Below are 72,089 nucleotides of genomic sequence, written 5' to 3'. Positions count from 1 at the left end.
CATTTTTCCACTTGCCAGGGACTCTTATGTAATAAATCATGTTCGAATTTCTGAGAATATGTTAAAATGCCTAAAATTGATGAGATTCCATTGAGAAATTTTGAACAGTTGGGACATAATCTGATTTGTGTCTTAAAAAGTCACTCTGACTCTGAATAAAATATGATGGAGAGGAGTGGAAAGGCGGAATAGGAATGGTTGTCTAATCAAGAGATAGTGCTAAGGATGTCTCCATCTTTATTCTTCCTTTTCTTTTTTTTACTTTTAAAGTGATTTTTTTAATTGATACATGATTATTGTACATATTTATGGGGTACATGTAACATTTTGATACATGTACACAGTATGTGGTGATCAAATCAGGATAAATATTATTATTCTTCCTTTTCACTTGTTGACTTAAACAACTGGATGAGTAACAATAACATTAAAAATTGGAGGCTAGGTGTGGTGGCTCATACCTGTAATCCCAGCACTTTGGGAGGCTGAGGTGGACAGATCACTTGAGCCCATAAGTTTGAGACCAGCCTGGGCCACATGATGAGATCACCTCACTACAAAAAATGCAAAAATTATTCAGGCTTGGTGGCATGTGCTTGTAGTTCCAGCTACTCAGGAGGCTAAAGTGGGAGGATCACTAGAGCCTGGGAGGCAGTGGTTGCAATGAGCTGAGGTCATGCCACTGCACTCCAGCCTGAGTGACAGATTGAGAACCTGTCTCAAAAAAAAAATAAAAAATAAGGAGAAGAAGAAGAAAGAAAAAATAAGAAAAGAAAAATGGATTGATGAGCATACTTTTGTTTATTGAAGCTGGAGATAAAATCAAAAAATTTGTTTTAACATGTAAAGTTTGAGATGCCTATTAGATATACAAGTGGAAATGTCAAGTTAGCACTGGATTCGTAAGTCTGAGTTCGGGATAGTGGACAGGAGTGAACATTGAGGAATCTGGAAATCAGTGTGTGGATGATATTCAAATCTGTAAGCCTAGATGACATTCCTTAAGATCGAGTGAAGATAAAGAGAAGAGATCCAAGGGCTTATCCTTGAGCATGCCAAAATTAAGAGGTCCAAAAGAAAAGGAGAATACAGCAAGTAAAGCACATGAAAGAGTAGTGTCCAGAAGGCTAAGCTAATATGACGTCATATAGGAATGGTATAACCAGCGAGGTCAAATGCTGCTGATGCTCAGTACATTAGCCGAAGACATTTTCACTGTTTCATATGCATTCTATGAGTTCTATCTTTAAAGTGTTTCAGTTCTAAGTACACAACATATGCAAATCTGACCACTTTCGACCAAATGTACCAATTTCTACAAAGTTCTATTACCTGCCCCTTGAACTTTTTTAGTCAGATCACCATCCTAGTTTCCCCAGGGGCTAGTAGTAGGGTTTTCAGCCCCTTATTATTCTTTTCAAAATATACTGTAATATTTCTACTATACCCAGTCACTTTTCAAAAACAATTCACTTTAATATTTTTATTAATTCTATTTGATTTTCTGTGGATATATAACAATGCATTTATTTTTTCATTCAGCAATTATCAAGTCTATTATTATTAATGCTAAGTACTGTTTTTGTCACTGGAAATATAGCAATGAAAAAAACAGATAAAAATGTCTGTCATTTTGAAGAGAATCATTAGTTTATTGGGGGGATACAAACCCTAAAATATATATGTGAGAAAATTAAATAGCATATTTTTAAAATGGTAAGTTCTATAGTGAAAAATAGTGAAAGTGATCATTGTGTTCTTTCTTTTCTGACAAATATTATTTTAATTACTTTTTCATGCAATATTGCCTTGGTAAGAAAAAAAAATTTTTAAATGATGGCAGGCATGATGAACCTGACATTTAGTGATTACACTGATTTCAGAAAGGAAAATGTATTCCTGGAGTAAAGAGACCAACTAAAAGCATTAAACTTCAAGAATGGGCAGTAACGACAAAGGGTTCATTAAAATGTTTTATCCTAAATATCATGGTGACCTTAGGAATGAAGTAATTAGGAAGTGTACAAAAATCTTACTTGATCTATAAAACAGGTAAAACTCCAGGACTAGAGACTAGAAATCTAATTTGAGTCATCTCAATTAAGAATCACAGCCTCTCTCCAAGTTTCCAGACTTAAGCAAGTCCAAATATCTAGAACCCCTTGTTTGAAGAGAAGGCTAGATCCTTGATATGGTTAGGTTCTCTTTGCCCACCCAAATCTCCTCTTGAATTGTAATCCCCACGTGTTGACGGAGAGGGGTGATTGGATCATGGGGACGGCTTCCCCCATGCTGTTCTCATGACAGTGAGTTAGTTCCCATGAGATCTGATGGTTTCAAAAGGGGCTCGTTCCCCTTTGCTCTTCTTCTCTCGCCTGCCGCCTTGTGTAGAAGGTGTTTGCCTCCTCTTCTGCAATGATTGTAAGTTTCCTGAGGCCTTCCCAGCCATGTGGAATTGTGAGTCAATTAAACTTATTTTGTTTATAAATTACCCCGTCTCAGGTAGTATCTTATAGCAGTGTGAGAACAGACTAATGCAATCTTCTTGAGGAGAGGAGTTGATATGCTGCTATAAGCCTATATTGTGTGTATTGTAACTCTTACATCAAGCCTTCTTTCAAAAGGACTTACAACCGTACAGTGACTTTGCACTGTGGAAAATAAAATACCAAGAACATATGGGTTATAAGACTTCTTGTGTCTAAATTAACATTGATCACCGAGAACCCAAAAAAGCCACTGTAGTTTACTGGTCAAATTAGGAGCTACTGGAGATAATGTGATAAATAGGGAATTGTCCCAAGTTTGAATCAGAGTTGGCCCAATAAGTTCATTGACCTAATTTGTGATTACCTTCTCAGTTCCTGAATATTCAAATAGACAGATTTGACAATGGGAAGAATTCCTCACTCAGCTGTTATAGTGCTACCAAGTGGGAAGTCCTTGGTACTTCCCCTCCTTACCAAATTAGTGAACCTTAAGCAATATCACATAACTGGGGTGTTTGCAGGATTTAGTAACACCACCAAAGACTTAAAAAATTCACCTACTCATTTATCTTGGTTCTTCTTGTGTGGAAGGTAAATTGATCTTGAATTATCATGATCTTAATTACATAATGACTCTAACTATAGCTGCTATACCAAATGTGGCATATATCCTGAAGTAAGTCACCCCAGTTCCCTAGAATCTGGAATGTAGATAATTGACCTGGAGATTGCTTTGCCCTCTGTACCAATTTACACAAGCCATAATAAGCAGATTACTTTTACTTGACAAGGTCAATATCACACCTTCAGAGCCTTGCCTCAGGGCTGTGGTAATTATCCTGCCCTCTGCTATAATATAATCCTAGTCTACAGTTCTCTTTATCATCTTGACATTAGAATGTCACACTGTTCACTATATTTTTGACATTAGGATCTTTGGACATGATTAATAAGCAACATCAGATACTTAAGTGCCTTAGTAAGACCTAAGCAAGTCAGATATATGCCCCAGGAAAATTTAAGTACTCATCTTCAGTGAAGTTTGTGGACTTCTGTAGCCTAAAGCATATCACAATATTCTCTTCAATGGAAAAGACAAGTTGAGTACCTTGCCTACCTATTACTATAAAGGAAGCACAATGCTTTATGAGTTTCTTTATTTCAAAGGCATTTTATACATTTTTCTCTGCTAATATGACTCATGTACTGAATAACACATATGGCTGCCAGATTTGAAGAAGACCAGGGCAAGAGAAGTTCTGCAGCAAGTCCAAACTGCTCTTCTACTTGAGTCTTATATGACTCAGAAGATCCAATAGTATACAAGGTGTCTCCGATAAACAGAGATGCTTTATAGAGTCTATTATAAGACCTAATAGCAGAATCACGGCACAAACATTTAGGATGTTTTAGTAAACCCATGCCTTCTTCTGAAAACAAGTACTAATGTTGAGCTATCAATATGATATAAGCCTTATTCATGGACCCCTTCCATCATGGAAAGGGCAATGATTTTATTCAGTGAAAAGGAAGTGATTCCAGGAGAAAAGAAAGTTAAGCATGGGTTCTCCTAATTAGTACTGATTTATTTGCAATTAGTTCTCCAAACTGATTAAATTTAAAGACATTGATTCAATTTGTATAGGAGACACTGGTTGCTCATGGCTTGCAGTGGTAAAACAGTCACTAAAATTATTGCTTGTAGACACCTACAATCAAATGTTTTCAGGAGGCAAGGCTTTGGATGACCAAATATTTGTTGCCACAGACCATTTTCATGGAAATATATGACTATTTATTACATTAAAATAAAGTGGAAACAGATACAGTAATTGATCTTAAGGGCATTGGATTAGGGCTAAAGGAATATAAAGTGGGATAGGCCAAATGCACTGACAGTGATTCACCAACCAGAGATTTTAAATTCCATATGTTAGCTCACGAAAATCTAAAATTGGGGTGGTGGAGATTGAAATGAAAGTAAGTAAAGTTATGATCCAACGCAGACACTGGCAATACCTTATACCAATTTATACGGTTCTACAGTATCCACCCCGTCTCTATCAATTTAAGTTTACTATTTGCCTGATGTGCTGATTATCCTCTTTCTCTCTTAAATAATGGGTTTCCTAATAAGTATCATATTGCTTGAAATATTTTATTTGGAAAGTCATTCCTGCTTTTGCAGTATTTAATTATTTTGAGTGGTGTAAGTAATATTCCTTTGTGTAATGGAAGGTGCACAATTTATTTAGCCAAGGGCACTTTATTTGTGTCCAAGTGTTTTTAATGGTGAATATTATTGCCTCGACCACCGATATGCATATTTCCTCAAAGGCATTTGTAAGAATTTCTCTTGGCTATATACCTAGAAGAAAAATTTTGAAGCTTGGGGTATGTGAATAGTTAAATTTAGATACTCCAGTTGTTCCCCAAAGTGACTCTATCTTTATTCAGGTAACAAACCTGAACAAATGCCACCAATCTATATCTAATCTATCCCTTAGAATATTAGAGTTCATAATTTTTCCATTCAAATTAATATAAAATTATATCTCATAATATTCCTGATTGCATTTTCTTAATTACATATGAGGTAGAATATTTATTCAAATATTCAGTAACAAAAAGTGTTTGTGTTTACCTTCGTCCATTTTTTTAGTTGGGTTGTTTGTCCACTTAATATTAATTTACAAGAGATTTTTATATACTCATGATACTCTTTATCGATTATGCATGAGATCTGTGGTTATTTTAAATTTAAGCCATTTTTTTATTTTTTCAAGTTTGACATCTGTATTCTGTATTTTTTTTATTATACTTTAAGTTTTAGGGTACATGTGCACAAAGTGCAGGTTAGTTACATATGTATACATGTGCCATGTTGGTGTGCTGCACCCATCAACTCCTCATTTACATTAGGTATATCTCCCAATGCTATCCCTCCCCCTTCCCCCCACCCCACAACAGAAGCCATTATATTTAATGAAAATAACCTGACATTCTTGTCACAGTCTAATAAATTACATATTTTTTAAAATATTTCCTGGATACTTAAATTGAAATGTTTAATCTGTTTTATAATATAGCAAAAATTTGAATTTTCCTTTTGACTCTATCTAAGGGTCATTGAATTAACACAGAAATTTAACTATTTTCATTTATTTTGTTAATTACATGTACAGAAAAAATTAACTGTATATATTTATTTTATAAACAATAATACAAAAATGTTGTTTTTAATTGAGTTCTTATGCTTCCATGGCATTTTTCTCTTTTTATGCTACGTAAGTTTTTCCTCTAATATTTTTGAAGAGATAATCTTATTTTGAAATCTACTGGTTGTTAACTTTAATTTCAATAACTTACTGAAATCCACATTTCCCTTAGATATTAAATGAAATAATTTTAAAATAAATACTGACTGAATTTTAACTAAGAAATTTAGTCCACTTTATTTCCCCTTGCAGAATCACTGTGGATTCTCATAATAATGACCTTGAGTCACTAAGATAAAATTGAATTATGTTAATTCCATCTATTTAAAAAGGTAAAATATTTTAATTTGAGAAAAAATGTTATCAGAATAATTCAAATAAAAACAAAATTTTGAAGCTTAGAAGTCATCTTTGCATAACACCTCATTCTGAGATAATGATGAAATAATTAGATATGTTAATAAATCTCTCATATCCATATACATTTGTATTTTCTTACAGAACAAATTGCTGAAGTCTTTGCAAGTATTCTGTTAGTAACCCTAGTGAATTCCATGAAATCTTTTGTGAATTTTGGGTAATTTGTGTTTAGTTTTGGAGTTCTGGGCTTGAGTAAAGCTTTAAGTGTGATAATGTGGGCTCCTGTGTAAAGTTAAACTTGGCTGAGATGCTCCATGAAGACTAAACGTGCCATTTGACCTCTTGGTGACTCTGTGGCCTCATTTGTAAATGGAAGTTTATGTTACAACACTCCTGGGAGCACAATGATGTAATTGGCTCCAGAGTTCTCCCGGGCACCTTCCAGAGTATGAAAGATGTCTGGTGCCCAGAACAAGCTATCAGAAAAATAACAGTGAGAAGGAAACCCTTCAAATCTGAAGAATTAAAATAGCCAATAGATCCAGCAACTACCTAGAACGTTACCTTAAAATGTAATATCTAAAACAGTAGCCTGTCTATTCTGATATAGGATTATTTCTTCTATGGCTCTCTTTGACTCTTTACTGCATCTCTTTCTGCATCAATATTTTCTGCCCTCAAATTTAAACATAAACAGAAATGTTGTTTTTATTGACAACCAGCTTGGCCATTGTTATGTAAACATCAACTTTCCTTGCAAATATGTCTTAAATACTTTATTGTAAGTTTAATTGGATGGCAAAAATGGACACTACTTCTACAGTTACTTCAGTCAGTATCTTGGTAATTGCATTATTCATTGTTTTTTTCCCAGTATAGATAAAGCTATAAGAAGCAGGATGGGCGTATATCCTTCTAACTGATTTGTAAGAAGTGCTGAATTTGCCCAGAGTCTTTTAATCAAGTTTCATATACCCAAAACATCATTTTATTCATGGAAGAACATGTTCCCAGAGATTCTAAACCCATTTTATGTGCTTTTTATATGAGAGCTGAAAACCAGATGCGATATAGCTGGAAAGGTGACTCCAGACTATTTGCATCCCATCTAAGAATTTTAACTTCTATCTGAATTGGTGTTCCTGTAACCGATTCCTTAATTCATTTTGAAAGTTTCTACAAAGCTTTAAAATTCAAGAATTTGAACTCTTAGCATGATGTCTTATGAGGGCAGCCTTCCAGCAGCATGAAAGCTCTGTGACTGCTCTCTCTTTAGGTCTGGAAACTAACGGAACACTTTGGAGTCACAGTAGTTGAATAAAGCATAGAGACTGATTTGGAATTTAGTGGGAGAGTGTTTAAAAAGTGAATGGAACTGAAATTTATTAGTTGTGTGACTGTTTACATTGACTGTCTCCAGCCTCCTGCACATCAGGTGACGTTCTCCAGCTTACTGCAATTAAAGCAAGGCTCATGTCATTCTTGTCAAGTTGGTACAAAACATAATCCCAATTGCTTTGTAAAAGATGAAAAACAAGATTAAAAGGCAAAACAAAAACCCTGAGATAGAAGCCTTTAGAACAATATTTTAAAAGTGCCTTTCCTTTTCTATTAAAAAAAGAAAGGTGAATTAAAAGGAGCTGGCTATAAAACCAAGGGAAAAGGAGAGACAGAAAACATACATTCTGCTGAAGATGATGCTTGATAATTACTACCTGGTGGGGGTGATAGATCATTTCCTGTAGCTGGAGCACCAGATGCTTTGGAATTAGGGACTCAGAGGATAATCCTCACTCTCAAGTATTAGTAATTTAGTCAAAGTGGTCTTCTTAAGGATTTCTGTTTCAGTGGCTGAGATTTTTAATTTATTTTAACGTTGTGGTCACAGAGAGAAGATGGGGAGATGTGCGTTAACAGTCAGCACATTTTTATAGATTCCAGGATTGTCCTCTAATCAAGCTGCCAGTCACAGAAATATCCAGTGAGCTCCTAATTATCTCTAAACTTATATTACAAATAATGTGAGAGAAATGAAAAATAAAAAACTATAAAGCTATACTCCTTACCCTTGAATATGTAATAATTTAATAGAGAAGAGTACACATAAAACATTCCAAAGAAACAAGTCAAGTTAGGTTATTTTTCTGTTTCATTACTAGTGGGCTTTCAAAGAAAAGCTCAGATTGAGTCCATTCAGCCTCACATCAGTCTACTGTTTTAATGTGTGTAGGAGGGGGTTCAGATGGGGTGGAGTTGCATATCTGTTCCACATGACCACCTCCTTTCAAGGTGTCCTAGGCATATTCTATATCTTGGGTGGGGATTTGCATTGAGGAAAGGGCATTTAGTGTCATAAGCCATTTTAAGTGGGATTTAGGCATGAGGGGTTGTTGAATGCGGCCTGAGCAGAGTCTCCTGACTTAGGCATCACCCCTATTCATCAATAAGAGATGTGCTAGCTGTTCTCGTGGTCCCCTCTGGACCACAATGGGAAGGACAACCATTACAGCTCTTTGATATTGATGACTTACTGGGCTTTCTTATGTGGACATTGGACTTCAAAGTGCTGGCCTTCTGGTGGTATTAACAGAGAGAGCTTCTTGCTCTCTAGGAGCTCGGTGATTCCTTGAGCAGGCTCTGCTCCTGTTCACTTGACATCCATGTGGGATCCCCTCGTTCTAGGACTCCTAGTCCTCTGCCTGGTCCAGTTCCTTCCTTTCCATATCTCTCTCCTCCATGACTCCTTAGACTCTGATACATTTATTTAGTTTCCAAGAGACAAGAAAAACTGATCCTTGCTGATCAACAATTTAAAATTTTTTCATTATTATTATTTTATAGCTGGACTACTGCTCTTGACAATGACAGCAAAGGATCTGACTCTTCTCTGGTATTCTTGTGAATAAATCTTCTTTTGAAGCAATGAAATGTCACATAGCTTTAAGTAAGAAAGTGTCATGGTATAGTAGAAATTAAGGGGAAAATATTCTGGTTAATTAATAAATATATTGTCTTGCTAGAGCTATAGAAGAATTTCATGTATCTCAATGATTAAGGAATAGGGCATTCTTCATACAGGTCAAAGAGACACGTATAGTGAGATAAAAAGTGAACCAGAAATCAGAAGGTCTTGGTTCCTGTTCTGGTATACTGGTCATAAGACCTGGGGCAAAGTATGTACTGTCTACATACTTCAGGATTCTCCCTTTAAAAATATGCATAATAATCCACATTACATTGTTTCTACTATCTGGGTGGTGGTACTGTATTGTGGTTATAGAAATTTAAAGTCAGCCTATTTAATTTTGATTTTGGTCCCTACCACTTATTAGTCATGAGATTTGCTAAGTTACTCAATCTTTTTAAGCCCCAATTTCCTCAAAAGGGTTGTGGTTAGGAATGAATGAAATCATATATGTATAGTATTTATATCTTTTCCTGACACATAGATAAATTATTCAATAATTGCTAACTATTCTTGTTGCTGATGCCTCACCCCTTGTGGTGGCAAATAGGTTCATGAAGGATTAAAAAAGAAATGATATAAACTATAAGATTTTGTACATTTTAGTTTTAGACATTTTTATTGCATTTTTCTTTCTAAAATAAAATCTATAGCCTCTTGTGTTTGTAAAGTTAGGCTATAGCATTTGATTTTTTTTTCTTGAACGTGACTCCACGTCATCATTATGACCATCATTATGAATGTCACTCAGTGTCATCATTATGATGCTAATGTGCACAGTAGCTCTTACTATTTTTGTGTTTGCTTACTTTTAAAAAATGCTTTCCCTTCTACAGATGAACTGTAACAGGCTATTATTTCTCATCCTTTTATTTATCTCTGATGGTCAGACCTGCTCTCTTTAGCTTGTCACACCAATATAAAGTGGTTTGGAAAATCAGATCACTGACTTATTTTAGAATTGTATATTTAAAAAGAATAATAATCTCAGGATAGTGATAGAGACCAAAGACTGCTTTTTAATTTTGTGGGGGAGGGGGTGGAATTGTTTGTTATTTGTTTGTTTTATGAGTTATTTTGCTTTCTTTGGTTTTCTTGTAAGCTGATCCCATATGGATGACTTAATCATCAGAACAGAATGTAACAATGCAACTCTTTATGTCTCAATTTCAGTTATATTGCCAAGAAAAGAGTTGGCAAGGATTTTAATATTCCAAAGTAAGGGACTAGATCACACATACTTAAAAACAGGTATTGTAAATTTTTTCTTTTAAGCTGAGATTGAAGAGACTGAGACAGAAGTTATGATTTAACTAAATTCCACAACTCTGTTGGAAGTCATCAGTGATGGAAGGGAGATAATTTCCTTATTTTTACCTTACATCTGGTAAGGGATGCTCTGATGCAAGTTCCGTAGTGCATGGGGGACGCAGTGGACTAGTGAGAGACCCACACTGGAGAAAGGTGAAGGACAAGAAGGTCACTGAATCAGGCTGTGGAAACAGAACAGAAAACTGTCGGTAAAAAGTCACTTCACTTTCATCTGCAGTGGGCCTGTGTTTTGGATGGGTATAAAGCTAGAGAGTCTCCTTAGTATTGTTTTAAATCTTACCCAAGTGGGCCACCTCAAAAGGTTAGGAGGCCTCAGTAAAAAAAGCCTGATGGTATAGTAAAGCTTGCTCAAAGGCCAAGGCAGGAATCCTCAGAGATCTTCTGGATATTCATTCATCTGCATCAGAGCAATTGCAGTTCAGGGATTCTCAGTTGTGTTCATTTCCTATTACTGCTGTAACAAGTTACCACAATTTTAGTGGCTTAAAATAACACACTTTTTTTTTTCTTTGCAGTTCTGGAGGTCAAAAGTCTAAGATCAATTTGTGGTCAAGCTGTGTTTCTTCTGGGGTCTCCAGGAGAATAATCTGTTTGCCTTTTGCAGCTCTGAACAGTCACCTTCATTCCTTGACTGTGGTTTCTTCCATCTTTAACGCCAGCAGAATAGCATCCTCACATTTTTCTCTGTCTTTTTCCCATAGTCACACAAGCTTCTGTGTTTGGGCCTTTCCTTTCTTGTCTTCCTGTATAAACCCTTGGGATGACACTGGGCCCACTGAGAAAATCCAGGATAATCTCTCCATCTCAAGATCCTTAGTTTAATTACATCTGCAAAATGAGTTTTGCCATGTTTTATAACTCATTCCCAGGTTATATGGATCAGGATGTGGACATCTTTAACTATTACTTGGTCTGTCACATCAGTGAAGGAAAGTAGCCCACGAACCCGCCAAAGTATAGGAAAGGGAAGAATTAACTTTAAAGAAAGCCTAGCTAAGAGAAACCTGGCACCAGACCAGGAGAGTACAAATCAGGAAGACATTTCCTACCTCTTACTGCCCCTTACTTCTTGTTCCATGACCCCAGGGAAAAACCTTTTGACAAGCTGGAGAGGAGAGAAGTATCAGCTAGGGAAACAGGAAAGAAGTGAATCATATGATCCTTTTTTCCTATTGTAAAATTTCTACCTAGAGCTACGTTGAGTTGATAGAGAAGATACTGGAGAATATTTTTTATTATCTGAGAGTAACCACAGAAGTCATGCCTGGGGCTCATCTAAAGGTGGTAATTGGCCCTGTGAAGTTGATTTGAACAGGTAGTGCCAGTGGGAAAGGAAGGAGTAGGATTAAGCTGTTTTCTTATTGCACCTTGAAGGTTAAGCTTCTCTAACATAATGGTTACGTAATATAATTCTAACTTTAAATTGTTTTGTGCAAATGAAAATTAATTGATGACTTAAAGATGACAAAAGTTAGCATTTGATTGGACAGCTAAGAAGTTATTGCCCAGAACTAGAGTTAGAAATTTTAATTCCTGCACGTTCTTGGTTTAAGTGACATGAAAAGAGAAACAAAAGTAGAAACTCTAGAGAAGTGACTGCAAGCAGTGCAAACAGAAATAGAAACAACAGAAGTGGCAAGGTGTGGAACCACTGATATTCATATAAAGTGACATTAAAGAACAAAAATTGCCACTGGGGAAAAGAGAAGAAAATGTGTTAATTAAAACAGAAATATAGTTTGGGGATGTTTAGTGAAAGGGCACACTTAAACACCCTCCTGATATTAAGGCCATATAACAAAGGCATATCAATTAAAGAGCATACCTCTTTTAACTATTCCATGAAGGACCACTTGTCCCTTCATACCTCAATTATCTCTGAAGTCTTCATTGTTCTACAATATGATATTACACTAATGTTCATTGTATCTTTACCTCATGAAAAAGAAAGGTTACCTTTTTGGAAGCATAACATTTTCTATGGCAGGAACATGAATAACACAGCTTAGAGAGTTTGCCATAAAAGATCAAAGAACCATTTCACTGTTGTAACCAGCCTCCATTATGACCCTCAGTGATTTCTCCTGGTCTCTTTGCCCCCCCTCTTTAATGCAGGATTTTTCCTGAATGGCCAACAGAATGCAGTGGAATTGATGACGTATGATTTCCAAGACTAGATCCTAAAAGGCATTACAACTACTGCCTTGGTCTCTTGGATCACTTGTTCTAGCGGGAGCAAGCCATCATGTCAAGAGAATACTCATGTAGGCCTGCGGAGAGATCTATATGAAAAGAAACTGTGGTTCTCAGCCAATAGCCAGCACCAACTTGTTGGTCCTGGAATAAGCCACATTTGGAAGTAGGTCCTATAGCTCCAGTCAAGTCTTCTGATAACTGCAGGCCAATAGACATTGAGGCACAACTACCAGCTGAGCCACTACTGAACTCCTAATTCACCAAACTGTGAGTGATTATAAATGGTTGTTATTGTTTCAAACCACTGCATTTTGATGATGATTTGTTATACAGCAATAAGTAATGAGTATTTTACTTTTGAAGAGTAAAATGTCAATCAGCAGTGCAATTTTAGGTATTACATAATTTATTCTTCAAATATTTCAAGTGTCTAAACTAGTAATGTAATTATTTTTATCTATTTTATATTGATTTCATTGCATGACTCAATGTATTACCATTAAAACATAAAGTGGTAACCAACAGAAAAGAAATCCACCAGTCCTCAGTCTGTTACCAATGGTCATCAAACTGTTTAACATATTACTGAGCATTTCTAATCTATTTAAATTAATGCTTTATTTCAGCAGAAAAAAAACAAAAATGTATGGAAAATAAAGTCAAGTGAAAAAAACTTCAACTTCTAAAAAAAAGATGGTGAGATACACACACGCACATACACACACAGATGTATACATACAAATATACAGATATATTAATGTATATTATGTAATACACATTACAGTATACTAATATATCCTAATTTAGTCCTGTTGGACTCTCCTCCCAGTGACTTGGGTTAAATGTGCTACAGCACGAGAAGAAAAGAAAATCAGGTAATTCAGTTAAGCAGAATCCAGAGCAAATAATTCATCATTATGCAGCAATTACTCCTTAATTTTTTTTATCCCTCTAAGGGGGAACACAAATCAGTTCACTTTGAGAATGGTACAATTTGATTATCTCATATAAGATCTTCATTTAAAAAAAATAAACACGAATTCAGTTTTGTACCCTGTCCTCTTATTAAACAATTTTTACATCCCCTTCCTATGCTTCAAAATGTTGATGCCAGATCAAAAGTTCTACTGCAATGGAAAGTCTAAAGTGATTATATTCATTTTCTAAACTATATGGGTATCTTTGATAGTATGTTACAAATATTTACCCCCAGCTCAGTAAATATGTGGATATGTTGCTTATGATCATCTTATCACTTATTAGAGTCCTAAACAATTATTTGGGTCTCAGAAAATACTTATTTGAATTAAAAATATGAACTTTAATCAATTACTTTATTGAATTCTTATGAGTATGTATCTAAGTACTTTAAGAAATACAAGATATTAAATATATGTTTTCTGTCTTCTGGAGGCCCACATTCTAATAGTCAAAACTAGATACAATTGTAAGGCAAGTTAGGTAGTATTTTAAGTTCTATTTCAGCTTATAGAAACCAAACAAAAGATGACAAAGGTCACGTATGATTATTTAAAAAAGGGATGATAGGCTTAAAGAAATCTGAATGGCAGTTTGGATCTTGAAATGATTTTTTTTAAGATTTTCCTATATTCTTTTTTGAATGCATTTCTAGAAAGCTAGGTAAATACCAATAAAATGTTATACCAGTTGTTTTGTTCTCGGTAGTTGAAACTATATTTAGTATTTTTACCACATTCAAGTAGCATTTTTGTTTGGAGAAAATTTCCTTTTTTCTTTTTTGATTACAGTGAATGATGTGTCAGTTAGGATGTTAGTGTTAATACACCAATAGAACAATGACTAATAATATTGCTCAACTCGGGTCCAGAGAAATGATCCAGAGGCACACACAAGAGAAATCAGAGCAGCTGGAAAGGGCCCAGTCAGGTTAGTAGCTACAGAAATACTTGGCCATAGACAAATTTATCGGCAACTGAACTCACCCTTTTCTGTTCAACACTTACTGTCGACCCATAGAGCTAAACATAGGCTCTTATTCTAACTCTGGTATTAAAGAGCTTCTTGATTTAGAGCACATATATTAATTATTTTGAGACTTCTTTTTTCATCCATTAAAGTGCTTAATAATATCAATTTAATGGTTTGTAGATATAATTAAATATATATCATATGCATGATGTGTGAAACAAAAAAGGTCTTCAGAAAATGTTATTTATTTTACTTTTGCTCCTTCTGAAGCTTTTATATTGAATACATCTCAGTTATAAGGCTGCACATTGAGTAAAATAATTTACAATATTGATTTTTTTAAATTCCAAAAAGTATTTTAATAGCCAGCAGCTATATATTTTCTTAATACAGCCACACAATGCTTCCAGATGAGATGAGGGATTAGTCATGTCTTCACAGTGCTGCTGGGTGCCAGATTCTATTTATTAATAATCACTGTTTGGAGTGCTGTGTGGTAGAAGTTTCAGAAGAAATTTTTATGTTAATTGCAAGGTTGAGAGAAAATTTTCTCAATGTAGCTAAAACTATTTGGGGGAGACTATTATGAAACAAGAGAGAACAGTCACTAGTAAAATGATCAAATGTCCTATTTTGAAATACAATGCTTTGATTCGAATAAAAGCAAGGAGGGAGGAAGAGAAGCACAGAGCTGGGCTGATGTCTACCCAAATCCATAACATATGTAGTCTAGTCTAAGGATTTGAGGAGCTTCATAATTAAGATCTTTAGCTTGCTGTGGAGATTATTCACCTGCTGTTTTTCATCTTTTCTAGAGAATCTCTCTAAATTCCCATCATTGTTTTGCAACATACATTGTAAAAACAAAAACAAAAACAAAACAAAACAAAACAAAAAAACACGCACTTCCAAATAGTTAACAGGCAGCAGGGTCTCGTTTGCTCAGCATGTGTTTTCTCAGTCTTTGTATTAGCAAGGTTCCTAGGAGTATTCTAAACATTTTGGTTCAAAGATAGGCTCCAAAGGATTTAAATTGTCAGACTGAGGTGAGAAAATCTGCCCAATCTAAGGCTGTCCTTGACAGGCCCTCCTCAAGTTGGAATTAGTTCTACATGGATTCTGCCACGTTTAATGGCATAATTCAATCTTTCTGAGGTTATCTGCAGAATTTTGTTCAACTTTCAACTTCCACAGATCAGGAATATAAAGACCACCTGCAGCATGTATAATCTAAATTTATCTGCAAGTGGAGAATTTTTAACTATCAAATCAAAAGGGAGTTAAATGGCTAGACAGAACTTATGCAATTTATTTTATTCCTATCTGCAGGTTCACATCTGCTGTCTCCTGAATGAACTCACTTTTATATTCTAAATAATTACACCTCTGCTCTTTTTAACACAACTATAGTAGTCCTTAGTGTTGATAGACTATATATATATATATATATATATATACATATATATGTATATAGTATATAGAGTATATACTCTATATAGAGTACTATATATAATAGTACATATACTCTTACGGTATATGTGTATATATAGAGTATATATATATGTATATATAGAGAGAGTATATATATGTATATAGAGTATATACATATATATGTATATAGAGAGTATATGTATGTATATAGAGTATATACTCTGTATACAGTACATATATAGTATCTATAGCGTACATATATAGATACATATCTATGTAGAGAGTATATATAGATATATATCTATATATATATAGAGAGAAAGCAAATATATATATGTAGATATAGCATTGACTTAAATATTTAAGGTTAAAAGTAAATTTCAAATGGATGCTGTTCAACATGGTAGTCACTAACCATATGTAAATAATTAGTTGATTAAAATAAGTAAAATAAAAAATATTTCAGGCCATTGTTTGCACTAGCCTCACTTCAGATGTTCAGCAGTTGCAACAGTGCAGATTTAGAACATTCCTGTTATTGCAGAAGTTCTACTGGATGGCTTTACTCTTTGAAACTGCACTCTAAAGAATCTTTATATCGTAGCCCATGTCTCCTTAGGAAACAGATAATGGCAATGACAAATCCAACAAAGTATTCTAAATAGTAATGTGACAAGACTGGCTTAGGAAGTAGTTGGACAGAAAAAAAGACAAAGAAAAGGAAAGAGGGAGAAAGGAAAGAAGAAAAAATGGAAAAGAAGGATGGAAGGAATAAAGGAAGGAAGGAAGGAAGGAAGGAAGGAAGGAAGGAAGGAAGGGAGGGAGGGAGGGAGGGAGGGGAGGGAGGGAGGAAGGAAGAGAGGGAAGAAGGAAGGAGGAAGGAGGAAGCTTTGTATATGTCAGGGACAGTTTTATATATAGTACCATATTAAATATTGGCTTATTTGACAATGTGATGTATTAGCTAGTATGCCAGTTAAACCTCCTACTGTGAAAAGGAAAATGAATCCTAGGGCTCAGAATATTTCGGGAGATAGTTTGATGTAATCACCATGCAGTGTAGCTAATCAGCTAAAGACCTTGACGCCAGTAGGGTTAGAAATAATTATGGTAGCAGAGGTGAATTATGCCCATGTGTCTATGTCTGTTCCTACTGTAAATATATGGTGAGCCCATACGATACATCCTAAGAAACCAATTGATATCATGGCTCATAGTATGCCCATATCCAAATGATGCCTGTTTTCCAGAATAATACATTACGATGTGGGAGATTATCCTGAAGCCTGGTAGGATAAAGATATGGACTTCAGGGTGACCAAAGAATCAGAATAAATGTTGGTACAAGATAGGGTCACCCCTGCCAGTGGAGTCAGAAAAAGTAGTGTTGAGGTTGTCCTCAGTTAATAGTATAGTAATGCTGGCGGCTGGGTCTGGGAGGAAAAGAGTAGAAGGGCTGCCGTAATGAAGACTGATCAGATGAAAAGGGGTGTGTGATACTGAGATAAGGCTGGGGGTCTTATGTTAATAATTGTGGTAATAAAGTTAATGGCCCCTAAAATAGAAGAAACACCTGCCAAGTGGAGGGAGAAGATGGTCAGATCCACAGAGGCTCCCTCCATGTGCTAGGTTTCCTGCTAAAGGGGGATGAAGTGTTCAGCCGGTTCCAGCGCAGGCTTCTACTATTGAGGATGCAAGTAGGAGTAGAAACGTGGGGGAAGAAGTCAGCAGCTCATATTATTTATCTCGGGGAATGCCATATAGGATGCACCAGTTACCAGAGGGACTAGCCAGTTGCCCAAACCCCCAATCATGATTGGTATTACATAAAAAAGACAACGAATGTGGGGGCGGTAACAATAACATTGTAGATCTGATCATCTCCTAGCAGAGTTCCCAGATGGCCTAATTCTGCTCGAATTAGAAGGCTTTAGGCGGTGCCTGCTATCCCTGCTTATGCGGCAAATAGGAGGTGTAGTGTTCCGGTATCTTTGTGGTTACTTGAAAATAATCAACGATTGATGAACTGAAGTGGGGAAAAAAGGTAAAATGGCTGAGTAAGCATTAGACTGTAAATCTAAAGACAGAGGTCAAGGCCTTTTTACCAGCCCTGAGGTGATTTCTCATGTTGACTTGCAAATTCAAAGGAGCAGCTTCAGTCCTGCCAGAACTTCTCCAGCCTTTCTCTCCCAACGGTGGGAGAAGGAGATTGAAGCCAGTTGATTAGGGTATTTAGCTGTTAACTAAATTTTCGTGGGTTTGAATTCCATCAATCTAGCAAGGGCTTAGCTTAATTAAAGTGGTTGATTTGCGTTCAACTGATGCAGAATAGAGTCTTGCAGTCCTTAGGTCTGTTACAGAAATTAAGTGTAATTTACTTACTAAGGGCTTTGAAGGCCCTTGGTCTTAACCTGAATTTCTAAATTATAGTTAGTATTAATGGAGAGATGGGTAAGAGGAGGTTAGAAGAGATGACAAGTGGGGGTAAGAGTAGTATGGGTTTTGTGTTTTCGAATTGTCATTTTATTTTCATATTATTAGTTGTGGGGAATAGTGTCACTGAGATGGAATAAATTAGGTTTATGTAAAAGTACAGGTTGAGTAGGGTTATGGTAGCTGTAATGGTTGTGGTAATAAGGCTATTGCTTTTTGTAAATTCTTGGATGATGATTCATTTAGGTAGGAACCCTGTTAATGGAGGTAAACCTCCTAGGGATAGTACAATTAATGGAATTATAGGTATCAACCATGTTAATTTGTTTTAAGTGTAAGATAGTGACAGGATTGTGGTGCTTACACTCAGGTTGTGTGTAAGTAAAATTATTTACTTTCAGATAAAGTAAATAATCAGGTTTAGAATGGTAATGTTTGGGTTATAGATTAGTACTGCTATTATTCAACCTATGTGAGTGATTGAGGAGTAAGCTAGGAATTTACGCAGTTCTGTTTGCTTACATCCTCCTCAACCGCCTGCTATAATGGATAGGATTGTGATAGATAAGAGAATGTTCGTGTTTATTGATGGGAAAATTTGAAACATAATCAAGATAGAGGGTAGTTTTTGTCATGTGAGGAGAAGTATGCCAGACATTAGAGAGGTTCCTTGGGTTACCTCTGGGACTCAGAAGTGAAAGGGGGCTATTCCTAGTTTTATTACTATGGCCATTAGTATTAAGGATGAAAATTGATTAATAGTGTTTATTATTGTTCATTGTCCGGAAGACAGATTATTGGAAAGGATACCTATCATGAGAAGTATAGATGTGGTTGCTTGTGTAAGGAAATATTTGGTGGCTGCTTCTGTAGAGAAGGGATTTTTTTAAAAAAATTAAGATTGGGGTAAGGGCTAGTATGTTTGACAAATATTGGCTTATTTGAACTCAAGTGAAATATTCCCTCCTCTAATATTCAGCTGCCTTCCTTGGGATGACTTAACTAATTGTTCAACAGGATTGCCCTGTTAGGCTGTGATTATGTAGCCAAAAAATATCTTATCGAAAAAAAAAGAAACAAAAATGGTTAGTTCTTCTTGCTGGGTGAACACAGTCTTTATGACTATGCCAAGGGTAGTGACCTGGTATTACTTTTTGCAGAACGTTAATTAAGATAGCTCATGGATACAATAAAAAAATTTCATACGAATTATAGTCATTGTAGACATGACTTAAAAGTTCATTTCTCTAAGTATATGTTTCTTTGTAAGAGTGTAACTCTAAAATAATATTCTTACTGTATATTGGACATAGGAGTATGATACGAATTAGTGTAACTCATGATGAATTAACAGCCCAGGGAAATTTTCACTTGAAGCTTCCCCTGATAAGCATCTAAGCTTTGTAGGTAGAGACAAAACAATTTTTCATGAACTGCACATTATGATGAATTTCTTTTAACTTAGCTTTTATACCTGTGTAATTATTCTACCATTTTAACACACCTAAGGTTAAAGATCTGTTTGCAGGACCTGAGACAACGTTAGAGGACATAAACTTACAATGAATCCAACTAAATGGGCTTTGTGATGTTTGTAATACTTAAAGGGGAATACAATACAAACGAATATTTTAAAAACCATTTTCTCTTAAAATATAAATGTAATAGCTTTGTGAGGATTATACTTATGATCAGGGTTAGGTCTGAGCAAACTTTCGATGTGATTTTCTAGTGTACTCTCTTCCATTCTTTCTGTCTATCTTTTCTCACATTTCTCCTATATCCTTTAGTTAATCCCTCTCTCTGCCAAAAGATGACAGGTTTTTTATGCTGTTCATAGGTGACCCAGAGTTTTCTACTTCTGTGCCCCACCATAGGAGACATTGTCTCAGGCTCTGAAACCTCAACTTTCCCTCATCACCAGAATCTTTTATTTGTCTCAGGAAACTGATAATTTAATTTGAAGAAAGGTTTACTCCTTTTAGATAATGTTTCTATCTTAACATTTGTCTTTAACTCTGATTAATAGTCAGAACTTCAGGTGTTGTAACAAACGGTTAGTCTTGCTTTGAATGCATTACTGTGGTGCCTATTCATTATTATTGTATTGTTGATATAAAAGTTATATACCATACAATTCTTCCTTTTAAAGTGTAGAATTCAGTAGTTTTTAGTATATTCACTAAGTTTTCATCCCCACTCTCTAATTCTGAGACATTTTCATCACCCTAGAAAGAAATCCTATGCCCTTTTGTAGTCTCTCTCTTTTCCCTGCTTCTCTCATTCTTTAGCAAATACTAGTCTATTTTCTGTCTCAATAGATTTGCCTACTCTGGACATTTTGTATAAACAGACTCGTATATTATATGACCTTTTGTGTCTGGTTTCTTTCCCACAGCAAGCACAGTGTTTTCAAGATTTACACATGTCATGGCATGTATCCATACTTTATTCTTTTGAATGACTGAATAACATTCCATGGCACAGGTATATATGTATTTCTTTCTCTATTCATCAGTTGGGTGCATTATTTGTATTGTTTCCATTTCAATACAGCTACCATAAATACTATTGCTATGAACATTCATGTACAATAATTTTGTGACAGTGTTTTCAAGATTTATACATGTCATGGCATGTATCCATACTTTATTCTTTTGAATGACTGAATAATATTCCATTGCACAGGCATATACATATTTCTTTCTCTATTCATCAGTTGGGTGCGTTATTTGTATTGTTTCCATTTCAGTACAGCTACCATAAATACTACTGCTATGAACATTCACGTACAATAATTTTGTGAACATAGTTTACAATTTGGAGAGGTACATACCCACAAGTGAAATACCAGGAGCTGGATTATATAGTCCCTCATTGTTTCGCTTTTTAGGAACTATACAACTGTTTTCCAAAGACTTCCAACTTATCCATATAATCATCAAGACTTATTATATTTTTAATTTAGCCACATTCATAGGTGTAAAATTGAACTTCATTATTGTTTTGTTTTTCATTAACCTAATGATGTTGAGCATCTTTTCATGTGCTTATTGACCATTTGTATATCTTCTTTGTAGAAATATCTATTCAAGTGTTATGACCAGATTTAAATTAGGCTGTCTTTTTTTTATTTAAGTTGTGATAGTTCTTTATATATCCTTGCTACTAGATTCTATCAGATATATGATTTGCAAATATTTTCTTTCAATCTGTGGATTATCTTCTCACTGTCTTAATGGTAATCTCTAGAACACAAATGTTTTTAATTTTGATGAGGACTAATTAATTATCCTTTGTCATATTCTTGTACTTTCTGGTGTCTTATGTAAGAAATCATTGCCTTATCCAAGTTAATGAAGATTTATGCCTACATTTTCTATTAGAGTTTTACAATTTTGACTCTTACATTTAAATTTTTTATTTATTTTGAATTAATCTTCATATGTGGTTTGAAGTAAAAGCTTAATTTCATTCTTTTACAGGTGGATATCAAGTTGTCCTTGCATAATTTATATAAGACTTTTCATTCCACATTGATTTGCTTTGGCACCATAGTCAGGAATTAATTGACCATCAGCAGAGGATTCTGGGAAGATGGCAGAGTAGGAAGCATTCAGAATCTGTCTTCTTACGCAGCCAACAATTGCACTGGCACAATCTGCTGATGGAACTATTTGACAGTGGTCCCCAATCTTTTTGGCACCAGGGTCTGGTTTCATGGAAGACAATTTTTCCACAGACCAGGGTGGCATAAGGAATGCACAAACTAGATCTCTCACATGCACAGTTCACAATAGGGTTCAAGCTCCTATATGAATCTAATACCACTGCTGCTCTGACAGGAGGTGGAGCACAGATGGCAATGCTTGCTTGCTGGCCACTTACCTTCTGCTGGGCAGCCCTGTTCCTAAAAGGCCATGATGGTTGGGGACCCCTTCTGTTTTGAATCTCTAGAATCTATTGAAGGTTTGAAACTTCCACAGGAAGGTTTAGAGAATAAATTGTGGATACTTTTGGTAAATTTCAGCTCTCAGCACAGTAGCAGATATAAATTTCCTACCTCTCAGCTATGTGGCAGGTAGTGGTGCACATATTCTTGGAGCAAATTGTATACAACTTGTGAGAGCCAGGGTAAGCATAAAAGATCCTGTCCCACAAATACCAGGGATCTGATCTCTGCTCACTGATGGCTGCTTGTGAACACAGAAGGGAAAAGAAATAGTGGCTATGTTGATGTACCTCCCCCCGTTGCTGCAAGCCATCCCCCACAAGCTGAAGTCACTCTCGGTAGATTTAAAGGGCTTATTCCCTTCCTCCTTGATTTTTTCTTCTTCCCTTTTGGGTGACAGACATTAAAGACTAGGACATTCAGAACAGCTGTATATACAGAGAAAATTTGTATATACAGAGAAAATTAGAACACGACTGCACATGTCTAGGGAAAGGCTCAGAAAAGACATGGGAAAACTTAAGACTGATCCTTGGCATATGGACAGCCTACAACAATAAAAAAAAAATAAAAACAATAACAAAAAAATAGCAAATCCCATGGAAGGAAGACAATTTGATTTCCAGAGTTACTACATTATTAGATTTAGATATCCAGTTTGCAACAACAACAACAAAATATTACAAAGAAACAAAAAAGTACAGACCATTTAAAGGAAAAAAACAAATCCAAAGAAACTGTCCCTGAAAAAGACATGATGGGAAATATATTAGACAAAGACTTTAAACAACTCTTAAAAATACTCAAATAACTAAAGAAATATGTGGAGAAAGTCAAGAAAATAATATATGGACAAAATGGAAATATAAATAAAGAGATACAAAACCTAAAAATAAACCAAAAAGAAATTCTGGAGATGAAAAGTACAATAACTGAAATTTAAAAATTCACTAAACAGATTCAAAGACAGATCTGAGCAGACAGAATAAAGAATCTGCAAAGTTGATGATAGGATGATAGAAATTGCCAAGTCTGAGGAATAAAAAGAATAAAAAAAAATTGAAGAAATGTAAACAGAGCCTGAGGGACCTGTGGGACACCATCAAGTGGACCAACATATGCATTTTTAGGGCCCTAGAAGGAGAAGAAAGAAAGAAAGCATCAGAGAAAATATTTGAAAAAATAATGGCTGAAAATTTTCTAAATTGTTGAAAAATACAAATATAAGTATCTGAGAAGCTGAATGAATTCCAAGTATGATGAACTGAATAAAACCCACACTGAGATATATTATAATCAACCTTTTGATAGCCAGTCAGAAAAAGAGAATCTTAAAAGCAGCAAGAGAGAAGCAACTTGTCACATACATGGGATCCCCAGTAAGAATATAAGCAATTTTCTCATCAGAAACTTTAGATGCCAGAAAGCAGTGGGCTGATATGTTAAAAATGCTAAAAGAAGGCCGGGCACGGTGGCTCATGCTTGTAATCCCAGCACTTTGGGAGGCTGAGGTGGGCGGATCAAGAGGTCAGGAGATCGAGACCACGGTGAAACCCCATCTCTACTAAAAATACAAAAAATTAGCCGGGCGTGGTTGCAGGCGCCTGTAGTCCCAGCTACTCGGAGAGGCTGAGGCAGGAGAATGGCGTGAACCTGGGAGGCGGAGCTCGCAATGAGCCGAGATCGCGCCACTGCACTCCAGCCTGGGTGACAGAGCGAGACTCCGTCTAAAAAAAAAAAAAATGCTAAAAGAAAAAAAAATTATCAACAAAGAATTCTATATTTAGCAATACTGACCTTGAAAAGTGTGGGTGAAATTATGACATTCCCAGAAAACAAAGGCTGTGAGAGTTTGTTACCATTAGAGCTGCCTTGAGTGAAAAATGCTCAAGGGAGTCCAGCAGGGTGACATGCAAGGATACCAGACAGAAAATCAAAGATGTATGAAGATATAAAGACCTCAGTGAAGATAAATGCATGGACAATTATAAAAGCTAGAACACTGTAACAATAGTTTATAGCTTCACTTTTTCTTGTCTACATAACTGAAAGTAATACATTTAAAAATTATTAGTCTAAAATCTAGTAGTATTCTTGTAACTTTACACGGAACTCCACATTTTGTTTTTACATAATTTAAGAGACTAATAAATTTTAAAGAATTATTAGCTTATGTTTTCAGGCACACAATGTATAAAGATGTAATTTTGTGATGTCAACAACCACACAAGGTAGGGATTTAGCTGTAAAGGAGCAGAGTTTTATATGTTACTGACTTTAAGCTGGCACAAATTCAAATTAGAATGTTATAACTTTAGAATGTGAAAGACAATCCCCATGCTAACCACAAAGAAAATAGCTATGGAGTATACACAGAAAGAAATAGAAAAACAATTTAAACATTTCCTTACAAAAAATCAACTAAATAAAAAAAAAGAGACAGTAATACAGGACGATACAAAAAGCTATAAAACATATAAAAAAATTAGCAAAATGATGTAAGTCCCTTCTTATATGTAATTACTTTAAATGTAAATGGATTAAAATCTTCAGCCAAAAGACAGATTAGCAGAATGGATAAAAGCATATGATCCAACTATCTACTGTGCACAAGAAACTTAGATCCAAAGACACAAATAGATTGAAAGTGAAAGAATTAAAAAAAAATTCTATAATAATATTGACCAAAAGAGAGTGGGGTGTCTTCACTAATATTAGAAAAAAAAATAGATGTTTTATCAGTAAAGTTTATAACAATTAAAGAATTACATTATACATTAATAAAGGGTTGATACATCAAGGAGATGCAACAATTATAAACATTTACACAGCTAATAAGAGACCATGAAATATATAAACAAAAAACCGGCAGAATTAAAAAGAGAAATAGACAATTCTAAAATAATATTTGAAGACCTTACTGCCTACTCTCGGTAATGGATAGAACAACCAAACAGAAGATAAGTAGGGAAACAGGGGATTTAAACAATGTAATAAACCAAGTAGATTTAACACACATATATAGAACTTTCTACCCAATAGCAATAGCATACACATTATTCTCAACTGAACATAGGACACTTTCAGAAGAGACCATATGTTAGACCAAAAATTAAGTCTCAATGGATTTAAAACAAAAATGTCAAAGTGTCTTCCATGACCACAAGGAAATGAAGTTATAATAAGCAACAGAACTTGAATATTCACAAATTTGTGAAAATTAAACAACAAACTCAAACAACTACTGAACAACAAAATTTACAGAAGTTAAAAAATACTTAGAGATGAATGAAAACAAATATGCAACATACTAAAACTTACAGGATGTAGCAAAAGCATTGCTAAAGGACAAATGTATACCTATGAAGACATTAAAAGAAGAAAGATCTCAAATCAAAAATCTAATGTTACAACTGAAAGAACTAGGAAAAAAAACTAAACCCAAAAGAAGCAAGAAAAGGAAATAAAAAAGATTATGTCACAGATAAATGAAATAGATAATAGAAAGACAATAGAGAAAAACAAACAAAAAATTGGTTATTTGAAAAGGTTAACAAAATTGGCAATCCTTTAGCTAGATGGACTAGAAAAAAACAAGAGAAAAGACTTGAATTTAGTAATATCAGAAATGAAAGTGGAGGCATTATGACCAATTTTACAAAAACAAAAAGGATTATATAAGGATACGGTTGAAAATTAAATGCTAACAAATTAGATAACCTAGATGAAATGAACCAATTCTAACACCAAACTTAGGCAGGATAAATCACAAAGAAATAAAACAACTAAATAGTTTAGTAAGGAGATTGCATCAGTAATCAAAGGTCTCCCAACAAACAAAAGCCCTTGACAGAAGTATCACATCAAGGGAACACCATGTGAGACAAAAAAACCTCAACAGCAGCCCTTGAGTCCCAGATTTTTCTTCTGACATAGTCTACCCAAATGGGAAGGAACCAGAAAATCAATTCTGGTAATATGACAAAACAAGGTTTTTTAACACCCCTAAAAGATCACACTTTCTCACCAGCAATGAATCCAAACCAAGACAAAAATCTGAGTTTCCAGAAAAAGAATTCAGACACTTATTAGTCTACTCAAGGAGGCACCAGAGAAAGGTGAAAACCAACTTAAAGAAATTAAAAAAAAATACAGAAGATGAATGAAAAAAAATCCCCAGAGAAATAGCATAAATAAAAAACAATCACAACTTCTGGAAATGAAACACACTTAGGGAAATGGAAAATACACTGGAAAGTTTCAATAGGATCGAACAGGTAGAAGAAAGAACTGCAGAGCTCAAAGACAAGACTTTCTAATTAGCCCAATCCAACAAAGACAAGGAAAAAAGAATAGAAAAAAATGAGCAAAGCCTCCAAGAAGTTTGGGATTATGTTAAACAACCAAACTTAATAAATGGTGTTCCCAAGAAAGAAGAGAAATCTAAAGTTTGGAAAACTTATTGGGGAAATAATTGAGGGACACTTCGCTGGTCTTGCTAGAGATATAGACATCCAAATTCAAGAAGCTCAAAGAACACCTGAGAAATTCATTGCAAAAAGATTATCACCTAGGCACATAGTCATCAGGTTATCTAAAATCAAGATGAAGGAAAGAATATTAAGAGCTGTGAGGCCAAAGCATCAGGTAACCTATAAAGGAAAACCTATGTGATTAACAGATTTCTCAGCAGAAACCCTACAAGCTAGAAGGGATTGGGCTCCTATCTTTAGCCTCCTTAAACAAAACAGTTAGATTGAGCTCCTATCTTTAGCCTCCTTAAAAAAACAGTTTTTAGCAAAGAATTGTGTATCCAGCAAAACTAAGCTTCCTAAATGAAAGAAAGATAAATTCTTTTTCAGACAAATGCTGAGAGAATTCGTCACTACCAAGCCAGCACTACAAGAACTGCTAAAATGAGCTCTAAATCTTGAAGCAAAACCTCAAAATACAACAAAGTACACCTTCCTTAAAGCATAAATCTCACAGGACCTACAAAACAATCATAGAATGAAAAAACAAACAAGGTATTCAAGCAACAACTAGCACAATGAATAGAACAGTACCTCACATCTCAGTACTAACCTTGAATGTAAATGACCTAAGTGCTCCACTAAAAACATACAGAATGGCAGAATGGATAAGAATTCACCAACCAAGTGTCTACTGTCTTCCAGAGACTCACCTAACACATAAGGACTCACATAAACTTAAGGGAAATGGGTGGAAATAGATACTCCATGAAAATGGACACCAATAATGAGCAGGAGTAGCTATTCTTACATCAGATAAAAATAGACTTTAAAGCAACAATGGTTAAAGAAGACAAAGAGGGACATTATATAATGATAAAAGGTCTTGTCCAACAGGAAAATATCACAACCTAAATATATATGCACCTAACACTGAAGCTCCCAAATTTATGAAACAATTACTACTAGACCTGAGAAATCAGATAGACAGCAAAACAATAATAGTGAGGGACTTCAATACTCCACTGACAGCACTAGACAGGTCATCAAGACACAAAGTCAACAGAGAAACAATGAACTTTAACTATACCCTAGAACAAATGAACTTAACAGATATTTACAGAAAATTCTACCCAACAACTGCAGGATATGCATTCTATTCATCAGCAAATGGAACATTCTCCAAGATAGACCATATGACAGGCTGCAGAACAAGTCTCAATAAATTTTAGAAAATAGAAATTACAGCAAATACTCTCTCAGATCATAGTGAAATAAAACTGGAAATCAACTCCCTGAAAACATGCAAACACATGTAAACTAAATACCTGCTCCTAAATGATCATTAGGTCAACAATGAAATCAAAATAAACATTTAAAAATTTGTTTGAACTGAATGGTAATAGTGACACTACTTATCAAAACCTCTGGGATACAGCAACAGTGCTAAGAGGAAAGTTCATAACCTTAAATGCCTACATCAGAAAGTCTGAAAGAGTACAAATTGACAATCTAATGTCACACCTCAAGGAACTAGGGACACAAGAACAAACCTAACCAAAACCCAGCAGAAGAAAAGAAATAACAAAGATCATAGCAGAACTAAATGAAATTAAAACAAAAATAACAATACAAAAATAAGTGAAACAATAAGCTGGTACTTTGAAAAGATAAACAAAATTAATAGACCATTAGTGAGATTAATCAAGAAAAGAAGAAAGAAGATCCAAATAAGCTCAATTAGAAATGAAATGAGACATATTACAACAAATACCACAGAAATAGAAAAGATCATTCAAGGCTACTATGAATACCTTTACATGCACAAACTAGAAAACCTAGAGGAGATAGATAAATTCCTGGGAATATACAACCGTCCTAGATTAAACCAGGAAGATATAGAAACTCTAAACAGACCAATAACAAGCAGTGAGACTGAAATTATAATTTGAAAAATGCCAACCAAAAAATGTCAAGACTAGATTGACTCACAGCTGAATTATATCAGACATTCAAAGAAGAATTGGTACCAATCCTATTGAAACTATTCCAAAGGCTAGAGAAAGAAGAATTCCTCCCTAAATTATCCTGTGACACCAGTATTGCCCTATACCAAAACCAGGAAAGTATATAATGAAGAAAACTACAGACAAATATCCCTGATGAACATAGATACAAAAATACTCAACAAAATACTAGCTAACTGAATCCAACAGCATATCAAAAAGATAATACTCCATGATTGAGTGGGTGACATACCAAGGATGCAGGGATGGTTTAACATATTCAACTCAATAAATGTGATACACCATATAAACGGAATTAATAACAAAAATCACATGATCATCTCAATAGACAGAAAAAAAGCATTTGACAAAATCTAGCATCACTTTATGATTAAAACCCTCCACAAACTCAGCATATAAGGGACATATCTTAAGGTAATAAAAGCCATCTATGTCAAACCCACAGCCAACATTATATTGAATGGGGAAAAGTGAAAACATTTCCTCCGAAAACTGGAACAAGACAAGAATGCCTACTTTCACCACTTCTATTCAACATTGTACTGGATGTCCTATCCAGAGCAATCAGATAAGAGAAAAAAATAAAGGGCATCTAAATCAGTAAAGAATAAGAAACCGTTGCTGTTCACTGATGATATGATTGTATACCTAGAAAACCCTAGGCTGCTTGTAATCCCAGCACTTTGGGAGGCCAAGGTGGGCAGATCACGAGGTCAGGAGATGGAGACCATGGTGAAACCCTGTCTCTACTAAAAATACAAAAAATTAGCCGGGCGTGGTGGCGGGCGCCTATAGTCCCAGCTACTCGGAGAGGCTGAGGCAGGAGAATGGCATGAACCCGGGAGGCGGAGCTTGCAGTGAGCCGAGATCACGCCACTGCACTCCAGCCTGGGTGACAGAGTGAGACTCCGTCTCAAAAAAAAAAAAAAAAAAGAAAACCCTAGGTCGGGCACAGTGGCTCACATCTGTAATCCCAGCACTTTGGGAGGCAGAGATGGGTGGATCACCTGAGGTCACCAGTTTGAGACCAGCCTGGCCAACATGATGAAACCCCATCTCTACTAGAAATACAAAAATTAGCCGGGCGCAGTGGCAGGTGCCTGTAATCCCAGCGACTGGGGAGGCTGAGGCAGGAGAATTTCTTGAATCCAGAGGGCAGAGGTTGCAGTGAGCCAACATCATCCCACTGCACTCCAGCCTGGATGACAAAGTGAGACTTTGTCTCAAAAAAAAAGGTGGGGGGATGAGGGATAGCATTAGGAGATATACCTAATGTTAAATGACGAGTTAATGGGTGCAGCACACCAACATGGCACATGTATACATATGTAACTAACCTGCACATTGTGCACATGTACCCTGAAACTTAAAGTATAATAAAAAAAAATGAAAACCATAAAGGATCATCCAAAAAGCTCTTAAATCTGATAAATGAGTTCATTAAAATTTCAGGATATAAAATCAATGTACACAAATCAGTAACATCTATACACAAACAGTGACCAAGCCTAGAATCAAAAAACTCAACCCCTTTTACAATAGCTGCAAAAACAATTAAAATACTTAGGAATATACCTAACAAGTGGTTGAAAGACCTCTGCAAGGAAAACTACAAAACGCTGCTGAAAGAAATCATAGATGACACAAACAAATGGAAACACATCCCATGCTCATGGATGGGTAGAATCAGTATTGTGAAAATGACCATACTGCCAAATGCAATCTACAAATCCAATGTAATTCCCATCAAAATACCATCATCATTCTTTACAGAACTAGAAAAAACATTTCTAAAATTCATATGGAACCAAAAGAGAGCCCACATAGCCAAAGTAAGACTAAGCAAAAAGAACAAATCTGGAGACATCACATTACCCGACTTCAAACTATACTATAAGGCTATAGTCACCAAAACATCATGGTACTCGTATAAAAATAGGCACATAGACTAATGGAACACAATAGAGAACTCAGAAATAAAACCAAATACTTAACAGCCAACTGATCTTCAACAAAGGAAACACAAACATAAAGTAGGGAAAGGATACCCTATTCAACAAATGGTGCTGGAATAAATGGCAAGCCCCATATAGAAGAATGAAGCTGGATCCTCATCTCTTACCTTATAAAAAAAATCAACTCAAGATGGATCAAAGACTTAAATCTAAGACCGAAAGCCATGAAAATTCTATAACATCAGAAAAACACTTATAGACACCGGCTTAGGCAAAGACTTCATGACCAAGAACCCAAAAGCAAATGCAACAAAAACAAAGATAAATAGATGAGACTTAATTAAACTTAAAAGCTTCTGTACAGCAAAAGATATAATCAGCAGAGTAAACAGATGACCCACAGAGTGGGAGGAAATCTTCACAAACTATGCATCCTGCAAAGGACTAATATGTAGAATCTACAAGTAACTCGAACAAATCAGAAAAAAAAAAATCCTGTCAAAAACTGGACTAAAGACATGAATAGACACGTCTCAAAAGAAGATATACAAATGGCCAACGAACATATGAAAAAATGCCCAACGTCACTAATGATCAGGGAAACACAAATCAAAACCACAATGCAATACCAACTTACAGCTGCAAGAATGGTCATAATTTAAAAATAAAAAAATTATAGATGTTGGCATGGATGCGATGAAAAGGGAACACTTTTGCACTGCTGGTGATAATGTAAACAATACAGCCACTATGGAAAACAGTATAGAGTTTTCTTAAAGAACTAAAATTAAATCTACTATTTGATCCAGCAATCCCACTAGTAGGTATCAACCCAGAAGAAAATAAGTCATTATATGGAAGAAAAAAAAAAGACACTTACACACATATGTTTATAGCAGCACAATTTGCAATGGCAAAAATATGGAACCAGCATAAATGCCCATCAATCAATGAGTGGATAAAAAAATGTGATTATGTATACACACACATATACATATACATATACACACACACACACACACACACACACCGTAGAATACTACTCAGCCATAAAAAAAACAAAATAATGGCATTTGCAGTAAACTGGTTGGAATTGGAGAACATAATTCTAAGTGGAGCAACTCAGAAATGGAAACCAAACATTGTATGTTCTCACTTATAAGTGGGAGCTAAGCTATGAAAACACGCAGGCATAAAAATGATACAATGGTCTTTGGGGACTCAGGGGATGTTGAGAAGGGGCTGAGGGATAAAAGACTACACATTAGGTACAGTGTACACTGCTCAGGTGACAGGTGCACCAAAATCTCAGAAATCGCTACTAGAACTTATCCACGTAATAAATAAATAAATAAAATAAACAAATATAACAAAAAAGCACTTGACAAAATTCAACACACTTTCATGATAAAAACACTCAACAAACTAGGAATGGAAGGAAACTATCTCAATATAATAAAACCAATATATATTAAAAAACAAAACACACAGCCAATCTAGTACTCAGTAGTGAAAGACTGAAAGCTTTTCTCCAAGATCAAGGGCAAAGTAAAGATTCTCTTTCTCCACTTCTGTTTAACATAGTTGTGGAAGTTTTAGCCAGAGCAATTAGGCAAGAAAAAGTACATTAAAATGATCCAACTTGGAAAGAAAGTAAAATTATTTCTGTTTCCAGATGTAATCTTATACATAAAAACTAAAGATTATTACAAATTATTTGAATTAATGAATTGACCAAAGTAGCAGGATATAAAGTTAACACATAAAAATTGTCTTTCTATACATGAACAATGGACATTCTGTAAAGGAAATTAGGAAAATAATTCCATTTACAATAATATCAAAATGAAGAAAATACTTAGGAATTAACCAAGCAGATGAAAGACTTGTACAATGAAATCAACAAAAAATGCTGAAATGAAGAGGACATAAGTAAATGGAAACACGTCTTAAATTCATGGGTTGGAAGACTCAATCTTGTTAAGACATCATTACTACCCAAAGCGATTTACAGATTCAGTGGAATTCTTATTAAAATCCCAAGTACATTTTGTTTTGCAGAAATAGAAAAATCTATCCTAAAATTCATATGGAATGTCAAGGGATCTTGACTAGCCAAAACAATCTATTAAAAAAAAATAAAGCTAGAGGACCCACATTTCCTGATTTCAGAACCTACTATAAAGCCACAGTATTTAAAATAGTGTGGTATTGGTGTAAAACAGATAAATAAAACAATAGAATAGAATAGAGAACCCAGAAATAAACCTTTACCTATATGGCCGAATGCTTTTTGACAAGGATATCATGTTCATTCAATGAGGAAAGTATAATCTGAATAGACCATGCAGTTCTATCCAACATTTTTTCAAGTATCTCTTCACATGTATCAGGCTCTTACAATAAGGGACATGTTGATGTAGCATCAATTTTGTTGCTGTTTTTGCATTTCTCTGGTAATCTAGAAGTGACATGGCAAAATTTGTCTTCCAATAGTTTAATAATATCACAGAGACTAAGAGATTATAAACAGGCACTGGGATTAAATTTCCAAATCTTCAATTTACCTGGTGCTATCAAAATTTGAGCTAGTCCAAATTACTTTAAACTAATGTTCTGTTTCATTTTAGCCAAAAACAAGTTGATTTAATATTTGTAGAGAAAGAGATAAAGTTTATAAACATATAGATGTATATTGTATAAAGTTCCTATTTTCAACTGTTGTATAAAACTCATAATCATTTTCTTGACTGAATTCAAGTTGTACCAAATAATCATTAACATTTATCAGAAAGGTTGAGTTCAAACTTTATGTCTAGGTATTGTTAAATGCTAGCTTTCCTAGCAAAATTTTATCCACAGTCAATATTTTCATTATCCTTATCAATATTATTCTTAACAACAAAACCCATAGTCTTACTGAAGCTAGGCAATTCTTACCTTTACTGCAATACTACAAATATAATTGTGACTTCAATATTTCTGACTAGTCGCTATTTATGGATATTAGATTCATGCTTAAAACTAAAATTAGTTTGGCCGGAGGCATAAACGGACTACATTTGCTCCTTTTGTCTGTCGTGTTAATTACTACCAATCTCTATAGATTAGTCAAGCATTCAAACTGCCATGGCAATCAGACTAAACATTATACACACACACACACACACACACACACACTCTCTCTCTCTCACAGATTCAGTGCAAAAATTGAATTTTTGTTTCCCAATATTACAACTTTACTGAATGATAATAGGTGAAAAAAACCCAAAATGTTCAATATTTAATATGTTTGAATCTTTAAAATGCTGATTTTTAAGTTTATGCTGTATTATCCTGGAACACACATACAGTTATCTTTCTAGGTGAAGCTAACATTTTCTATTCTAATAACAAGCCTATTAATGAAGTCCAAGATGACTGTGTAAGCCATGAAGTGTTTGTCTGAGGAGCCAGTTCTGGAGTTTCTTCCATTCCTATCCTGGTTCCTCCATTCTCTGTGTAACCCTAGGCAAATCTGTGTCATTCTTTTTGACTCAAGTTTTCCATATGTAAAATTGCAGTAATAATTGCCGTTTATCTATTTTTTTTTGTGAACAGGTGTCATGAGAATTAATGAGATTATTAACCAGTAGATCTCCAGGCCATTGTCAGTGTCAGGATAGTATTATTGGCCTCTAGAGGAAAAGAGATGAGAGAGTTTGGGGGAAGAGAAAGAACCTTGATGAAATGGGAAAGACACTGAAAATAGAGCTAGGTAATGATATTACCCTTTTAAAAACTGGATAAAGTAAGTAAGTGAAAAAGGCAAAAAGAAGTCCTTCCATTTCCCCTTATTCTAATACAGTCCAGCCTTCTCTAATGCTACACTACTTCAAACAAACTAGGTTATCTGTTTCCTCTGTTCTCCCATTATAATCAGAAATGCCCACTTTCTTTCATCATTAATCACAGTAGATTACTAATGTGACTTACTTGTCCAAAACACTGCAATTAAAAAAAACGATGCTGTATTTTATTTGTCTATCTACAGAATAGAGCATTGGATCAGGCACTTACTTGTGCTAAAAGACGACAATATGGATGTGAATGGAGGGAGATTTTTATGATTGAAAGTTGCCATATTGTTTGGAAAGGAGAAGTAGCTTCCTGTTCTGTAATGAATATGCCATGAACAACATTTTTTGGCACTCGGAAATGAATGTCAGGAAAGGCCTTAATCTAATATTCATTCATTCATTTTTTTTTAATTGTCCAATTGCCAAGCCTTGTTTTCTATGATGACAGAGAAGCAGGAAGAACTTCCTATTAAGCTGAAATTGATGTTCAAAGTAAAGGTACTCAGCACTAAATCTGAATTAGTAATCAACTAATTAGATCAGTCCATATGCTTGATGATGATGTTTCAGTTAACATTTTCTTTAATCAGCTAATGATGCAATCCACTAAGCTTATCTTTTTTTCTTTAAAATTTTTCTTAAATCTGAAGTTATATAAGCGTCTTTTAGTAAAATACAGACCTAAAAATGGAGATAGCTTTTTAAAATTTTTAGATCTAAGCCTAATTTTTATTTTATTAAGAAAATCAACCTAACTCCTTCACTCACTTTTCTCTCATCTTCTGCAGTTAGATTACAAGCAGTTAAAAACTACTTTGTTTCCCAAAGACCCAAATTCTAAAGCAAATGCCATTTCTAAATAATCACAAATCATGCCATATACTGCATATTTCATTGTAATGTGTCTCTATCACCCCATGGCACAGGCAACTCCAAAAATGCCTGAAGAAAAAGATACCACAGGTCTTAATGGCTATATATAGTTTGCCTGCTCATACAGTTTATAGAAGTGGAAGACTCACAGTTTTGCCTAATTCATCTCTTAGAGCATAGATGAAGATTTGAAGAAACAGCTGTGCAAAGATGCACAGGCTGTTGGAGTTGCAATGCTAGAGCCCTGCCATCCAATCCAGGTCGTTTCCCACTGTGTCCTGCTCTTTGCCTGAATTCAACATTATATTATTCACATTTACCTCCATGGAGTAACTTGATTTCTCCAGCTTTCTCTCATTGTCACTCCTGTGTGTCACTCTATTTAATTAGAGAGTCTTTTGTGAACTACTTCAACTTTTATAAAGACTGAGTTAAGTGTTGGAGATTAAATAAATTTGAAAAACAAAGAAGAAATGAAAAAAGTGATTTAAGAAACATCTGTCTTTGTAATTATACTACCATAAAAATTATCCATAATGTTAAGAACCAGGGTATATGTATTATTTAAATGACAAAAGCGTTCTAATCTATAGCAACATTGAGCTATAAATATAGCATGTATTTAAGAAAACAAGCAACATAACATTTGCAGTAAACAGAGAACTCACCTTAGTTTTTCTGAGGAAAAACGTTATATTTTATTAAGTTTTAATTTCCCTTTCATAATTCCCAGGTCTTTTCTATCAATTTTTAAAAAGTAGAAGCATTGCACTGCAGATATATATTAGGTTTGCAAAAATATATGAAATCATTATACAAAGTAAAGTGCTTTAAATATGAGTGGTTCTGCATAAAAGTTTGTCCTATGTCAGTAAATAGATACTGAAAATACAGTTTTTCATGGAAATAATATTATACATCGTACTTAATTTTACAGGCCAGTTTATGAAAGGCTGGCTTTTCCAAGAAAGAATTTACAAAAGCAGAAACACTTCTCTTAGATGGCAGCAATGAGAAAAAAGTCCTCTCCCCCGCCTAGCAATAGCAACTGGCTACATTACAGCCCCCAGAGATGTTGAGGTACAAAGAATTATTCATAAAACGGAAGTTCATTGTTTGCGGTCTGTTCATTCAAGAAATAAATGATATACTAATCTCCTTTATACTGTGGAATAATTATTATGAGGTGGGCGTACAAATACATATTCACAGACATACCATAGAAAATGAAATGCAAAACAATGCCTGACCACATGGCCCACCTCACAACACAGAAGAAAAAGAAACTAAATTCATGAGCATTTCCTACATGACAGGAACTATCACATACAAATAGTTTAAACTTCATCTCAATCCTATTAGGAAGGTATTGTTATGTCTAATCAACAAGGGAGAAAGCTGAGTATAATAGGACAATGGTTTTGTCCCCAGTCTCTCAGCTGACAGGCAGAAGAACTCTAATTCAAATTCTGTCTGACTCCCAGACCCAAGATTGGTTCTTCAGGAGCCCTCTGGTGATGATACCAAAGGCTGTCATCAACCTCTAGAAGGAAGCTAAAAAATTCAAGGATACATTTTCAAAAGCTAAAATGAAGCACTATAAAAACTTTTCCTAGTATAGATCTAAGTGTCCCAAGTAACACAAAAAGGAAGAAACCAACTGTGAATGATAATTGCATTAATTCCTCAGAGGGCAAAAAAAAATGGAATTTTAAAAACCACATAATTAAAGACATCAGTATAACTATCTGGCCTAAGTTCCAGATCTAACCACCAGAGTGGAGCTAAAACCAATTTATCCATTTTCCAATGCAGAGGCTGCCAGCCAATGGTGTCTCAAAGGAATGGGACAAATATTCCATTGACGCATAAATAGAGCAGTTTTCAGATAGTGGCAGTGATGTGGATTCTTAAAAATAAAATACACCTAGAATAATTTACGTTTCTCTTTTTGACAAGTGATGGTTATTTTGTAACTTTAGTTTTAGTTTGCTTATACTAAAAGAAATTTCAAGGGTCCAAAAAACTACTCAGTACTTGACAATATGCCACGTGACGGCTGCATTTTTGTGCCAGCACACCTGTTTTCTATCATCGTGGTGCCTATATCGTTTAAGTGTTTATAAATTCAGAGAATACATGTACATCTGTAAAACCATCACTTCCTGTAAACCCTAAATTACAGTATGCATCAAATTATCATCTTAATACATCAATTTCAAGTCCAGAAAAAATACACATTTATTTGAGCAATTGCTTCTTACCCTTTATTGTAACTGCATTCCAAACGTATTGATGTTCTTATTATTTAGGTGTTTTATTCAGTGTCAAAAATTATTCTTTAGGCCCTATTTTTAAACTTTACAGTAAGAAAAGAAAATGAAGGTGAACTTACTAATAAAACCCCAAATATCTTAGTAAACCCATAAAAGAAAAATAAGAGGAAATATTTACTCTTTTCCTAAAAAGATTTGATTTCAAACATTAGAATATTTTGAAAAACATTGATTGTAATGAATGGTTTTATATGTACCCAGATATTTTACCAATGTGCCTACTTAGGAACTAAGAGGGAGAAAGTAAAAATTATTTAGGAATGAATTGAACTATGGAAAAAATAAAATCATTTAGAGTTATTTCTGGGGTTTACATATTATTTTATTTCATTCACTGCATACATTTGGAAACCATGACGTATAAAAGTCAGAATAGAACAATCTCCCCTGAAAAATCACTTTTGCAGAATACTACATCTTAAGTCCATTCTATACATTTTATAAGTGTTCATAAATGTAATGAAAATATTCGTGCTTTGAAATCAGACAGCCCTGGATTTTAATCCTGGCTCTACGCTTTACTGGTTGGGAGATGCTGGGCAATTTACACTGTACATTCACACATTTGTTTACCCATCTATAAATGAAGACAACAATAGCATCTATTCTATAGGGTGTTGTGAGGATTAAGTGAATTAATGCATATAGTAAACACACTATCTGTCACATAATAAGCACCAAATAAACATTAATTCTCTCTATATATATACAGTGTTCCAAATTTATCTTTTATTTTTGTATACTTGTAGCTAAGTCATATTGACATTAACTATACTAATCTCATAAATATTACAATATCATCCTATGATATTTGGGTTGAAAGAAATTGTAGACATTATTTTCTGCAATCCCTATAGATAAGGAACCGTAGGAAATTCCTAGCTCAACCCTTGTCGGACTTTATATTCTCTAAGGTACTAATAAAATATTTGAGTGAGACAAAGAAGCAGGCGGAATGAGAATCTTTACAAATGTGGATCCTGAAAGGCTAAAACATTACTAGGTTCTAGCTAACTTAATTTCCTACACATGAGTCTTTGTATGACTGGAAAATGTAAATTTCTGTTCTGTGTTAGTGTTACAAATTACCACAAATTTAACAACTTAACACACATTTAACATCTCCTAGTACCTGTAGGCTCGAAGTCTAGGCGTGTCATGAGCAAACTGTCTGTTCAGACTCTCACCAGACTGAAATAGGTGTCAGCTAGGGCTGTGATCTCATTTGGGGCTTAGGGTCCTCTTTCAAGATCACTAGTGAATTCATGTTACAACTCAGTTCCTCACAGTTTAGATTTAGGTCCTCATTTCCTTGCCAGCTGTCAGCTCGGTACCACTCTCAGCAATTAGACACTGGCAGCAGGTTTTTGCCATATGGGCCCCATAGACAGTTCACAACATGGATTTTTGCTTTCATCCATGCGAGGGTTAATGTGTCTCTTTGACTCTCTTCTGCAAACAACCCAGAGAAAACGCTCTGTTTTTAAAGGGATCATCAGATAAGATCAGGCCCACCCAGCATGATCTTCCTCTAGCCATATAACATCATGTTCTCAAGGGAGCAACATATCAATCTATTAACAGGCCACCCCCACTTATGAGGATTATACAGGGCATGTACCCCAGGAATGGAAGTCCTGGAGGTTGTTTTAGGACCCTCTCTAGTACATTCTTGTAACAAAAAGAATACTAAAAAGGAAAAGAAAAAAAACAAAGGTCCTTGCCAGCACTGATATATCTTGGTTGGATAGTTTTATTATCAGCACCTAGAAGTTGCAAAAGTCTCTGAATCTCAAGCCACCAGCCATAAGAAACTCATTCACTTCCCTAACTTCACAAAATAAGTGCCTATACATATTTGAAGATTGTTTGTTTGAAGGGGTGTTAAATTACTAGCCTACTCTGTACACTCGTATTTGTCTGTCAAGTACTCTGTCATTATTATATTTTCTCATTTTAAAGGATATGCACTGAGTTTATGATAGTTTTTGGCATTGGGATAATGGAGAGATGCTTCTTTATATTTGACTATATGGTGAATTCTCATTTCATAAATATGAAAAGGTAAATAAGAAGTAATCAACTTTTAGGACCTACGATACATTTTGTTTTTATTAGAGATGAGGCTCAAAATGATAGAGATGTTAAGGGACTTTCTCAAGACCACAGCCTAACATTGGGAGGAGAGTGAACAGCTGATAACAGCTCAAGCCATGGGTGCATAGAGTTCACTCCAGGCAGCCTCGATGTCAGATCTCAAGTGCACTGCTAATTCCAGGCTTCACATGCAGCTAGGAGTTAGAGTTTTAGTGAGCGCCTTCCCAAGGTTAGGACTGGGGTAGCAACTGCATGGAATTGCTCTGCAATGGAAAGGCATTAGTGGACTGCAGTTGAGGGTGGCCAGGAAATGGAGCACTGGCAAGCAGTTAGTCAAGTAAATGCTTCACTTGGAAATCACTGATTTAGAGTCTTTTATAAATAACTCTCTACAATTGGCAAATTCTTTGTTCCTTTTGTTTTCTTCAGAAGCCAGTAAAGCAGATGATCCCCCTTCTCTACCAGAACATCCACAACTCTTCTCACCCCAGGGAATAGTTAATGAAATAATTATTTAAGATTATTTGAATGATTGATATTTGGAAAAAGTGATCTGCAGATACTGGCTCCCTGGAAACAGAGGAGAAAAATTGAGAGGAAATCATACTGCTTTCTCAAATCAAGAACGTTGTGAGTGGGCCTGCTGTGTGCAGGCTATAATCTTTGGATGGGTTTCTATGCCAGACGGATAGAGTAGAGGGCAATTCTAAGAAGATGGGCCCACCCTATAAAGGTGGCAAAATAAGCTTATCTAAATAGCAATGTGGGCTTTATTAGACCAATCTATTCACCACCTTCTTGGGGAAATTTAGAAGTTTAGAAGGCTTTACCCATACATTTTTAACATGTTAAGGCAACTTGAAATTTGAGGATAACAGGAGACTGATAAGTTAGGGAAAAGGATGTAGGAGTACATGTATGATAGGGGTGGAAGTATGAGGATTCAGCAGTATTTGTAGAAAACACCAATCTGAGGTTAGTGGGAAAATGGAATTGCTTGGTAAAGATATGGTGCATATCCTGATATGGTGCATGCCATTAAAGGATAGAGAGAGGCACCTAGTCTGAAGAGAAATCACTGATTTCTGGAAATTTTTGGCCAATGTTATAATCATTCACATTTTTTATGAACAATTATTAAAAATTGGAGTCTAAGTATTTCTTTGTTAAGATATCTTTTATTAGATTATCAAAGGTCATATAGTAGCCCCTGTTCTGATACCTGCTGCTAGTTTGATATCTGACTGACTTGGAATAAATATAAAACAGTGTTCTCTCATCCTATCTGAGAATGAATAATAGGGAATTTTAGATACAGATTATGTTTTATGAATTTAAAAACTGTAGAAAAATGAATCCGTTCCAAAGAATCCCACTTAACTTCTATTTGCCTACAAGGAGCTCTACATGGCAAGATAGAGCTGCTCCTAAAATAGAAATGGCCATTTGAAAGAAGATGTGAAATACCTTCATGTTCTGAGAATGACAGAGGCTTAAAAGGATCTTCATGTCTCAGCAGAGAGGGTGAGCCGCCCAAATTGAGTTAAAGAAAGGCAGGTGATACATGTTAGATGGATTAAATTCACAACACCCAATAAATTACATCTTAAGGAGAAGAGTGAGGGTCAATAAGCTCTCTAAGAATATTCCAAGCACAGATTTTCATACACATATTCTTACCACAGATCCATCTAAAGTAGAAACTGCTCCACTGTTTGTTAGTAACTCATGTCTATGAAATGTGGAAAGCAGCCTCTGGAGTCACCATTTTACTTTGGAGTGACCGCGTGAATCACTCTTCACTGCTGACTTGCTTTAGCGCATATTTAAATTTACATTGTTAATTTTTTAATACTGCTCCTTGGGGAGCAGAGCTACCCTATAAGCAGTGTGCCCAGAGTATCCTAATTACTGACTGATTGCTGTGCTTTATTTTGTATCCTCTTAGATTGTCCAAAAATTGATTCTAGTCTAACGTTCTTGAATTTAAGAGTTTGGTATAATATAGCACACAGTCTGCTACACAGAATGGTTAGAAAACACAAATTTAGTGAATGGACTGAGTTGGAAATCTGTCCAACAAATAGATAAGAATGTCCAGTCTTTTTTCTTGCAGCCCTGTCTACTTCACCCATTCAAAATTTCCTTTTTTTCTCTGAATAGGCAGGTTTATGTGGCTTCTTGGACCTAGCTTGAGAAAAAAAAAAAAGACAAAAACTACTGCAATAACAGAAAGACAGAATTGATCTGGTCATATTTCCCTGTACCTAAAACGTATATGTTAAAAGGAACTGATTATTTTATAGATTTTAAAAAATGTAGGTTACAATTCAAAAGGAACAGCCCATGTAGGCAAAGCCTATGTGAATGTCAGGATTCTGCTTCAAATAAAAAAAAAATTGCACCTTATCTTTACCTATCACATTATCTGAACACATTTCTATATTTTAAATTAGTTTCCAAACATATTTGATTTGTGCCAATTGACTTTTTCAATTAAACCTTATAATTTTACTTCCTTGTGAAGCGCTCAAAATCTGCAAAGTTCACATCAGAAACCAGTGTCTTTGTCAATGTTAACAATAATATTAGTATGAAACATCTTTCAGATACTCTCATTTCTTTCCTGAATGTAATATAAAGCCTATCATCAACTCAGCCTCTAAGTAAACATAGCAATGTGTGGTCTCAACATGGGAGCCATTCATCGCATTGAAGACAGTGTCAATAATTGCTTAAATATTCAAAACTGGCTCTGCATCCTAACAGTCAGCAGCAGCACATTTACTCAGCAATGATTCTTTTATGTAATATAAAGGTTTTAAAAAACCTGCTGTTCTCATCTATTCATATGTATTATATCTCTTTTAAAACTCACATGCATGCTCACAGAAGCACATCCAAGTTTAAATTATATTGTTACTTCATAACAGTTTCAGATGCAGCAAGGCAATATTATCTCTAAGTAGACAATGAGTATTATGTGCAAAAGAGGCAATGCTCCAACCTGTATCTTCTTTTTAAGGCACCCTAGACTAGGAGCCACTCCAAGCCTTGCTAAGACAAGATAAGCTGCCTCCAAGAGCAGAAACTCGCTTGGCATTATTGTTGCTATTAATGGCAAAACTGCAATTACTTTTGCACCAACCTAATATTTGTGATTCTCCCTTAGCACACACTCACCTGGATTAAGTCTCTTCCCTTCCTGACTTCTAGTGATGCTTTTTTCTGAGATGTGTTGTTCCCCAATATGATGATGGTCATTTATCATTTACCATTTACCAAACCAGATACCTGTCTCTCAGATACACGTGCCCAAATTCCCACTTTTTATAGATCCTGCCACTTGACTTAACTCTAAAGATGGTGGAGTGAAGATGAGGTCATGCTGAGCTGTACTGATCCAGAATAGCCCATGACTATACTCTGGAATAGTCCAGCCAGAAATGGTGAGACTGTCTAGAGCCCAAGAGCTTTTTCCTACCAACAGTCTTTAGATTTAACATTCAGTGCATCACAGTGGGGGCTTGGCACCCTAGATAAGGCAGGTCAGTGTGTCTCCTAACCCCCACTCTACCCTTATGCCCTTGCTTATTGCACCATGCTCACCGAACTGGATATGCCAATGCCATTATCTTAGAATTAAAGCAGAATCTGGGAGCCGACCCTAATGGAGAATGTGTACAGTCCTCCATGGTGCCCTTTTACATGAGTCTCTGAATCTACGTAAAACTCCAGTCCTGCTCGTGCTTCATTAGCCCCACTGGTTCCCTAACTACTCTCTGTACTGACCCCATCTTGTGGGATGACCTGCATGTCTCAGACCCAAGACACACTTCTAACATTGTTCCTTTATCTTTCGTATTGTTTTCTATTATTATTATTATTATTATTATTTGAGACAGAGTTTCATTCTTGTTGCCCAGGCTGGAGTACAATGGCGTGATCTCGGCTCACTGCAACCTCTGTGAGTGTTTAAAAGATTTTTCTGCTTCAGCCTCCCGAGTAGCTGGGGTTACAAAATACTACAAAATATTAGCCACCACGCTTGGCTAATACTTTGTATTTTTAGTAGAGACAGGATTTCTCCATGTTGGTCAGGCTGGTCTCGAACTCCCGGCTTCAAGTGATCCATCTGCTTCGGCCTCCCAAAGTGCTGGGATTACAGGCATGAGCCACGACGCCTGGGCTGATATTCTTTTCTTACACAGTAATACATCATTATCTAATGCCTGTGACTACTATGGACTTCTATATATTTGTTTATAGGGTGGAATGACTAGAATTATAAAAAGGAAGAAACATATAGCTTATATATGAAGAAAGCACTTCTGTAATAAAATTCTCCAAAAAGTATTTATGATTACTGAACAACTTTTCAGACATTTTAAGACTTCTAATATAAAATTAACCATCATCATTATGTCGGCATCACAATAAACACAAACGAGGCTTGGTAAAAATTTAAAATCACAAAATCTGTAATTTCTAATTTTCAGCTTTCCTTTTTCACAATAGCACAGTTTTGGTATTGACTTCTACAGAATTTGACTTTTGCTCTAATTTCTTTTTAATATAAGATCATATCAAATAACTGAAACCCCGATTTCTCAAGCAAGGGGAAGATGCAACAGCCAATAATATTTGTACGAGCAACCAAACTTGCTGCTGAAAACAAATGAGCAGAGAGGTGCCAAGTGTGAGTGTGTTCTATGATGATAGCATTCACTATCAAGTTTTAATAACTTTTCAGTTATTGAAAACATGGTCCTAGGTGACAAAGCTGCAATTTTAGCTAAACAGAATATTTATATAGCTCTCATTCTCTACAGTAACTCAAGATGTACAAATATTGATTGATCATCTGTATAGAAAATATTTGGAATATTCCTTTTGGATTACAAAGAGTGAAATTTGGACTGACACTTTGGTAACTGAGTCTGGATGGTAGCATAATAGGCCTGAAGCATTCTGTTCTCAGTCACAAGCAAAGTGGGAGGTGAAGAAATTTTGCATATGGGTTTTCCTAACTTAGAGAACATTCAGTACTGAGGCTACTGAACCAACAGGCAAAATTCTGTCAAGGCTGCTTTAAAATGGCAAACAAAAGGATTAGTGAGTGTGGAATTATACTCACAGGCCCTGTACCAGAATTTCATATACCAAGGACTCAATTTATCAAAGTTTAGCTACTTATATACTGCTGTCCTTGTTTTTATAAGTTTTCTCTTGGGTACCATTTTGTTTATATTTATATAATATATTTTTAAGTATTTTGCAATTTTATTTAAATGTATTTTATAATGATAAATTATGCCATTTCTAGAACTGGAAAACCACTAACCCTGTGCCATATGAGATGACTATAAAGCAAAGCTGATGGGAGCAAAACGTGTTATTAAACTTTAGTTAGAGGGTGATGCTTAACAAAGGCTCTAAGCCTGAAGATTATCTGAGTTTTTTTTTGTCAGGGAGAAAACCAAAATGTAGAATTCTGTTTAAGACATATTAGAACTATATTGAGACTTTTCTCCTTGAAGTAATCAAGCCTGAAAGATAATTGGAAAATACTTCTCTAACCACATAATATAATATTACCCAAAGTTATTTCCACTGTTGAGAGTACCACACTGATATGGTTTGGCTATATCCCCATCCAAATCTCATCTTGAATTGTAGTTCCCATAATCCCCACGTGTCGTGGGAGGGACCTGGTGGGAGGTGATTTAATCATGGGGATGTTTACTCTCATGCTGTTCTCATGATACTGAGTGAGTTTTCACAAGATCTGATGGTTTTAAAAGGGGCTTTTCCTCCTCTTGCTCATACCTTTCCCTTGATGCTGTTAATGTGAAGAACGACATGTTTGCTTCCCCTTCCATTACAATTGTTAAGTTTCCTGAGGCCCCCACCCCAGCCATGCTGAACTGTGATTCAGTTAAACCTCTTTCCTTTATAAATTACCCAGTCTGTGGTATGTCTTTATTAGCAGCATGAGAATGAACTAATACAGTAAAATGATATCAGGAGTGGGGTGCTGCTGTAAAGATACCTGAAAATGTGGAAGCAACTTTGGAACTGGGTAACCGGCAGAAGTTGGAACAGTTTAGAGGACTCAGAAGAAGACAGGAAAATGTGGGAACGTTTGGAAATTCCTAGAAACTTGGAGGGCTCAGAAGACAGGAAGATGTAGAAAAGTTTGGAACTTCCTGACACTTTTTGAATGGCTTTGACCAAAATGCTGATAGTGATATGGAAAATAAAATCCAGGCTGAGGTAGTCTCACATGGATTTCCCTCAGATGTTGGGAACTGGAGTAAAGGATACTCTTGCTATGCAAAGAGACTGGTGGCATTTTGCCTCTGTCCTAGAGATCTGTGGAAGTTTGAACTTGAGAGAGATGATTTAGGGTATCTGGTGGAAGAAATTTCTAAGCAGCAAAGCATTCAAGAGGAAGCAGAGCACAAAAGTTTGGAAAATTTGCAGTCTGATTATGCTATAGAAAAGAAAAACTCATTTTCTGGGAAGAAATTCAAACCTGCTACAGAAATTTGCCTAAGTAATGAGAAGCCAAATATTAATCACCAAGATAATGGGGAAAATGTCTCCAAGGCATGTCAGAGATCTTCATGGCAGCCCCTCCTATCACAGTACTGGAGGGCTAGGAGGGAAAAATGGTTTCATGGGCTGGGCCCAGGGTCCCCCTGCTCTGTGCAGGCTTGGGACATGGTGCCTAGGGTCCCAGCTGCTTCACCTCTAGCTGTGGCTAAAAGAAGCCGGTGTACAGCTCAGGCTGTTGCTTCAGATGGTGCAAGCTACAAGCCTTTGTGTCTTCCATCTGGTGTTGGTCCTACAGGTGCATGGAAGACAATAAATGAGATTTAGGAACCTCCACCTAGATTTCAGAGGATGTACAGAAATGCCTGGATGTCCAGGCAGAATTTTACTACAGAGGCAGAGGCCTCATGAAGAACCTCTGCTAGGGCAGTGTGAAAGGGAAATTTGGGGCTGGAACCCCCACACAGAGTACCCACTAGGGCACTGCCTAGTGGAGCAATGAGAAGAGGGCTACAGTTCTCCAGGCCCCAGAATGGTATATCCACCAACAGTTTGCACCTGGAAAAGCTTCAGACACCCAATGCCAGCCTGTGAAAGCATCTAGGAGAGGGGCTTTACCCTGCAAAGCTATAGGGGTGGAACTGCCCAAGGCCATGAGAGGCCACCTCTTGCATCAGCGTGACATGCATGTGAGACATGGAGTCAAAGGAGATCATTTTAGAACATTAAGGTTTAATGACTGCCTATTGGATTTTGGATTTCCATGGGGCCTATAGCCCCTTCGTTTTGTCCCATTTCTCACATTTAGAATGGGTGTGTTTAGCCAGTGCCTGCCACCATTGTGTCTAGGAAGTAACTAACTTGCTTTTGATTTTACAGGCTCATAGATGGAAGGGACTTACCTCAGATGAGACTTTGGACTTGGACTCTTGAGTTAATGCTAGACTTTGAAGGACTGTTGGAAAGGCATTATTGTGTTTTGAAATGTGAGGACATGAGATTTGGCAGGGGCCAGGGGCAGAATGATATGGTATGGCTGTGTCCCCACCCGAATGTCATCTTAAATTGTAGTTCCCATAATTCCCATGTGTCGTGGGAGGGACATGGTGGGAGGTGATTTAGTCACATTGGTGGTTACCGTCATGCTGTTCTTATGATAGTGAGTGAGTTCTCATGAGGTCTGATGGGTTTTTAAGGGGCTATCCCCCCTTTTGCTTGGCACTACTCCCTGCTGCCACCATGTGAAGAAAGACATATTTGCATCCTCTTCTGCTATGATTGTAAGTTTCTTGAGGCTTCCCCAGCTATGTTGAGCTGTGACTCAATTAAACTTCTTTCCTTTATAAATTAGCCAGTCTTGGGTATATCTTTTAATGAAGCAGCATGAGAATAGAATAATATCCACACTATAAGGGAATGTGAAACATTTGCTTATAATAGCTCAGTGGTTGCTCCGTCTGTAGGTTTTTGTGCATATAATAAAATCCAATATACAGTAGCTTAATCAAGTGGACTTTTTGTTTTTGCATTAATCAAAATCTGAAGGTAGGGAGTAGAGGGATAAGGAAGATGCTTGAGAAAGCCATTGTGTCTCAGTTTCTTCTAATCCTTTGCTCCACTGCCTTTAATATTGCATCCATCTCTATAGGGGAAGAAGAGTAAAAGACAAAAGGCAACGGGCCACCAGTCAAGTCTTTCTTTCTATTATGAAGAAACACAGCTTATTCTTCACGAAGACTTCCATTTCCATTTCATTGGTCAGAAAGAGTCACATGGCTACTCTTAGCTGCAAGGAACTCTGGGCAGTTATGCATTTTTCCTGGTCATTTTCTCTCTGAATAAAACTGAGGCCCTATTAATAAAGATGATGGGGATGAAGCAATGTCTGACATATATGATGCCAAACTTCTCTTCTTGGAATTGCCGATTATTATTCTCTATACATCTTGCTATTTGAGAGAAATTCATACCAGCTACTACTTAGGGTCACAAGACATAACTTTGGATATCATCAATGACACTATTTCTTGTTGCGGATTCCATCATATAAAAATGGACTTACTTAGCAATGTAAGCTTATAAGAAACCTGAGTTTAATTTCCCCTTGATGTATGATAGCCTAGATGTATTACTACCCACAATTAGCTCAATAGCCCCTCTCTCCCTAGCCCTAATTTCTTTCTTTTCTGTCTCACCATATCTACATTATCATTCAAGCACAAATAAAAATTCTATTATATGTAAAATATATTAGTCGTATCAATGAAGGTAAAATGTGTTTTGCTAATCATTTTACTAAATACCTCAGTTCTTTACAATGTTGGTTGGTTTGTTCAGACATAGCCACAACGTGTATGTATGTATGTATGTGTGGTTGCTATTCGTGATTTCCCCTTAGCACACACTCACCTGAATTACTTCCCTTCCATTCCTGACATTCTAGTGATGCTTTGTCTTGAGCTATGTTTTTCTACAATGTAGTGATGGCTATTTACCACCAAACCAGATACACACACACACACACACACACACACACACACACACACACACACACACACATTTCCCCCTGATGCTTTGTGGTTGTTCATCTAACTGCATTTTGGCATCATCTGCTTACATGAACCATTTATCTCACTCAAATGCAGAGAACAATTTCCCCTCCAAAGCAGTTTGAATACCTTAGAAAAAAGAAAATACAATTGAGAAAAATTGTGGCTCCCATGAGTCTAAGGGTTTAGAAACCACTCTTATGCTTTCCATTTCTCTGAAAAATCTAAGACTTAATGTGAATAATCATTGTGGTTACATTTTATCCAGAGAGATTACATATCTGTCAAGGTACTAACTGCCCAAGTCTACTCTAGTAGAATAAAATGCAGAAGAAAAACTATTTATCTGATAAATCAAGACTTCCCATTTTTGTTGAAAATAACCAGAGAATCTATATAGAAGCGAATTCTTAAAATTTTAGTTTTCTTAATGTGTGCTTCAGATATCTATTTTGTTAATATACATCTAACTTAATAATAGTTGATATTTTGTCTTATGCTTGAGACATTCCAAAGTATTTGAACATAAATAATCTTATTTGACTCTAACTTTTATAAAGTAAGCAGAAAATATATTACCAGCTACATTTTATAGATAAAACTGAAAGGGTTTAAATTTAGGTGTAGAGCCTGCATTTCTGATTGCCAGACCATTGGCAAAATTTTTTCTTTTACTTAATAAAAAGAAGGATAAGTTGTATTATTTAAAATAAGCATAAAGCCCCATAACTAGATGTCTCATTGTTACAATTTCTCTGTACAATGGATAAATCTTTCAAATTCCAGCCTGACTACAAACTCTTCTTTTTGCTAAGTTGGGAGATAAGGTCCCAAAAAATAAAGTTTGATAGGAGGAGGAAAATTGATTATTCTTTTCCTATATGGTTTATCATTTTGAGCATCTGATTTAAGCAGACTTCTTCTGCTCCAAATTGTTAGCAATATTGTCCTATATTTTTCTAAGAATATCCGTTTAAGGGGAAAATTGTTTTCTCATTTATGTTTTTCAAATTACTTTGTATTTATTCTTGTGCACAATATGAGGTAGAGATCTAAATTTGTCCCATGTGTATAAGCGATTATCTCAAACTCTTTTACTGAAGTGTCATTCTCGCTCCACTAATTTGTAGTACATTGATGTGAAATGTTTATTGTCATATGTTATTTTTGTATATGTGTGCATCTGCCTATGAGTAAGCCAGGAGATCAATGTGGCTGTAACAACTGGCATCCCATTGGTTCAGATGTAAAACTTTTTGTGAATGGTATACTCTCTTCAATACCAGACTTGGTGCATTTGGGCTGGATCATGTAGCTCCTGTCTTCAAATTCTCCGTTGATTTTCCACCTCACTTGGAGTAAAATTCAAAATCTTTAATATGACCTACACAGTCTAAATGATCTTAGCCGATACTAATTCTGACCTCATCACTTGCTACTCTCTACTTTTGACTATCTGCTTTGTCCACATTGGCTTTGTTTCAGTTCCTCAAACATGACAGCCATGCTTCTACCACAGGGCCTTTGCACATGCACATTCTCTGCATGGGGAGCCCCCTTAGTGGATATTGTGATAGCTGCTCCCTCGTTTTATGCTTCTATCTGTTGGAAAGGCACTTCATTAGAGGCTTTTCCTGGCCACCCGATGTAAGAGAGCATCTCTCCCAACTGTGCTTTATTTTTCTTCATGGCACTTAATACCCCTGGAAACATTATACATGTATTTGCTTACTGCCTGATCTCCCTACCACACTCCCAATGTTTGTAAGCATCATTTCAGTAGTACTCTGTCTCTGGTTCATTTTTCTATGAACGAGTACTCTGTCTCTAGTTCATTTTATCCCAGAAAATTAGAGCTACGTTTATCTCATTGCAGACCTTGCATTATTCAATACAAGCTAGAGAGAGAGAGAGAGAGAGAATACCACCTACCTTGAAAGATAATTAAGGACTCATGGAGGACACTTAGTTGAAATCATAAACTTTGGGGCCAGATACAGCAGAAATTTAAAACCTTGCTCTGAGATTTATTAAATTTGTCAGCTGAGTTACTTTAAGCCTTGTCCTTATCACCTATTCTATGGGATAATAATACGAGCCTCATGAGAATGACTGGATGATCAAATGCCACACTGTCTGTGAAGTTAGTGCTTCATAAATACTGGTTTGGTTTCCTTAATCAACTTTACTGTTTTATTTGTCAATTCAGAATAAAAAATAAATAAAAGCTGGAAAGACCTTTCACCTGAGAATCAGGTGAAAGAACAGAAATGTATTTAGCCTGGTTTCACTAGGACAATTTATATTTGGGGGTATTTGGTTTTCAGAAAAGGGAGACAAAGTTGAGCTAACATTTACTGAGAATTAATAATCTATCAACAATTTCACTTATGGTATTTTATTTGTTCTCTTTTAATTTTATGTTTTACAATTCTTCCATTTTACAGATGAGAAAACTGATAATCACAGGGGTTAGATATCTTGTTCAAAGTCTATCAAGTAGAAGCAGAAAAGCAGATTCCCATTTAAGATCTACTTGACATCCACCCTCTTTCACTGTGCTAAGTTTTAAAAATACAACAACAAGAAGGTGCTAATAAGATACTTAGCACCTCTGTTCTAACAGCTGGAATACACTGAACCACACTGGGGTTATTAAAACCGGTAACAAAGATCTGATACAACCAGTAACTGGGAGAAAAGTAACCCAGTTTTAAAAAGGTCAGCGCTCAAAAATAAAACTGCAATTCATTTCTGTTTCTTTAAACCCTTGCACTTACACTATTTCATAAGAAAAATAAATTAGTGTGTTTTTTATTCTGCAAAACCAAATCTGTTTTCATTTATAAAAGTGAACTAGGGATCTGTTTTTCTCAGTTGCCCAGGCAGAAAGGCGTTCCAAAGTGTAAAACAATATTTAACAGACGTTTGTGGGGATGGGCCCACAGGGTAATGTCTACAGGTTGTTTCCTGAGATTCCTCATAGAATGGCAACAAATTAGTGAATTTGTCATAATCTGACCTTCTTTGCAGGATTCCTAGATTTGTTCCCACTCCTAGAATAGACCCTTCTCTTGGGAACCTATTTATTTTAACAAAGTATTTTATCCCCAAGACCTAGACACATTACTCCTTTGGATCTGTTGCTACATCTACTTAGTTATGAGCTAGTCTTCCTGGCCAGGAATCATGATGAGAATGAGGACAATCACAAAAATAATGATAACAGTGATGACTGCGACGATGATGATAATAATAACAACAATAAACAAAGAGAAACGATAAAGGAACTTTTCTGGTATACACCCTGAAATCTTAGTATTTTTGAATGACACAGAGAGCCCTGTTTGTATGGTGGATTTTGAGCCTTTTCCCAATAATAGCAATATGAAAACCTTGTGCTATATTTTTTAGCAAAGTTTCACTTTACTATCTCTTGTATTTTGTTTTTCCCTTAGGAAAAAAAGAAAATGAAGGGGCACCTTTTATTCCTGTATTATCTTAACACAATTTCCCTATTATGTTATGTGGAATTGAAATACATCTGCCCAGAGAAAATTGAAGAAAATGCAAAACTCATTATAAAGAATGTGAATATTAAAAACTGGAATAATGATGCTAACCTGGAACTGCAGAAACCATGGATCCCATCATCATTAATTTCCTGTGTTTTGAATAGTATGCACTATTGCCTTTCTGGGGCAGAATATCATGATACATAATAACGGAGATGACCAGTGTGTCTTTCTGAAGAGTTTACATATAAACCTCTTCCTTCAGTTTATGGCTGTGATCACTGTTTATAAACTCCCTATTGGCTTTAGGCTTATATTTTTAACCAACAAACTAATTGCATTAACTGTTATTTTGCTATTTGCCATGTTAATTTTTTTGTTGCTGATTTCAAATATTTCCATCAATAGAAATTTTTTGAAAGAGTGCTTCTTTGTGTGCTATAGGCTCGTGCCTGAATTCTCTAATTATGGATAAGTTAGAACATTTTTCTTTAAATTTTAGTTATCCAGCCTTCAAACTTTGTAATGCTAGCCCCCTAAATAAAAAAAATGCATTAATGCATCACACTGGTTCACAGTGGGATTAGGATTATACACTGTTTCTGTTATCAGTATGAGTCTCAAAATTGTGTATGCCTGGGCAATATTCCTCAGATCCTTCCTGGTGCTGGATTTTCAAAATTATAATTAAAAGCTAATGTAATTGGCTTTCATTGAAGGTAATTATAAGGAATGGCCTGATATTTGAAGTCTTCAAAGTGTTGGAGGCTTTATTTTTAAGGTCACAATTTATCACATATTTAGTTTCCTTTATATGAAGACGTAAATATAAAGAATGGAGAAAAACTTGCTTCTTCTCTTAAGCTGGTTAGACCAAGTCCTCGTTTCTCCCTGAGATACACAGACATAATTTCTTTCTTATACTTTGCTGTAATTCCAGAAAATGCACACAACAGTTTCACCCGTTTCTTCAAAAAACACAAGCTTTTCATGAGTTTAGTAACTCTTATTCAAAATGTGGGAGCTAATGGAGATGGTTCAAATAGTGTTGGTAAGGCCTATTGTCACCTCACTGACTTACCCATCGGCCCCAGGTGGCTTCATAAGCTTCACATTTTTCCCTGTTATGGAGAGAAACACAGTTTCCCACCTCTCTTATTCCCAAACTTGAAAGTCCCAATCTATCTATGTGCCCTGCAGAACAAAGGGCCTCCCATTATCACAGCTTTACTTTTTTCAAAAGGAGTTGTAGTTACAGATCCCAATTTATTTTTCATCCTGTTACACACAGATGCTTACATTGAACACTGTATAATCAATCAAATCCTATTTTGTCTATGCTTTTTCAGAGAGCTCAAAGCTAAATACATTTTATTAATCCATGTTTTTGAATATTTGTGTTATCATCGTCATTGTGCTTTACATGATTCCCAAGATTTTATTCTTATCTAGATTGCTATATTTTTCCTTTAAATAGCTCAAATGCTTTTTAGATGTAAATGAACTATTAATAATATCTTTTTTATGTGTATATATGCATATATATGTACTTGCACACACATATATAAATATATACATATATACTTATTTTTCTCCAAGAGCTTTGCCTCAATCTCTCCTATTTAATTTACAGTGCTATTCATGCTACCTCATCATTGCGAATTCTGACCTTCCATTTTGTTCTTCACTTTAGGGGCAGCTTGTGGGAGGTGTAAATGAAGCTGCTTAAGAAGCTTAATGTGACACCCGGCGGATGTTTCAATCTCAGATTCATAAAATAACTGGGCATTAACATATATGAGATTTTCCATTTGTCATGAAGCTATCATGGCCCAGCTATATCTCTTAGTTGAATAAAATGACTCATGGCTGAGATTGGTTTAAGAAAGTAGCCTCCCCACCAGTTGTTTCAAATGATATTAAGATTGAAAGACTGTAAGCAATAATGAGAAGTGGAAATGAGAAAACAAAGAAATTAATTTAAGAATTTTGTCTAGAAAGTAACTTTGGTATTGTCAAAAACAAATCTAAAATAAGCAAAGACTTTATTCAAAAAGATTATTGCGATAGGGAGAATACGCCAGTGACAAGATCTGCAAAGATTAGGCCGAAAGGGCTTTTCATTTTATAGACAAGAGTAAACAAACCTGGAAAGTACCCAGTATTGGGGAGGAGGCTAAGCAGGAGGTTTGATTGGACAGTCAAGCAGGAAATTATTTTCCCTACAGTCAGCCAGCTCTCAGGAGGGGTTGGCTGTGTAGGAGAGTTGTTCGGCATTTTGGTGCTTGCTTAAGCTTAGAAACAAAATGAAGTTCCGGGGCCTGGAGGAAGGAGAGAGGCTGGTTAAAGACTGGTCAAGTCAATTTGATGGGCACTTTGCACAGATTGATAATGGAGGCAAACAGCTCAGCCAATCATTTGTGACATGATAATGTGAATGTGAAAGTTCTGTATCTGGTGTCATCTTAGGTAAACAAGGGGCCATCCTTGAGTTTCATCTTATTCGTATTAGGAAGAGTGGTTCTTTGTAGTAAGTTATTTCTAGAAACACAAAAAGATGGGAGATTTCTTAACCATCACTCTTTTTCAGTAGCATAGAGATCAGATGAAGTTCAACACTGTCAGGAATGACTGGGACATGGCATTCTCTACAAAAAAAAGCGATCACAGTTCCATTAAATTGTGGAAGAAAGTGTACTGACAAACTGTAAGCTCAATCTTTGGAAAATCTTTGACTGGCCAAGCTTTAAAATAATTCTTGATACCCCACATTTACGTGAGTGAGAGAGAGCCTGAAGAAAGCGTACAGTCTCCAAATTGTGCACTTGTCATTATTTTCACTTCAAATATGGTGTTGAAGAATAAAAAAACCAAAAAGAATCTCAAATATTTCTGCACCTGGGGTTATGGAGGACAATGAACCAGAGGTATCTCCATGAATGCTGAAAGATTTAGAAAACATCCTCACCTTCAAAGTAGGAGGCCTTCAAAGTTGCTATGGCTGAAATATTTCCTTTTAAAAAGGATTTCAGTGTGAGCATTCTGTATCTGCTCCATTCTTGTTTAATGGTAAATCTATGGAGAGTTGCAGATAGCTTGTTCTTTTAGACCTTTTACTGAAGCAGAAACTCAAGTTTGGAGAGATTAAGAAACCAGAGTTGGCTACACAGCTCACATGGAGAGAAGATAGTATTCAAACTCCTCCATATGTGCCGTACATCATGTTTGGTTTTCAGAAATCTTTCTCATATATTGTCTTATTTAATTTCCATAGCAATTTTTAATGCAGGTAATTCTTACAGATGAAAAAGATAGAGTCACATAGAAGTGACAAAACTCAAGGCTCAAAATATCTTGGTGGAAGAGCTGAAGCTTGAATATATTTCTTCTATCAATGCTCTTTCCACCTCTTTACAAGGCTTCTTCACTTTCAATAGCAGGTCCTACCACCTAAAAGATGGTATTCTATTGTTCATACATATGTGAAAATGGTAACTAACAAGCCCCATTGACCAGAATTTTGAAGTTGAGCTTTACTTTTTTCCACTGATTTACAGAAGATAACTTTACAAAGAAACATCATTTTACTACCTTCTCAATAACAGAACACGTAGTTCAGTGTAATATTTTTTAATGGCTTTGAAAAGAGATTTAGTTAGAGATTATTAATTTTATCCAGATGTGAAAAAGGGTGAAGATAAAGTAAATATTAAGCATAAGAAAGGATAAATGTTGTTTTCACTTTCACAAAACACCTTTTTTTCCTTGCTCTTGACTTCTGCTGCTCACAACCATATTTGATGGTCCACAAAACCAGAGCAGAATCAGAACAGAAGCAAAACAGGCTGTGGAATGGGCAAGTGTGTTCTACTGACTAGCAGGGGTATAAGTTTGTCAAGACCTCTAGCTCACCTTTGTTCCCAACAGTCTCTGAAATAAAAAGTTGCTTCCTCAAATTGCTACTTACAGTTTTATACTAAAATTCTAATGCTAATCAGAAAATGGATAGAATTTAAATAATGTTTGTTGGAGTAGGTAATTATGCATCCTTACTTGGTACCATATATGCATGTTTATTTGCATATGAAGATTCTGAGACAAGAGGGGCTTCTCCCACCTTCAATTTTGGGGAGCTACGAGAAAAAAAAATTTAAAGTTACTTTTCAGAGCCTTACAAATAGAGAAGGTTGATAGGTCTTTGGAGGTCTGCTGGGTGCAGGTTTAATCCCTCAAAATGTGTGTCTGTTCAGAATACATAGTTACTACACATTCCCATTTGCATTTGCATCCACCCAGTGCTACAAAACTATTATGGCAAATCCAAAAAGCCCATTTCTTGCTGGCCAGCTCAAAATGCATGAAAATGGTGATCAAAGATATCAAAGGAGACAGTGATCCCTGGAAGTATTGTTTAAAAGTGATCCATCGAACAACAACATTTCCAGAGCAAAGAATCCCCCAACAGAGCATATTTGTAATAATTTTGTGGCTGATTTCCACTAAGACAGAAAATGTGGCATTAAAAATGTGCCATGTCTCCCTCAACCTGTGACACATTGGAGGACAGAAAAGGGAGGATGAATATCGTGCATGGGGATGATGAGGGTAGACAGACAGAGTGCTCAACAAAAAGGCAGCCCATGATCTGGAACACGAACGCTATAAATTCACAAGTAAACCATTATTAAAACTTTCCAGCTCCATAAATGCTGCCATTAATCACTTCCAAATTAACCTGATGTGAGTTAAATTATTGCAAGTTCCCATGTAAATTAAATTATTATTAGTTGCAGGCTTTATTCGTGTTGGGAGAGGCTGCACTAGGAAGGAAGGGTTAGTGAGACCTACTGGTTTCAATTTACAAAACAGGGTTTAGGGGAAAAATATTTTTGCTTGATTACAAGAGCAAAACCACTTCACAGTATAATATCATAATAATAATAGCCATATATCATAACATGTCATAAGTCCAGGACAAAGCTCAGCCGCCTTTCGTAAGCAGCAGCCAAGAATGCAAGAAAAGCAAGAGAACGAGGTAATGGATTTCTTTTCCCTTATTCCACTAGAGAGCAGTGTTCTTTTGTACAAATCAGGTAGGTTGTTTGCTGCAAAGAACCTGTAGAGAAAATCTACATTAGGAGAGGTTTTATTAGCAGGAGAAAGGTCTCTTGCATAAAACTCTGCATTCTGAACAAAAGGTGAAGACAGTTTTTTCCAGCCAACTTGCTCTTATTGATGTAGGTATACCTCTGATACCTTATTTGCATATGGGAAAGTGGTGGTTATTCAAAAATATAACATGCAAACTATAGATTACATTCTATAGTAAATTTTTCAGATGGCAATCCTCTGCCCAAACAGATCTGTCAGTAATCAACTATTAGTTATTTTTATGGGTAATACAAAAATATTAATAATTTTTTTAACAAAAACTCCTAAACAATTCAGGAGCAAAAGAAAGAGTGAAGAGAAGGAATTTATGTGTGTTGTGAAGTTTTACCAACCTCCTCCTTTTTATTTTTTAACTCATTATACTGCTAGTACCTTTATTGCTATTACGGAGAACAGCAACTTTGCATGATAGACATTTGTCTGCTTCTCTAAGAGAAAATATTCTGTCATAGGCAATTTGGCTACAACTCTTTGATCGATAAGTTGACATTCCAAGAACCCCAAGGCCAAGCTAACAATAGCCGAAGGTTGTTTCCTCATTTGATGTTGTATAAATACGCTTCTAACCCTTCAGTTTCAAGTACTCGGAAACAGGCACAGAGAAACCGTGAGTTTATGTGTTCTGTGTGTATGTAACTGACTGCCTCTCTTGTTCAATACAAATTAAATTACTGGGTAATTTTGGTTTCTTCTAGAAGGAAATGAATATGCTCTTAAGTATTTAGAATCACTAGAAAGCCTTTTAGTTATTCCTGGATACAAATCAATGTCACCTGAAGTGTGGTTTCCTTGTGAATTCAGCCCCATTTTTCTCCATTTGCTTTTAATATTATTTTTCTGATGTACCACATCACTTTGCTATTTCCTTTCCCTAAACGCACTGAACAATATAGATGTAGGCAAAAATATCTTGGGAGAAAAATAAATGGGGGAAAATCTGAGGCCTGACAAATAACAATGGGAAAGGCCCTTCAGAGTATTCACTGTTAATTTCGAGAAATCAGAGCATATGAAGTGTCAAGTTTGACACAGCAGATCCTGGGATTTATTTGAGCCTACTCTCCTCTGCCTGTGTGCTGCACTTTCTGACACAGTATATATAGAGAATTTAATATTCCTTGACCAAAATAAGTGTGGGTTTCTTGAATTTCAAATCCAGATATCTTGAAGAACAGTGTTTCACATAAGATTTAGTACATAGACGGTGCTGAATATACAGAGGTGGATATGCGAATGATTGAATTTGAGATAAAGTAATAAATCCCTCCATTTCAATCTGTTCCAATGCCTAATGCTTATGAGTCAGCTACATCAAAAGCCGTGCTTGTATCACAAAAACCCAGAAATCTACTAATTAGACATCAAGAAGAGAACAGAGGACTTAACGGAGTTTCTATAAACAGCTAGACCTAGGTTTGAAGCATAGCTTTACCATATATTTTATGTGTTACATATTAGGCTAAGTTCTTTGAGCCTTGCCTTCAATATTTATACAAATCATGAGACTTAACAATGCTTCCCTGCCAAAATCATGTGGGCAACTAATAACTATGTACTCAAAACAGACACTCAAAAACAGAAGAAATCATTTCTAAGTAAATAGGGGCACCCAGCCAGAGGTGTAATCTCTCACTTTTAAATGAAATATTTTGATTAGGTCAGATTATCTTAATGATCTAGGAGAAATGCTAAAATATTGCAATAACATATTTTGCACCCATCTGTGAAAACATCAGCTAAATAAATTATTAAGTGAACCATCTGATTTGAAATCTTTTGAATATCCCAGCCCTGGAATAGGGGAGAACAGAAAATTTCAAAGCATGTATATATATTTACATTTAGAGTCAATACTTTGAAAGACACTTAAACTGAAAATGCATATACCCATTTGGAAGGGCAAGTTGGTGATATGTTCAAAACCATAAGAAATATTCATAAACCTTGAGGGAGTAATTCCATTCCAAGAAACTCTTCCCAGAGAAATAACAATCAGAAATACGCAGTGAAAAACCTATATTTCTAGCTGTTTATAACTTTTTTTTTAGTAATCGTGAAAAATTAGTTACAATTTAAGTGTCTCACAATAGGACATTAGTTAAATATATTATGGTATTTCTTAAAATAGTCTATTATGAAGCCATTAAAACTGTATTTTCAAATACTGTTTAATGACATGGAAAATGATCAAAAATAAATTTAAGTGAAAAAGGAGGATATAAAACTGAATTTACAATGTGATGCCAATATTGTAATACTGAGCATTTCATATAATTATTTTTATTCAACATGTTTTAAGTATTCAACCAAAATACTGTCAAAGCATCAAACCTTAAGACAAATGAATTGCAAGATTAAAAATAAAATACTGTTTTCTCTTTTCTAGCCACGTCTATCTGAAGCTCATATTATCATGAGCATAGACTGGTACAATCTATATTTTCATAAGATTATAACTTACTTATCTGTACATTTTATTGTTCTTCAAACTCTAACATAAGAACATAGAATATTTATTGACAGAAAGTAAAACAATAAATAATTTAACTACAGATGGATTGTAGTTTAAGGTATGTCTTTTACTTTACACTATTATGTTTAAGAAAATTTGACCATGTTTGGCAAATTTTTGAATGAGCCCAAATGAATTTGATTATACTTTATCTGAATTTTCCAAAGGGCTAAGGCATGCTGTGATGAAATGCATCTGATTTAAATTTACGTGTCTGACTGATCACTTAAGGGGACTCCTTAGAAGTTTATTTGCAGAGTGTTCAGAAAACTTGCTGGGACATGGCAGAACCAAGTGAAGAAACCAGAGCTAGATAATTTTAGTCACCCTCAGAGAAAAATATTATTAATATGTGACCTAGACTCAAAGCTAGCCCTGTCTAAACCTATGGAATCCTTCCTATATGGGGGTGCGGGGAAGAGTGAGTTGTGGGTAAAAACCTGTATGTGATGCTTCTCTAAACTCTCTAACACATTTGGGTTCAAACAATACTTCTTTGAAATCCCTAAAACAGATCGTCGGGTAAAAAGAAAAAAAATAGGCGTTTTTCACTCCTCGTTAGCACTGATACCCCGAAAACTTACAGAAGCTATTAATTTAAAAATTGAGTCCTTGGTTTCTCAAGGGGAGAGACTTTGCACTTGGCCTAGCCACCATTGGCAGGAACATTGCTATTCCTAACCCAGCCACACCACAATGCACTGTGCCTGCAAGACAGTGAACATTTTCTTGAATACATCTGAGGTACCCAAAAGGTGCTTCCAGATATAATGTGGAGGGAGGTGATTTGTATGCAGCTGGAATTTCTGGATGAGAAAAAGAGACAGAGCCAGAGAAATAAAATGTATTTTGGTTCTATTTCCCTAGAAGCTGTTTATTTTCAGATCAAAAGCTGAAGTTGTTTACAGAATCAGGATTTTCACAGTCTTCCACCTGTGGGTGCAGTGAACTAGATCAAAGTCCTCAGGACTGATCCAGAGCAAAACTGATGCCGAATTGGATTTATAAGGAAAGATGCAATGAATAAAATCGAAGTGTATCACCAGAGTGCTAGCCTCAATATTGTACATAGTGTAGAAGAAGGGATGGCATATTTCAACTTAATCACAAACATAAAGTGCTAATGTCTGCTCTCAAAAAGTATTTGATTATCTAATTAACTCAATACATCATTAGGGTTTATCTGGCCCAGTTTTTGTTTCTGAATACTTTTTTAAAGAATAGTTCTATTTATAAGTAGATACTTCATGACTTTTTCTTAGAGATCTTCCAAAGAACAAGGAGCATGATTCACTTTTTAAAATTAAAGTAAAATAAAACTCATTCTGTTTTATAAATATCATTTGATTCATCGGACCCTTTAAGTATAAGATCCATTACAGGTTCTTAGTGATTTTATTTTTTTCTATATTTGCTGTTTCATTATCCTAGAAATTATTTTTCTCATTACTTATCAATTATTCTCAGCTATGCTAAAGAAAAAGAAACTTTAACAAGAATCAGAATGATGAAGCTACCCAGAAAGATGTTTAAAAGGTCAAAATAATAATAATGCCATCATCTTTCGGTTTTCTTATTGCATTGTTTGAAGTACTGCATCATGATTTGAGAAGGTATAACAGGAGACTGGAGACATGATCTTTGTAGTCTACTTTTAGATTTAATTGAACATAATTTTGAATTCAAAATTTCTCATCTTCAGCCCATAATAGCAAATAGAAGAAAACTGAGAGAGCAAGATATTTCACAACTGCGAGATGAATCAGAAATTAATGCAGACAGATAGAAGCACTCTAGTATATTCTAACAATGATCGTGAAATTCATCACATAAAATTTCAGATTATAAATATTCAGATGACAATATCTCAGATGAATTTTCTCAAATTTAAGAATCAACAAGTAAATAATATATTTCTATAGATGAAAATAAATATGGTTTTCTCATATAGTTAATCATTCAACAGGAAGGACATCAACTTACAATGTTTTGTGACAAAAATTACACCTTGCCATTTTGTTAAAAAAATTTGAAATTGTTATTTTACTTATTTTGATGTCTGCATGTCAAACTTTACTTGATATCGTTTGTAAGAGACAAATGTTGAAAGCAAGTGTGTATAAAAAGATATTTAGAAAAAATATAAATAATGTAGAAATGAAAAAAAAATCACTCTAAATAGTATTTATAAATGTAAAGCTGAAAATGATTTGGAATTAAAAACCAAAGAAGATTCAACCAACGTTATGAGTCATTGAAAAGTTTCAAAAACTTAGGTATTGAATTTTGATGATGCAAATGTAGTAAGAACAAAAATCAATGATAAGCTAAAACTTATTAGATATATATTTGAAATATGAAATCTGTATTTCCAAGATGGATATGTCCCAGGTTCATTGATGACTGCTGATGATCAATCAGTTAATTCAGAGGATGTTGTCCATTGGGTGCATATATATAACATCAAAATCAGGGAAATCTGGAATAAAATTTGAGTTTATGGTGCTTAAATTCTTATTTGAATTTCTAAATCATTTTCAGTATCCCTTTAGTCTTATTGTTGTGAACTATTTATTAAATGATTTTAAAAGATAAAAAGAGTTTGAAAGTACATTGGATCCAGATGGTAAATAGCACGGCTATTTTTCCTGGCATGTGAAGGTTAAAGTGTGAGATCAAAAATAGGTTCTTCAACTGGACCCTAGTGTAATGCTGAACTAAGAATATTTCATGAAAAGTTCTAGGAATTAGTTTAAAACAAAACACATGTGGTAAAAATAAAATCTGGGGCCGAAATTACATAATTACATAAAAGGTGTTAATGTCTTAGGACAAACACAGCAGTAAATTTTTAGCCAATTTTCCCCTCTCCTTCTACCCCTCCCTTGTTTATGCCTCTGTCTTCTTCTTTGTCTCCCTTCCTGTCTTCCCCTCCACACTCTTTTATGAATCTGGACTAATTTAGGAACTGCTGAAAGAATATCTAAATGGCTGTCCTCACTTTATTGCAATTATGGATCAACAGAAAAAATGTTGGCTGGCTCTCAAGGAAGGTCAATTCACTGAAGCCTTCCAGATATCTTTTTTTAAACCCAAAGGATTTATGTGGTTTTAGAGAAAAAAAAATCTTAATAAGGAATAATTACCATAATCTCAATTAATAATACAGGATGTCCTTTTCAAAATCTTGATTGTTGCAAGTGAACGTTTTAGTATGTGTACATTTATTGAGCAGCTGCTGTATGCAAGATATTGGGAATGTGAAAATGAATAAGATACGGTCTCTTCTCTCAAAGAGAGATGGGTTGAAATAGTAAGCAATTATAAAATTTAAGGGCTAAGTGAGGAAAATTTGCAAAGAGAGCATCCCCCCCACCAAAAAAGATAATGCATTCCCATGGGAGAGACTTGAGTTATACCTGTTGAAGCAATAGAAACTCAATGGAGCCTATGTTTTTTGTTCATTTCATAGGTGAGAAAATAAGATTTGTTTACTCTGTGGCAATAAAGTATCTGGCGTAGCTATCACAAACTTACATTTCCTACAAATTGTTGCCTTTCCACTGTTTCAAGGTGCATGTGGCTGAAGAGTCTATTTGGTAAACCAGCTAAGAAGGGTGTGTTAGCTTTGGATTAACCTTTTGCCCAAACTAGTGTTTCTTGCCAATGGCCTGAATCTCAATTCAAAAGGGCGATAATGTCATAAAATGGAAGAAATTGATTTTTTTCATTTTATCCACCAAAGTAGTAAAAAATGTAAAATCTATATCCAAATACACATAATAAATTTCCATTGCTTTAGGGACAATATTAAAGCATTTCTGTATCCTTTTTATTCTGGATCACAGCCCTGACTACATAGAGTTCATATATATATATTCTTCTAATAGACTTTCAATGCTCAAGATTATTTTCTTTTTAAAAGTGGTCCTGATAACTTTTAGTATAGTTGCTCTCTGGGAATGCTAATTTTTCCTCCCATTTAATTTGCCCCTTTCCACATCCACCCCCCAGGTCCCATATTTTCAGTAATGCAAATTAGGCAATTATTTACTTTTTGTTTGAGTTCAAAAAGCACATCTACACCACACAAATGCATACTGGATCCCATTCATGCTGAAAAATTACTGACTTGAATCTGCAAGTAATTTTACAAAAATGTTGAGCTAGTTTTGCCAAGGATGTCTGACCCCCGGCCTTACTTCACTGATGTAAGTTTTTGAGCATTGGCCTGGTCTGATCAGTACCAGCTGTGAGTGCTTTGGTTGTACATATTGGATGTTAAACAAAGGGGAAAGAACGACATATTCTAGCTCAGGCAATGGGACATTGTGAATTGGGACAGAAATAAGACCGTGTTTGGAACTGAGGCATGTCGTTCAATTCCACTAAGCTTCCCTTTGCTCAGTTATGCTGTTCGATTGCATATTGGTGTGTCACTTAAAATCACTCTCAATCAAATGCTGCTCAGACCAGAGAAGGTAGGTATCTGTAAAAAAGAATAAACAGAATTTATTAGGAAATGGTTTTGTCTAACAGATTTTTAAAATTACATTTTTTGGTCCAAACTCTCTGGAATTCTAAGGGAGAAAAGAAAACAATAAAATATTGATAAGGTATTTTAATTTCCTTAGAGAGTAATAAATAATCTATTCCAAGACACATGGTAATAGTAGGAGTTAAAATGGTTTAACTTTTTAATTTTTGCTTTGAGAGAGAATGGAGCTGGTGAAAGTATGGAATATTTTGAGTACGTTTACATGTAGCCTAAATACTAACAGAATGATGCCCATAAAATCCATGTATAGAACTGGTATTCTATATTTTATTGCATATAAAGATAAATTATCTAACTACAAGGTTCATGGTATCAAAGCAACCTACAGTTGAGGTTGAGGATGGCAGAAACAGTTGCTGAAAATTGATGTTTGGAGAGAGATGGTAGTAATGGATTGATGATGGAACATCCATCAGGGGAAATGAAACAATTGCAGCATTATTCATAGTAGCCAACAGGTGGATGCAACCCAAATGATGAACCTCATTAGTGAATAGAGAAACAAAATGTGGTATATCCATACAGTGGCCTATGGAGTCAAGTAGTGATACATGCTACAACATAGATAAATCCTATAAATATTATGCTAAGTGAAAGAAGCTAGATACAAGAGGCCACATGTTGAATTATTCCATTTATATAAATGGAATAGGCAATTCCCTAGAGACAGAAAGTAGAAAGGTGGGTGACTTCTAATGGGCAAAAGATTTACTTAGGGGTGATGAAAACATTCTAGAACTAAATAGGGTAATTGCACAACTTTGTGAATTTACTAAAGAATACGAACAGCATACTTTTAAAACATAAATGTTATGTAATGTAAATAGTATCTCAATTTAAAAAATGTATGAGGAAGAAAAAGTAAGCCAACTTGTAATTGTGAAATGTGGGTGGTTTTTTGCGTATTGCATCTTCGTGTACTCTCCGTTTTCTCCGTCTGAGAATCTGTGTAGTAGAAAGCTTCATTGCGTTGCCCAAGTCTCAAATTTTCTACTTCTTTATGCTTTTCTGATCCATTGTAAGCCATGTCTTTTTTTCTAATTTACTGTTCTTAAGTTTTTCTTTTCAAAAGTGTGTCTGATCACCTATTAAACCTATATTGACATCTGAATTTTAATTATTATATTTTTCATTTTAAGATATTATATTTGGATCTTTTTCTAAATTTTCTAGTCATTTTTTGTTGTCTTGTTTCTAAGACATGTATTTAATATCCTCTTTTATTGCTTTAATTGTATTCAACAAACATTTTAATTATCTCTGACTGACAATTCCAGTATCTTCAAAATTGTGAGTTGAATTTTTCAGTTTGTTGCTTCTGTCAACTCTCATTCATAGCATCTTGTTTCTTCATTTATGTCTTCATAAATGTGTGTGTGTGTGTGCACGTCTGTGTGTGCATGCGGGAAATGGAGGATGTGTTCCTTGGAACTTTATGGTAAACTTTAAGAGTTGAACTTAAACACCGCTTTTCCATTGACTATTTGTTTTTTCTTCTTTTAGGTGCCTGGATAAACAAGAAATTCCGAACACTTTGAGTTTGGAAATTTTCAGAACACCTAGACGGCATCAGTCATAACTCCATACCTGTGTGAGTACTAGTTTGTAGTTCAAACATTCAAGAGAAAATTTTTCTTTTTCTCATTTAAAAGAATATCACTCAGGGACTTTTTTTTTCACTATTTCTCTTTTTAAAAAAAGTAAGTTGTATTTTAATGGGCAGGAAGGGGATGTCATCTTTCAAGGATTCTAGCTTTAATGTGAGATTTTGTAACATCATTTACATGGGTCCTATTTTTTGTCTCCTGTTCCCTATGAAGATATGATCCATTAATGTAAATTAAAATGAAGACTGTAATTTGTATAAGAATGTATATTGCTGCTTTATTTTTGATATTCTCAAATTGGAAACAACCAAAATACCAATCCCCAAGAGGATGGATAAGCATATCGGAATGTATTTTTATGATGAAATAATTCTCAGCATTAATTTTGAAAAAGCAACTGATACACAAAACAATATGAATATATTTGAAAACATCCTGGATGAAAGAAGCCAGACAGACCAACAAATTTTGAGATCAGGAAAAGCCGATGGACAGTAACAAAAGTCAGAATAATGATTCTGGGTAGGGAATTGGGACTAACTGAAAAGGTATGAGAAAACTTTCTGAAGTCTTCCTTCAGAACTTTCTTTATCTTAAGTGGGCTCACATGGGTGTATATGTGTTTATGTATTCAACAAAATCCATCAAATTGTACGCTTAAGTTCTGTGCATTTTAGTTTATGTAAATTTTATCTCAGTAGACTAATAAAGACTCTCTGAAAGAGGTAACAAACTGAACATTTGAAAATTTTGTAGATAAATGAAAGCAAAAGAGGGACACTGATAACCTTAGAACAAAAGAGGACAGAAAAATCAGATGGATCAGTGAATAAAAATAAATTTCAGTCTATTTAGTTTCAAGTAAGGATTATAAATGCATGGCTTATATCCTAGCATTTCCTTCTTCTCCACACATATTCAATATAACTAATTGTTTCAACACTTTACAAAATTTTTGACTCAAAATAATCTTTTCAACATTTCTAAGTAACCATTGCCAATTCTCAAACAAGATAGACATTATTTACCACTAACATTTTAAACAGCCTAAATTTAAGTTACTCATGTATCAATTTCTCTTTTTCTCTTTTGTTCCACATCCAATCTATCCTAGTGCTATTAACTCTATCTAAAAATTATATATAAATTCTGATAATATCTTTTCACCTCTGTGACTACCATCCTAGCCCAGCCACCATCATCTCTTGACCGTACCATTGCTCCATACTTGTTCTTCTTGTTTCTACACCTTCCATCCTACTTTATTACATAGGAGCAGAAGGATTCTTTCAAAATATGTCATATAGGGGGACTCCCACCTCCTTTAGAGTGACGGCCAAGGTCTTATCATGGTCTAACTCCTGTTTTAGATCTGGCTCCCACTAATTTTCTTGCCTTTCCTTTTACTATAATCTTCCTTGATCTCTCCATTGGAGACATATTAAGTTCCTTGCTGTTCTTTAAACACAGCACGCACACCTCTGGTTCACTGCCTTAGCACTTATCACGTCTTTTGCTGCAAATGCTTTCCATGTTATCTTCATGGAACGTCACCTCATTTTCTTCATGTTATCTACTCAAATGTCAACTTACCAGAGAGGCATTTCCAGGCTATCTTATCTAAAATATTATGCAGTCCTCCATCCCCTGTTCAACTTTCTCTGTTTACTGCTTTTTTTGTAGAACATATTCTCTCTTCCTCTCTCTCTCGCCGACACACACACACACACACCACACACACCACACACACACACACACACACACACACACATTATTTTCTGTCACTTTCCCCTGGAAGTAAAATGTATTTACTTTGGGAAGTTTAACTATTTGTTCACTATCCTATATCCAGACCCTAGAATATAGTAGTTATAGGTTTATATATCTTCAGAACCTGGCACACAGTAGATTTCATAAATATTAGTCAAATGAGTATACCCATGGAATTTATATTTGGAAGAAAAAAATCAATGCTACGTCCCACTCCTTGAGGAAAAAAGAAAAACAAAACTGTTCTTCTCCTCTCTTATACTGTTAGATATATGAAACGATTATTTTTGAAAGAAAACTATGAGTTCTACGGATATTACAAACTGTATACACGCAGGGAAAATTATTTGATGCTCTGTAATTTTTTATCTCTCTGCTTCAGTTTTTATAACTTATATTGATGAGAATTCAAATTCACTGATTCTTTATTCTGCTATGCCAATCTACTGTTTAAACCCATCCAAAAAGTTCTTAATTTCAGACCCTTTTCAGTTATATAATATCTATTTGATTTTCTTTTTAGGGTTTCTACTTATTTGTTACAATTATTAATTTTTCAGATATTTTGTTCATCCTTGCCTCTATTTTTAACATATGTATGATAATCATTTTAAACTCTTTATCAACAAATTCTAACCTCTGAGGCAACTATATTTCTGCTTTTGTTTCTTATTTTTGCTCTTGATTTAGGGTTATATTTTCTTGCTTCTTCACTTGCCTTTTAAATCGCAGGTGTATGTCAGATATTTTATATTAAAAAAACCAAAGACTAAAATGGATATTATTTTCCCTCAGAGAATATACCCTTTTATATTTCTAGCAGCTAGCATGAGGAGCTGAATATATATTAATTCATTCAAAAGATGTGCTATGTCAGCAATGGGTAGCAGTGTCAATTTGTTTTAATTTATGTCTGGTATCAAAGGTTTTGAGAATATTACATGTATCTGTGCTATGTGCATTATAGGCAAGTCATTCTAGCAGAAATTTGGGATCATATGCAAGAAGATTATGAAGATCACTTTCCCTTTCCAATCTAGCCTTGTTTTGCCATACTCTTGGTAAATGTTTCATAAGTGAGGCCTGGTATGTCGGAAGAACAACCTCTGCCAGATTTCAGCCAATCATGCCACCTACATGGTTTTTAAAAATTTCACTAGTCTCTCTTTACCCCAGCAGATTTCCTCTACCTATATGGTAGGAGTGACCTTGTACTCATATGCCCAGATACAGCTAATGCCCCTAGAGAAGAAAGGGCCAACATCCTGCATTTAATCAAGAAGACCTCATTCTTCTATAGAACTGACTTCATTTAGTTTTATTATTATTGTTATTATTTGACCTGCAGCCCTTGAATATCTTTTTAAAATAATATCTGAGGAAACTTAAATGCATATTATTAAATGAAAGAAGTCAATTTGAAAAGGCTACATATTGTATGATTCCAACTATATGACATTCTGGAAAAGGCAAAACGGTGAAGACAGTAAGAAGATCTGTGGTGAAAAGAAGGGATGAAAAGACAGAGCTCAGAGGATTTTTAAGACAGCGAATCTACTCTGTATGATACTTGATAGGGTTTGGTTGTGTCCCCACCCAAATCTCATCTTGAATTGTAATGCCCATTAGCCCAAGTGTCATGGTAAAGACCCAGTGGGCGGTAATTGAATCATGGGGACTGTTTCTCTCATGCTAGTCTCATGATAGTGAGTGAGTTCTCACAAGATCTGATGGTTTTATAAGCATCTGGCATTTCCTCTGCTGGCACTCATTCTCTCTCCTGCTGCCCTGGGAAGAGGTGTCTTCTGCCATGATTGTAAGTTTCCTGAGGCCTCCCCAGTCATGTGAAACTGAGTCAATTAAACCTCTTTTCTTTGTAAAGTACCCAGTCTTGGGTATTTCCTTATAGCAATGTGAGAACAGACTAATACAATATTCTAATGGTGGGTACATGTCACTATACATTTCCCCAAACCCATACAATCTACAACAACAAAAGCTAAGCCTCATGTAAACTATGAACTTTGGGTGATAATTATATGTCAATGTAGGCCCATCAATTGTAACAAATATATGCTGCTGGTGGAGGATATTGACAATAGGGGAGGCTGTAGATGTGTGGAAGCATGTGATATTTCCATATTTTCTGCTCAACTTTTCTGGGAACCTGAAACTGCTCTAAAAATAAAGTCTCTTAAAAAGACTTTTTAATATATATATAGTACATAGAAGTGTATATAATATGCATTATATAACATGGACCTTTTAATATATGTAATATTTTATACACACACACACACACACACACACACACACACACACTGTCTACATTTTCCCTTGTTGTTATGGAAGAAGCAATGGTTTCTCACAAGCTTCTGCATTCTAACAAAAGTTAAAGTTACATAAATTATTGGAAATCAGTATACTTCTGAGAAATCCAAATTATTGCATCTATTGAAGCAGTTATCTCTCTTGCCTACTATTTAGGCAGCAATTGATAATAAGTGATGAATAGGAACCAAACCATCAAGAGTTACAGACCAGGCTTTCAATTTTTTTCTGAAATGTTTAAAACAACTATGCTTGAAATAATCTCTCAGAGAATTAGTAACTTATTTGGTGAAAAAAAGCTTATTTTCAAATTGAGTATTCTAAGAATAAAGCAGTAAGAAAATAATATATGTGTGGGGGTCATAAGAATTTACTATACTGTAGAAGTAATGCCAAAAGCTTTTAAAATAAAATTATGAATAATCAATCTTTAATATACACTTGAATGGGAGGATATTTGACCTCTGTCACTAAGAATATGACACTAAGGACATAGCCCTTATTGACTTCCATTTCTCTTGTCTAGAGTGACATAATCTTAACACTTCTTCCAGTTCTAACTTTCTTTGACACCATTCTGATGTCCACTAAGATATCCACATAGCCTTTAGAAGTTAGTAAAGTATTGTAGTTATAAACCTGGACTTCAGAATAAAATAAATTTGAGCTTTAATCTCAGCTCTCTCTACAGGTCCTGCACTATGATCTTGAGAAAGTTACCTAGGCCTTTTGAGCCTTAATTTTCTTATCTGTAAATGGGAATAAACACACCCACCTCAGACTGTTCTTACAGTAATTATATTACATAGTGAGGACTTAGTAAATGATAAAAATATTTTATTTCCTCACTTCTAAGGCACCATTAATGTAGAAACATTTCGTGAGGATAAACTGAGAGAAATACTCTGGTATCATAGATATATATGTAAATTGTAAGTTGTTTCCCAATGCAGAAGTCTAAAATGAGGAAAAAAATAACATTTTTAAAAAGAAATAATTCTTATATATTTTCCCATTTGGGGCTGAATTGCTTTTGGTGTATAATAGTGGGATTTCTGAAAGACGGCAAAATGAAAGTGCTGTGGTTTCAAATAAAAAATTAGCATTCACAATTCCACCCATAAGTAGAATTCCATACTGCCTTTTTCACTGGTGGAAAGAAAAAATGGAGTTACATTGTAAACTCAAAAATTGGTAAGAGAAAAGTTGAAGGTCCACTTATTTTTTAAAATTCTACCTGAATTATGCTTGTTAGCCAATTCCACAGCCAATCTACAATATTTTTTAGAAAGTAAAATGGTTAAACTTTACTTAGTGGTTGTCAATGTCACTTGATTAGTAACATGCTCATATAACCAGCTATTTCAGAAGAGTGGCCACTTGCAAAGCAATATAGCTAAGACAAAGAACAAAGGAGAGAAAGCCATCTAATAACCATAAAACTGTGGATATATTGAAAAGGAAAATCAGGTTAGATGCCTTCCTAAAAATTTCATTTTGTGTGAGCTATTCCAAATTTAATATTTTAAAAAGAACTGAACTATAAGCTAGAATGAAACCTATCAAATACTTAATGAATTTTTCACTTTCAT

General features: G+C 35.1%; 1 long non-coding RNA gene across 1 annotated transcript; it reads left to right on the top strand.

Annotated features, from left to right (window-relative positions):
* The first annotated feature begins 12,500 nt into the window (after positions 1-12,500).
* Positions 12,501-54,334, top strand: LOC134736238 (uncharacterized). Its single transcript, XR_010120135.1, has 3 exons — positions 12,501-12,827; positions 52,491-52,710; positions 54,241-54,334. It is a non-coding gene; the product is annotated as an uncharacterized lncRNA (long non-coding RNA).
* Positions 54,335-72,089: the final 17,755 nt, after the last annotated feature.

Source organism: Symphalangus syndactylus, chromosome 3 (genome assembly GCF_028878055.3).
Source record: "Symphalangus syndactylus isolate Jambi chromosome 3, NHGRI_mSymSyn1-v2.1_pri, whole genome shotgun sequence".
NCBI classification, from domain to species: domain Eukaryota; kingdom Metazoa; phylum Chordata; class Mammalia; order Primates; family Hylobatidae; genus Symphalangus; species Symphalangus syndactylus.
Note: the sequence above shows the minus strand (reverse complement) of the source record. Positions and strands in the feature narration are given on the sequence as shown.